We start from the raw sequence: 72,089 nt of genomic DNA on the forward strand, positions 1-72,089 counted from the left end.
ATCTTTCTTGCCATAAAATATACACAAAACTAAGGAGAAGATCTGGCTAGAGTTTGTGTAGATTTGTGTGAGTGTACTTTCCTTTCAGTCACTTAAAAAGATCCCAGAGGGGGATGGTGGGAGCCATGGCTGTGATTGGCAGGTGGTGCTGCTAGCCGAGACTGGCTGTTTCTGTTCGAGTTTCTGTATTTTATTTCTGGGATTTTTTTTTTTTTTTTTTTTTTTAAAAAGAAAGTTGGCAAGACACCAAATATTTCACCGGATTATCATCTTAGAGTGATTTCTTTGATTCTGAAGACTTAGAGAGTGTGATGTTTTCATTTTATGTAGGAAGAAAAGAAACCCCTAAAGTGTTACAATGAATAGAAGTGTACTGTACCTTAGAGGGATTGTGAAGTTCAAGGAGTGTGCCGAAATAAGTTGTTCACTCTCTCTACACAGACTATGGTTTTGATGCCCTTTCAGGTTTACTGGAGGCATTCCCTATGAGGCCAAGCACTGAGTTCTTAAGCTACCAAATGTCAGAAGGGCACCTTTCAAGGGCATTTTCCTTGCAGGAGTTGTGGTAGCTATTGCAACACTGCAACGATTTCTAAGGCAACACTGCCTGTGACTTGCATGGGCTCACGTTTTCTCTAACACTCACCCCGCTGCATGGGGACAGCCTGTTTGCACCTCCACCTTTTCTACCGGATTGTAAGCACATAGAGAGCAGACACTAAATTTTGTTTCCTTTAGTAACTGTAGAATCCACTTGAGGGCCAAACACCAAAGTGAGAATGAGAGAGTAAATGTCCTAACGCAGATTTGACTTGAAAGCAAAGGAAATGGTGGTGTCCACGTTATCTTGCATTCTCCTCTGGATACCAGCTTTACATCAGAGCTGGCTTATTTCTCCATCACGGGGCTTTCCTTCAGAGGGACTTGTGTCCTTTCAGACGTTAGTGTTAGAGGATCACCTCCTCACTGTGTCACATATGTTGTGGGAACCACTGCTTTCAGATGCCTTAGGCATCATTACCATCACTTCAGCTTTGTGAAGGAGCTAACAGGTAAAATGTAACAACTTGGTTAAGAGTTATAATTCACAGCAGATCACTGCCAAAAGCAAGAGTGTCTACAACTGGTTTACAAAGCCTGTCTATTCTAGATCAATCTATTATTCTTGCCTATTGCTAGGGAGTCTAAATCAGGATTTGGATGCTGTTCTCTTCTCTTGCTCTTTATTGTAGCAGGGCATCTCTGCTGTGGACTTGGATCTGGTCTAAGGGAGTATCTCAGCAACTCAATTAACGAGAGCTGTATTGGGCAAGGCCTGGAGGCAGAATGTTCAAGGCACTTCCCATATTAGTCATCTTCAAAGGAATTCTAGCTTTTATGCTTGTGTTTGAGACTGGGTCTTCCTGTGAAGCTCCATGTGAGCTTGAACCCGTAATTTTCCTGCTCAGCCTCTTGAGTGCCAAGATTACCGATGTGTGCTGCCATGTCTGATTAAAACAGTTTTTTTTCTAAGTGGCACAAAAATTATTACAGAAAATTTAGCAGAGAGCAAAGAGTTTAAACACCCAAATCCCATTCTCTTCCATGACAAGATTTTTGAGAAAAATCATCGCACTTTTTATAACTATGTCTTTACCCAATTAAATTCACAATAAAATATATTTTTCTTCTATTTTTTAATATTCTACCATTCACACTGTTTTCTCTGCTGTTATATGGACTGTATACATATTAATTATAGATTTAGGGAGTGTATATCTTTGCTAGCCAGGTCAGCAATGGTCATCACACATCTAAGGATGAGGCATGTTATTCTATTGCAGACACCCCTAGCTCAGTTCCTTTTAGTTAACAATTATCTGAATTCCTTTCCCTCCCCTGTGCTAGAGCCTGCAATTAAGGCACCATTACATTTAAGGCCCCCTTTACAGAATTGCTCATCTAAGTTCTAAATCGAGTGACGGCCACAGTGTAGCACTCCCTCATTCCCTCTTTGCACAGTGGCTCCATTGTTTTGGCTGGCATGCAGATTTTCTCCATTCCCCTTACTGTATGTAACAGGCCTCTCTGCCCCACCCCCACAGCCTGCTCAGCCGACCAATTCACTTGGACAAAGTACTAAGAGTGGAGGTGAGAACATGCGGTTGGGGATGACTGCAGTTCTTCTAGGGTAACTCACAAGCTGGAAGATTGTCAAGTTGTGGCTGCTAGCAGCCATTTCCTAAGAGAAGGTTCACTTTTAGACAAAAAGAAAACTGGACAGAGATGGCTCCAATAGGCCTTCATTAAATCTGTGAATTGTTGCTTTATCTTTTGTATCACAATAAACCAATGAACTTAAACTTGCTTAAGTTTAGGTTTAATTGTGTTTTTATAAGTTGTAACCACAAAAGTCCTAATTAACATACTTCTAATGACTTTAGATGGGACATCAGTACCATTAAATGGTGGTCAGGAAAATGAAAATTTCAGTTTCCCAAAACAACTCATGAAAGTGAGCAAAAAGATATTTAGAAGACAGTGTTGTAAACATTTTAATTTATTTAAAAAAAAAAAAACCCTGCTAATATTTGAGAACTCTTTGCCCACAACAGTCAATCATGTAGCCATTTCTCAAAAAGTCAAGTATGCTTTTAGTTCATGTAGTACTGTATGGCCTAAAATAGAAGGCACTGTGATCAGAAAGTAGAGGGGAAAAGGAACAAACTTGGTAGCCCTGGTCAACTGTGTTCCTGAGGGACTCAAGGGGGAGAGAAAAGTCATGAAGAGATGTAAGGAAGAGCTACCGTGACATTTCTGGGTCCTTTAACCATCTTGGTAAAGCTACACGTGCTGGCACATGGCACCTAGCTCCTGAAGAATTTTGGACAGTTTGGGATACAGACCAAGATCTGCCTCACGCCAACTTAAAAAAATAATAGAAAAGAAGAAAAGGAAAGAGAAAAATTTTTTGGAGTAGCTTGGAGTTATCTATAATTTTTTTTTGTCTCTAAATTGTATAACATCCTATTTGGGTTAAATGAATTATCCATAATTAAATCTGTTGACAGTAGAGGAGGGAACTAACTTAAGATGTCTGGAACTTACTATTTTATTACCTAAGCAATACTAGCCTTTTTTGAAGGAATTATTGATAAGAGTTTTTCTCTTGCAGACATCCTTCAAAAATACTTGCATTAAGTATTAATATTTTATCAGAAAAATAAAATGTAAATAAGATGCCCTAATATTTTAATGTTTATATAATCCAATAATTGAACATTTTCTTACCGTGTAATTCAGTAACATAAAGTAAGGTTAGAGACATGCAACTAGTCTATGACAGAATAATTTAGCAAGTAAGTGATTTTACTGGGGCAAACAATAAGACTGTTAATGTCATGCATTAATAATTTATTTTCAATAATTGTGTGAACACCCTTTTAGTAACATACGGATTCTACAACACTTTTGTTTCATAACCTCATTCTTAAAAATTCCAGTGGCTTGTTTTCTCGTATTTCCCTTAATTGTGGTGATCTTAAACAGATCTTCAGTTTTAAATCTGCCAGTTGTTCTAATACAGATGCATAAATACATTCTCTTCAGTTGGCTCCTTCTTACAAAGCAGGCTTGTTTGTGGGTACCGTCAGGACAGCTGCATCTTATTGGATTTAATTTTTAGTAATAAAGACCTCCCACATTACACATTCTCCTCAGCCTAAATTTGCTTGTGTGGGAAGCAAAGGAACTGTCAGTCAGAGAGGAAAAAAGTAAATCCATATGCCGTGGAGGACTCAGCATCCTCGGCTACAGTAAAGAAAGAACAGAGGCCGGGTACAGAACAGTACCCAGAAGCTCCCATTTAAATTTTTTTCAAAAGGCTGCTGCTGTGGTCTCAATGCTGGTACCCCACCAAATTCAAATGTTGAAACTCAATCAGCAATATGATAGTATTTAAGAGAGAGAGAGGCCTTTGGGAGGGTTCTTTCCTCATGTATGGAATTAAAATCCTTATTACAACACTTATAAAAATTGTCTTTTTTTAAACAAGTGCAGTTTCACACTTCTAATTCTGTAATGTTTGTAATTTTTCAATTGTAACCTATAATTTAAAAAAATTAGACTGAGAGGGAAGACTCATGGGATCTAGTGTCTTTCCTTTACTAGTCTTCCTTTCCCAACCAGACACTGGATCTACTGCAGCACTGGTTTTAGATTTAAGAGATTTTTAAAACAAGCAATAAATCTGCTTATAAATGACCCAGTCTAGCTTCTAGCTGGGTGTGGTAGATCACACCTTTAAACCCAGCACTTCAGAGGTAGAGGCAGGAACAGCTGTAAATTTGAGGCCAGCCTGGTCTACATAGTTCTAGGTCAACCAGGCAGCCAGAGCTATGTAGAAAGAGGGAGGGGGAGGGAGCGAGAGAAATTGGCCTATCTAAGGCATTGTTTTCTAGATGACGATGACAGATGAAGACTTGCTGGGCTTTGGAGACATCCCAGTCCCAGTTTATCCATGGTCCTTGTGTAGTGTGGCTTGAGTGAAATTGTGCAGAAACATTGTTTGTCTAACTCGGGCTCTCTTGCTCCTGCATCTGTTTCCTGCCTCTGGCTCTAGCACTCGTCTGGGGTTCACCTCTACGTAGCCCTTACACTTGCTTATTGTCTCACGGTCAAGTCCTGGGATAGGACACTAAATCTGTCCAAAACAGTCAGAGCATAGCATCTGTAGCTCCAGAAAGGCAATGAATAGAAGAGGCTAGCACAACTTGATGTGGCAATAGACCTTCAGTTTTTCAATGCCATACATAAAATCCCTTGTGTAGAGGGCAAGAATGGAAAAGTTGATTGGCAGGAAGCTATCTAGAACACCTCATTTCTCAGTAGCAACCTCAGGATGAGGAGAAAATTGGGTACCACATACACTATTGGTGTTTTTTCCTTCAGCACAAACAAGGGCAACCTACTATCTTCTTTGTTTCTATAATCCTCTTATCAACCCTGAACCTGAGCCAGAGAAAAGATGCTTTTAGAAGTCCTTTGTGTCTATTTAAATCAGGACGTTTAAGTTTGGTTTAACAAGCTTCTTATTTGATATGGGGGCTACCAATACTCCTATGGCTTACTCTTCAAAACTTTCTACCAGTTTATATCCTCTGAGAAGACTTCTATATACTAGCCTCTAGTTTCTACAGATGTGATCTTATCTGCAAACTGGCTGTTTGCAAATAAAACTAAGAAGAGCTTTTTTTTTTTAAATAGAGTAGGCCTTATCCAACAACTGGTACTTTCATTGTAAGACAGAATTTTGGCAAAGAGACACACAGGGAGAGAATGTCATGTGATGATGAAAGCAAAGGTCGAAGTGATTTGTCTAAAGTCATGGAATGCCAAGGAGCATTGGCAAACCTAGAAGCTATGCAGAGTGAGGAAGGGCATTTATTTCTATGTCCTTGAGAGAAAGCATGGTCTTGCCAACACTTTCACCTCAGAATTCTCGCTTCTAGAACTAGAGAGTAAGTACATCTGTTATTTTAACCACCCAGTGTATGGTAATCTATTTGGCACCTCTAAGAAAGCAATATACTACTTAAAGTGAATGAACAGAAATATGGACAATAAACTGTAATGGAGGGTCAGCGATCTGTGGACACAAAGAAAGGAAATATACCTTTCTATGAACAAACTTCATAAGCAACGTGACTTTTTTTTGCAGGTGTGGGGATGCTGAGGAAGCGGGTTCTTAATTATGCTTAATTAACTTTACCAGTGAGCTACTTGCTCAGTTCTGACTTTTTTTTTTTTTTTTTTTTTTTTTTTTTTTTTTTTGGTGACTCAGTCTTGACTTGTTGATGTACTACTACTGTTAGTAAAAATAATTCAGTTTTTTTCCAGGCTGGGATAATGGCTTAATGGGTAAAGCGTGCAGACCTTTGCTGGGTCTCTAGCTTCTACATAAAAGCCACGTGCAGTAGATAACTCCAGAGTTGGGAGGGAGGTGGGCAGTGACAGACCAAGTTCCGAAAGTTGTTGGCCAGCCTAATCCGTGTGCTCCTGACTCTCAGCGAGAGACCCTATCTCAAAAACGAAGATGGAGAGCAACTGAAGAGGAACTTAGACATTGTCCACTGTCCGGTAAAAGCTGATGCATGTGTATGCATGGACTAGGTCACCGAGCCTGATGACTTGAGTTGGATCCCTGGAACCCACATGGTCGGAGAGAACTAGATACCAAAGGTTGTCTTGGGTCTATACTGTCTCACACACACAATGTCATCTCACCTCTCTGAGCCAGGCTCTTTCTCATCAGCCAAAGGGAGCTGCGGCTCACCACATGATCTCTGAAATCAAGTGTAAATTTATGCTTCTAATTCTTTAATGTTTATGACCTTTTTGTCAATTGTAACCTATAACTTAAAAAAAAAACAAACAAAAAAAAAACAAAACCCGATTATGCCAAGATGAAAGACTCATGGGATCTAGTTCCCCTCCTTTACTGTTCCCTCTACACACAGAAACAAGTAACTGAAGCGTTTTATTCTCCAAGCTTCATTTTGGGTGCCTGGGGTTGAAAGATTAAATTATGTCTCAGCTCACGAGCTGTTCAAACCTCCTTCTGGCTAGCTAGCGCATTGGAACAACCAGCCAACACTAATCTCTGTCTATGGACCCCAAATCCTGCAGTTAGTGGAATTGAGAGGATTCCTGCGTTTGGGGATTCAGTAGTACCAGACCGGACACTGTAACCTCTTTAAACTTGTTTCTGTCTTGGTGAATTGCTGAAAGGTTGAAATAAAATCCAAAAGCGCCGTTACAGGGACGTAAACTCGACTCTGGAGACAGGGTCATCTCCTAAGGCTCTCGCAGGTCCGGAGCGCGCGGGGCGGAGCAGCCGGAAGTGCCGGCGCGCGCTGTCAGCGACGCCGGAAGTCCTCGGTCGGCCTGGCGGTAACCTTGCGAGCCAGGCCGCCGCTGCTGAGGTGAGCTCCGCTAGCCTGAGCGTTGGCCCAGCGAAGCTCGTTACCTGCGGGGGAGGGCCGCCGAGGTCGCGCGGGAGGGCGCCGAGGGCCGCCGAGCTCGGGCGCGCGCGCAGGGCCTCGCAGCCAACATGTCCCTGGTGGCGGAAGCGTTCGTCTCCCAGATCGCAGGTAGCCCGCGTGGGCGCAGACGGGGCGGCGGGGACCCGCGTGGGGGAGAGGGCTGGAGTCTGTCTGCAGCCGTGGGTCGAGGGTGCTGAGCCCACAGCCGGTGTGGAGGCCGCCATGGAGGCTTGGCTTCACTTTCCGGATGAGGAAACTGAGGACACATGGCCAAGGTCACCCTGCAGGGGCAGAGTCCTGTCCACATTCCCTCCGCGGCGCTTTGTTTCCCGTCGCGGCTTTTTGGGTGTGTGGAGGAGGCTGGGGGTTGGAGTGGAGGAGGGGGCGTGGCCACTGGTTCTGTCCTCGCCTCCCCCAAGGCTTCTGTGGGAGTGGGGCAGCCTCTCTGGTCTTGGGGGTCTCAAGTTTAAGGTGACGGTCACCCTTGAGCCGCCTTTGCCGCCCTTTACTACCTGTTGTTGGTGGGTCACCGAAGTTCTCCAAGCCATTTGCAAAGTCTGTGGGATTCTTCGAACTATTCTTAATTTTGCACGAAGTTTAAAGAAAGTAAACATCTTTGATTCTGTCGTTCGAACTTGACTTGTAAATATACATACATATGTATGTTTGTTTGTATGTATGTATGTATGTATGTATGTATTGAAGTTTTTATTTTGCTCAGAGTGGCTATGATAGAGAAAGAAGAGTTAAGTTAATGGGATGTCTGTTAACTCCAGCAGTGTTTTCAACATGCGAATAAGGAGATAGTCACTAAGATAAACAGGTATATTTGGAATAAAGTAGTATATTGGAAATGGAAAGTATAATGTGTTATCAACTTTTCCAAATGCTTTCCACAGTATTAAATTTGTGTAAACATAGGTTTCCTTTTTTCTTTAAAATAGCATTTTATAGGAGGTAGAAGACATATTGTAAGCTTTATGAAAGCAGGGATGCTTGTTTGTTCCCCATTGTATCCTAGTACCTGTCTGTTGGTTCTCTTTAAATACCCATGACTTGAGTAACACTGAGATGCCAAGTAATGGTTATTTCTGATTTTATCACTTAGGTTGAAAAAGGCCTAAGACTTGAGATCAGTGGTTTAATTTAGCTCGATGCTATATTATAAATCATTTCAGTTTATGTTCATATTCTGAATGTATATATCCCAATGTGTGATTTCTTATCAACAAGATAAGGAGAGGAATGGTATTTGATAAACTTTTGACAAGTTCAGAATTCTACCTCAGTTAGTGAAGTTTACAAATACCTGGGAATTTTGTACATTGTCTTGTTTGTAGTGATCTGTTTTGTAGAAAGAAGAATTTAAAGATAGATAATTTAGTAAATAGTATTGGAACAGCTCCTAAGTCAAAATAATGCACAAATAAATTCTAGATGTATTAAAGATTTAAATGTACTACAAACTAATTTACAGCAAGATAATTAAACAAAAACAAGGACAAATACAGGGTGTTTTAATAATATTGGATAGCAGAAGGGGTTTCTAAGCAAAACATAGAGTATGCATTCCATAATAGAAATGGTTGTGTAAGAGTTTGGTGTAAAAAGACACCATGAGGAGCTGGGTGTGGGGCTCTTGCCTGTATTCACAAGCACTGGGAGGCTGAGGCAGGAGAGTACTGGAGGTTGGAGGATAGCCAGCCTGGGCTTCATTGGGAGAACATATTTGAAGCAAAACAAACAACAACAATAAAACTTCCACCATAAATATATACATAGAATAAGAAAAACATTTAATTACACAAAAAACTCCCAAAAGAAAGGCAAAAAGTCTGCATAAGTATTTCAAAGAAGAAGCAATACACTAGACAGCAGGTGAAGAGATGAGCTCCACAGATAACTGGTAATTTTCTATGTAGGTAGGCAGAAGTGAATGTGATCATTTCTAGTATTGTTGGGCATATAGAGCAGAGACACTACTTTCTGTCATTTAGTGAGTATAAACAGCAATATTTGCTAAAATGTTATAATTAATCCAGAAATCACCTGAATGTAGATTTACTTGATAGAAATTTGAGGACCAGTTCTTCAAAGAACTAGACTATAATCTTTATTATAGCATTATTTCTAATAGTAAAAAAAAAAAAAAAAAGAATGTCCCAGATGTATACCAGATTATGATATACCAATCCAAAGGTTTCAACAATACCTAAAATAAATGAGTTGTCAGAGAGGTGTATGTGTATGCCATTGTTAGCACTATTCATAATAGCCAAAATAAGGAAGCAAAGTAGGTGTCTTTCAGCAGATGTGGATCAAAGAGATGGGCATATATACAAAAAGAATACTAGATGTGCTTAACATAAAGGTAACTTTCATTCATGGTGACATGAGTCATTTAGACTCAAGGAATAATTTTTTTGTTGTTTGTTTCCTTTCATGGTGACTATGGGTGATTCTTAGATTTCTGTTGCTGTGACCAAAAGCAACTTGGGAAGGAAGGGTGTATTTCAGTTTATAATCAAATCATAGTTTATCATGAAGGGAAGCCAGGGCAGGAACTCAAGCAGAGACTATGGAGGAAGACCACTGTTTGCTGGCTTGTTCTCTGTAGCTTTCTTATGCAGCCAACCCAGGACCATTGCCTAGGGGTACCACACCACCCACAGTGAACTAGCTGGACTCATATCAATCATTAATAAAGGAAACACCCCACAGACCTGCCCACAGAGCAGTCTGATGAAAGAATTTTTTTCAATTGAGTTCACTCTTCCAAAATATGTCTAGGTTTGTGAAAATTTGACAGAAACCTGCCAGCACAAATGTATATTTAAAAATAGCCCAAAGGATAGCTTTCTACTGTTATCACAAACGAGTTGAGGAGTTGATGATGGATATGTTAAGTAGCTTGATTTAATCTTTATATACTGTGTACCTGTGTTAATATTATACTTGTGATTTGAAAAAGCAAATTTATTTCTGACATGGTGATAAACACTTGTAATAGCAGTTGGGAAGCAGAGGCAGAAGGATTGCCAGTTCCAGTATAGTCTGGGCTACATAGAGAGATCCTGGCTTCGTGGTGGTGGTAGGGGGAAATAATAATAAAATAAAATTATAAAAGCAATGTGTATACTTGGGTGTTTATACATACTGATAGTTAAGAGATGTGATAATATGTTAGCTTTCAAGCTAGAATTATATTAAGTAAAAAGTTATAGTATGATATAAGTCCTGTATGAACTTATTAAATAAATCTGTACAGATATGTATACATTTACCTAAACAAAGAAAAGCTTTTAGAACAACTCAACTAATTCTCCTTAGGAGTTTCACGAAAATATAAACTGTTGAAAGGAGATGGAGGAACTTTGTTTGTGATTTATTTGAATTACTGTAGTGAGCCTATTTTACCTATATAATTTAAATGACTATAAATTTTCAAATTAAAAGATGATAGTCAAGAACTGAAAAGAAGATAATCTGGGTTTAGCCTTGACTTTTAAGTGATTTATAAATGTAACTCAGATTCAACAGCTATCCACGTTATTTTGTTTCTGGTCATAATTGAGCTTTTCTTAGAAGGAAGAGGTTAACCTGTAGGGTAGAGGTACATGTTTACATAGTTCTGTTTTAACAGTAATTATGAATTTTTTTTTGTAATCGAGGACTCTGAGTTTTAATATATGTGATAGTTTGGTTATTCTTCCCTGCAGTGGTCATGAGCTAGCATACTTTTTGATATTTCTTTTGGAAACGTTTAAGGCATCGTAATGTTTATCTGGTATCTGTGGTGTGTGTGTATGTGTGTGTGTGTGTGTGTGTGTGTGTGTTTGTGTGTGTTTGATATTTCTGCAGTGCCTTCCCTGAGAGACTGATTTGTAAAGGGCATGTTTATATAAGCCGCTTTAGTGTAGATTTGCAGTGTTCCCCAAATCCCCATTATCCAAAGTTTTGATCCCTCTGTGGCATTGGGAACTTGTGGCATTGGTAGAAACTTTAAGAAGTAGTGATTGTGAGACCTTCATTTCTTTTGCTGTGTCCTCACCATGAAGTGAACAGTTTTGTTTAGATATACCTGCTTCACCACAGGTCCAAAGCAGTAAATCTGCCCTACTGTGAACTAAAACCTCCCAAACTGAGGCAAAAGCAAACCTTTCTTCTTTATAAGCTGATTATTTCAATGCTTTATTAGAGTAATGGTAAGCTTGCTGAATTGCTTAGCATAAGGGATCACTTCTTGTCTCTTTACTGGCAGTGTATCTCTGGCTCACAGTGCAACTTTTCCTGTCTTCACAACTCTTAACTTTTTTTTCTTTTTTTAAATGCTTGCTTGGCATATCCATTAGTGAATTAGCTAATTTTGGGGCTTCCAGTCTCTCTTGCTGTCTTCTAAAATAATCTTTATATTATAGGCCTAAGTGGGTTTGTTGTCTTGGTACATTTTTCTTTTCTTAAAATATTTGGTGTGACTTCTAGTTTCAACACCTTCTTTGGTTTCCCAGCATCAGTAGGGCTAAGTGGCTTAAAAGCCTCTCTATAACTAAGTCCAAATCTGTTACTTTAGCTTCCTTTCTTGTCACCCCCTTCCCTGAATTTCTAGACTTTCTAAACTATTTGTAATGTCCATCTTTAGCACATGCTGTTGTCTGCTTGACGTGGCCATGTCAACAACTCCTGTTTATTCTTAAGACTCAACACCATTTGAATGTGTGTATCTAGGACATTTTTTCTTTGTCAAATGAGATTCTTTTTTAAAAAAAATAATAATACTAATGATCCATGGTCATTATAGAGAAATGAAAATAATACAGAGAACTGTAAGGAGTAAAGTGAAAAATCACCTGACAGTCTACTGCCAAAATTAAGACTTTAAAACCCCATTTCATATTCAAAACTTTGCTGAGCAAATCTATCATTTCTTTCTCCTAAATTAAAAATACAGGCATAGATAATACAGAGCTTGCATTTTCTTTTGTCATATGATATAATGGGATCTCTTCTCATGTCTGTGATGAAATTATTTGCTGTCATGTTTGAATGGCTATGTAGTATTTCATTGTAGAAAAGAAACCATAATTTACTTGTGAAAACCTAAAACCCAGTGGATTTTTTTTTTGTTTTGTTTTGTTTTGTTTTGCTTTTTTGAGACAGGGTCTTACTAAGTACCCTTGCTGTTTGGCCTGTATCTTGGAATGTAGATCAGGCTGGCCTTGAACTTAAAGAATTGCATCTGCTTTTGCCTCCGAGTGTTGGGGTTTTCATGATATGTTATCAACCAGTATAGGTGAAGATTGGAGACAGCAGGTGCTCTGTATACAGGAATATCCGCACCAGCTTGTACTCTTACTGCATGGCTGACCACGCAAATACAAAATTTGAAAAGCAGACTGTTAGGAACAAGATCTAGGAGTAACAGAAAGCATTTTGGAACCAGCTATTTGTAATGTGTGATCTCAGGGAGGACTTAGTCCCTCTTTTAAAGGGCTTTAAAATTTTTAAGGTAGATTATCCTTTTGAAAGTTATGTAATTATGAATTTTAATTGTGTCAGTTTTCCTTCAGAGCAGCACCTGCATTAGCATTAGAATAATCAGAAGTTGTTTTTCCCTGCATCACAATGGCCCTTGGTCTTGTTTTGCTTTTCTACCACTTATTGTGTAATATTTCTGGCAGCCTATATTAACTAGAGAGTGAAAAGAGAATTTGGCAAGTCAGTTTGGTCAAGTTGCTGTGTGCCAAAGCCACTGAAGGTGTATATGATTTGTCTTTCTGCAAAGGTGTTTGCATTTGTGGGATAAATTTCTCAAAGTAGAAGAGGAATTTGAATTACCCAAGTAACATGGAAAGAATAATAAATTATGACTTTGATGAACAATTTGGTTCTTTGGAATTTTAAAAGGATAAAAACATGGTCTTGGATATTGAATCGTCTAAAACCTTTTTAAAATGTATTTTATTTTATTATAGGCATTGTTTTGCCTGCTTGTATGTCTGTGTGATGGTGTTGGATCTCTTAGGACTGGAGTTACAGACGTTACGAGCTGTCATTTGAGTGTAGGAATTGAACGCAGGTTTTCTGAAGACCTCCTAATGAGTAAGCCAGTGCTCCTAAACTGTGAGCCGTCTCTCCAATCCTTTAAACATTTTATTAACAATCTCTGTATTTTAAATTTCCATTGACAAAGGTTCCTAAGACAAGTTTCTGGTTTGTTTATTTATTTAAACGAGCATGACTATGTCCCTAAACATAAGTATCTTGAATGTAAGTGGGACTCACCAATGATGCTAGTTTGGCTAGCCAGCTTGCTCCAGGGCTCCCATCTCTGCTTCCCATGTGATGGGAACTAGGTACTTAATATCCTAAGTTAATTCTGTGGACAGTCTTAGAAGACATTTACTATTTCCTCTTTACTGTTAAATGAAATATAGCTCGGTGGTAAGTCATTTACCTATCAAGTTGGTGACCTGCGTTTGATCCCAAACATTAAACACAGACATGCATACACATAAAATCAGGCATTTTAAAAAATGCTTTTATACCATAATAAAGTATGCTTTGTTCTGTTTTTCCTCATTTTAGTACAGGATATCACACCAAAAAAGGCTTTAGAGGGTGAGATAAATGGAAAAATAGAGGCTAAAATAATCTTACAATATTGGTAGGAGTATAATACAGTACTGGGGAAGAACATTTTCACATGCAAGGCCTGAGTTTGATGGTACCACCAAAATAGTGTTTTTAGTTTTTAAATTTTTTGAAATTTTAGTATGAAGGGGCTATTGTTGATAAGACCATATTGAGTTCTCAAAATATTTAATGATGAAAACTACAACGGATAATTGAAGAAATGCATTAATATTTTAAATGTGCTGAGAACAATATATTCAATTGTTTTGCTCTTTAGAATAAAATATTTTCTTAGTTGTTTTTACTCGGTCTTCTAAGGATTTCCCAGTAGCTTTGAGGAAGGAACCAAAGAATTACTGAGAAGTTATTGAGTTGGCCATTGTATTTCAGATAATCACTTTCTTCATTAGCAGTCATAGGGATAGTATTATATTATGGAGCTTACATTGGTGGATGTGAAGCTGATATTGAAGGGCAGGTGGTGAAGGCGAACAGACAAAATAAGGCTTTACTTCAGGTGAGTGTATCGTTGATTGACAGAGGCATGGCTCATTATCTGATCCTACTACAGTTATGAATATATTTCAAACCAGATTCTTAAAGGCAGTGCTTTGCTCCCTTTGGAAACTTTAATATGTTGCTACAGTTCTCTGAAAGACACGTTTATTAAAAATTGTCTGCAGTTGAGGTAATGTTGATTTTAATTTTCTTGTAACATCTATTACAGTTTGATACTCTAACTTCTCTTTCTAAAGTGTGTTTGGGATGGAGCCCCCATTCCTTGAATGTGTCAGGCATTTTACTCTACCACTCAGCTATACTCACAGTTCCATAATTGAGTGATTTAGCTTAAAAGATTTGGTGACGGGTACCCTCTTAAATTTGTCAGTATTATCTCTGAATGCTTTTGAGTTATTAATGTTAGCTAAAGCTTTCCATATTTGAGTTAAAATTGAAAGAAAACACCATCAAACTTCTTAACATTTCTCCAACATTTAAAAAATTTCTTGAGAAGTAGTTATAAGATAGAAGATACGAATGATAAGAGATTGAAAATTCAGACTTTTCATTTTTTTTAAAGACAGAAGTTATAATATTCAGTAAATTTAGCTAAACTCATTTATATGGGGAGGAGAAGTGTTGGCCTTGCCAGCAAGAAAAATTCATGTTTTAATTTTTTATTGCTTTGTAAATGACCCTCTATTCTTGAACTCTTTTTTTTTTTTTTTTATTTTTGTATAGTCTATAAATGAATCATGGTTTTGAACTTTTTTACATCAGTAATAAAAATGAAATTTGATGGGTTAGTAATGAAGGCTCTTTTCATAAAATGTCATTTTGTCATGACAATTTCCATTAACTGTAACTATGTTAGCAAAATAGAAGCCATAAAATGCACTTTATTGTGTGTTTTTGTGCTAATTGTATATTTTTATCACTAAGAACTTTTCTAAACCAAAGACTTTTTTTTTTTATAACTTAATTTGCCCTTGGATTAAAAAAAAAAAGGTTTTTTTGATGTGTATTTATCCTCTTAAATACAACATTCTTGGTTATAATAGAATTTCTTTTTACATATATTTTATTATCTGGTCAAACTAAGCATTGGCCTAAACTTTATATAAATAAATTTTATCATCTGTTTATTATTAAAAGGCTATTGTTAGACTGCTGACTAATAATTTGGCTATTTGTTAGCTACCTTTGCTTATTAATCTTTATGTTAAATGAGAATGTTTTGAGGCTGGGAACATAACCCAGTAGAATACTGGGTTGAGACCTCAGCACCACAAAACCCAAAACCAAGCAAACAAAAGCTTACAGACATCTTAAAATATAAGTAATTTCTCTTATTTGCGTGTTTTATTAAAGAGTTATTATGTTGTCATTGTTTTTACTATTATCATTATCAGTTAAAGACACTAATTTGGGCAGGGTTAAGAACTAGTTATATGTCAACTATTTAACTGGTAGTTTTTTGTTGTTTTTTAGTTGGAATAATGAATTATTCTTTATAGATTTTCCTATGTATTAATGTTCTACAAAGGAGGAAAGAGAGTAGGGCACAGGTGTATATTATATGAATTAACAAAAAAAGATTTAGACCTTGTAAATTTACTTTCTAAAATGCTATGTAGAGTTTATGTATTTACACATTCACACATTAAGCAACAAAAGTTCTGATACCAATCAATAGGTTTCTTCTTCCTAAGAACTTAAGATAAGTTGTAACCAACACTGTAACTCCAAGAAACTTTCAGAGTCACAAATCTATCGTTTTGAAAGACAGGTCTTAGGTAATTCACTGGCCTTGAACTTGCTATGTAGTCAGGAGTGTATTTGAACTTCTGACTTCACTGCTCTTACTTTCTGAGTTCTGGGATTGTAGGCATGAGCCATCATGGCACCTGATTTATAGGGTTCTCCCCGTTTTTGTACATGCCTGGCAAGCTCTCTCATAATCGAGGTCCGTTCTAAGTCTCACAGAACCCTTACTGGGAGTCCTTATTGGAATCTTTTAGTCTTTAATCTTATATAAGCACTTTCTTGCAGTACATTCTAAATTGCTTTACTCTATGCTATACAATGTTTTAGGTGTATGGAAATGACACTACAACTCTGCATTTCTTTTTTTTTAAAAATACAAGTTATTTTCTGGCATGAACTTTATCTCTCAAACTTTTGAGATGGGAATATTTTTAATTATTTTTATTTTAATTGTGTTTCTATGGGGATATATGCATGTGAGTACAGGTGCCTTTGGAGGCCAGAAGGGGTCATTGGATTCCCTGGAGCTGGAGTTATAGGCGAGTATGAGCTGCCCAACATGGATGAGTGCTGGAATATGAACTTGTCCTCTGCAAGAGCAGTATTGTGCTTTTAACCACTGAATTATCTCCCCATCCCTGGAAGAATGATTTCAATCTCCTGTTTTCGGAAGAGTCTTTAACACATTTGTTGTAAAGTCTTTAAAACACCCTGTCTTCAACTGTACTTTTGGGATATTATTTAATCATATCGTGATTGTTAGCTGGATGTGTTGTTGCCTTTTTCTATAGTTTGCAGGTTGAATTAATGTTGAATTTAATACCTAATACAGCATTTTTAAAAATTCTCATTTTGATAGTCTAATTATCTTAAAAACCCATTTAAGTATATTTGCCTAGAAGATGATGGGCTTTAAATCTAGCTTATTTGTTGCCATCATTGAGGTAGTCAGTCTGGTGTCTAATTTATTTGTTTTTTTTGTGTTATGCAGTAACTGGATTGTTTAAGATCAGCCAAGTACTTGTTTAAACATTTTATTATATTGCTAGTATTTGCATTTACAACTGGCAGAAAGTCATTCGAATTTGGGGATAGACTGAACGCATGCATGTCTTAATTCTTTTCTCTAACACTGTCTAAGTAGTGTTGCTAGGCTGAAGACATGGCATCTATGAGTTTTTCAAATATAGTTGCCTAAGGATAAACTGAGTTTGACTTCATTAGTGCACAAATGATAGGTTTGTGTAGAGTTATTATAGCATTAATCAATTTGATGGATTGGAAAAATGACAGAATGGAAGTGGCATGTAATATTAGTGCCTATTATTCTACAAATTATGTCTTCACCCACGTTCACATGCCAGAGCAGTCATGTTGTACATTAGAAATGCAGAATTTTAAAACATGAGAAACCAACGACAGAGGGGACCTTTTTTCCTGGGCTGTTTCTTGTTCTCTTATATTAGATCAAGAAATGGGCCTTAGAATCTAGACTTTTATTTGGTCACTACTTTCATAGTGTGACATACCCTGAATGAATGGGATGCAAGGATCATCTCCCACCAAATGAATGACTTAGCACTTAACTTGACATTGAGGACACTATAAGTAATATGTAAATGAGAGACCTAATAATATACTTCTGTGGATTGATTTGCTACCTGTCATTCTAGTAGTGTTCTAATGGATAAATAATAAATAAAGAATATTGATTTTTTTAGGGATTATATTTATTGATAAAGCTTAAAGATAGCTTAAATACAATTAAAATAATATTGAGCAAATATTTATATTTTGATGGTTACTTTATCATGCATAATGCTAACAATTTATTCATTGTTTTATGGCTTTAATAAAAAACTCTTTAAGAGTTGTTTAATTTTTTTAAACTTAAAATATTTGGTTTTACTAAGGCAGTGTCTGTCTGCTGCCTGTGCTGGCCTGGTACTTATGATCCCCTTCTGCACAGCCTCACAAGTGATGTAATTATAGCATGTGCCACCTGCCTTGTGTCTGCTCCTTTTTAATTTTGTTTTGTCTTCCTCAACATAAATACATAAAATGGTAGAGAAGGTCTATTTCAAAAGTTTAAGAATTACCTGGGCTGGAGAAATGGCTCAGTGGTTAAGGGCACTGACTGCTCTTCCAGAGGTCCTGAGTTCAATTCCCAGCAACCACATGGTGGCTCACAACCATCTGTAATGGGATCTGATGCCCTCTTCTGGTGTGTCTGAAGACAGCAACAGTGTTGTACTCATATACATAAAGTAAAACTTAAAAAAAAAAAAGAAGAAATACCCAGTTGCATACAAATAACCCTTTTTTATTCCCTAAAGACTAAAATGTAGAGACATCCTTTCTTCTTGGTAAAGGAAAACACTAAGTAGGAAATAATCAGGGCATTGACTAGGGTATGCTAGAAAGTTGGTAAAGGACTGAGTAGCTTTTCAATAACACTAATTGGGATATGCACTTAGAGTGCTCTGACTTATTCTAGTTCTTTTTTGTTTTGTATTACAAAATAGAAATACATTTCTTCATAAAAATAATAAAATTGAGCATATTTTTGTGAATATTGTTAGAATAGCAATTCTATTGTTTTGAATTTAAGATTTGTTTTTATGTAGATGAGTGTTTTTTCTACAAGTGTGTCTAGTTGGTCAAGAAGAGGGCACTGGCCCTCTTGGAAGTGGAATTTCAAACCATGGTTGTGAACCACCATATGAGTTTTGGGAGCTGAACCACACACAGTCCTCTGTAAGAGCAACACCAGCACCGAAACCTCTGAGCCATCTCTCTAGACCCCAGTAATTCTAATTTTTAAAATGTAAATTAGAGTGGACCACTATGTTTTAGCATAAAAAAATATGGTGGTTTTTTAGTCTTAGAAAAAAATGGTCTCAGTTTTATTTTAGTGTATTCGTGCATGGGCACACCCTCTTGCATGCCATGGCACGTGTGGAGAGACCAGAACACAACCATGGGAGTTGGTTCTCTCCTTATACCAGCTATGTCCTGGGAATTGAGTTTAGGTTAGCCTTTACTTGCTGAACCATAGAGTAATTTCTTTTCTTAGAATGAATCAATTTCTCTATAAGCAGACAGTATTTGTGTGTGTGTGTGTGTGTGTGTGTGTGTGTGTGTCTACCTATACATGCACATGTGTGCATGTGGAGGGTGGTGGTTGACATCAGTTACTTTATACCTTATATTTTTTTAACGAGGTTTCTTATTAAACCTGGGGTTTGCCGATTTGGTTTACTGGCCAGCCAGCAAGCCCTATAGATTTCCTGCCTGCTTTTCTTGCATTGTGATTAGAAAGAAGCAAGTGCTGAAGTATCAAACTCTTTAAATGGTTGCTGAGTGTCAAGCTTAGGTCTTCGTGTTTGGATGGCAAACACTAGCAACTGAGTCATTTCTCTAGCTGCTAAAAGATTGTTTTACTTTGGAATTGTTACAACAAATAGATTTGTTGTTGTAATTATTTAATCTAAATGGAGGTTTCTAACTCACCCTTGATCATTTGGTTCCCAGATAAAAGATACAAACCTTTTATATTTATAATAAGCCTTAATCAGCACTACAGCTGGGCAGTTATCTGCCCTCTATGCTGTTATGTTTACTTCCTGCCAATAACCCTGAGATACAACTTGCCACATTCCATCTTAACTTTTATTGGCTAGTCCTCATGACCATATTTTCATGATTGACCTACTCCATGGCATCTTCTCCTCTCTCCACTTTCTCTCTCCTTCCTTGTGTTTTTTGCCTCAGACCCCAAGCCCAGAAACCAAAACCTCGCCTATCCCTCTTCTGCCCAGCTACAGGCTGTAGACATCTTTATTCTCCAGTCAGGGATAACTTGGGGTGGGGGGCAAGGTTACATAGCTTCCAATGTGCAGATTCTCTTGTCACTGGGGGTAACCAGACCTCGAGGGCCAGTATTTAACATTACAATACATATCAAAAGACCAAGCCTCAATACAGATTAGCTTGAAATGGTAATTAGACACTAAATTAAAACTTGATAAATTCAGATTTAATATTTTGGAGTGTATTATTAAAACTTCTGTGATTTGTTTTAAACAATTGAGAATCCAAGATAACAGATAACTTCAGTACTATAGAAAAAATGTATCTAAGAATTTATTCCGTAGGAAACTAGAGATACAGTGTTGACCTAACATTATGATAGTGTAGAAAATAATGTATGACATAAGACAAACAAGCTATATGGACAGTACATATAAAAGAAATTATATTAATTTTAAGAGCCTTCTTGATGGAAGTGACTTTGTTTCTGAAGATGTGTGACTGAATATTTACCAGTAAAAAGAATATTACAGGGAAACAATTTGAGCAAAATCATAAAAGTAAGAGAATCTGAAGTACTCAGGTAAACATTGACATATTCTAGTTGGCCAGAAAAAAAGATCTTGGTGTAAATGGTTGGGTACCCAGGGACCCTATTAGTGTTCTCTACTAATTCATGTATGTTTTTCCCTAGTCTTTTTTTGGTATTTTTTTCCCAAGAAAGAAAAGGATTCTTTCTTGTTCGTTAGCACATAAACACCTGGGTTCCAAGGTGAAACTTGAAATAAGTAATTGATTAGAACAATGTTCTGCCATATGGGATAGAGGGTGTATCTTGTACTATGCAAGATAATCCTTTGATGTACAGAAGAAAATGCCTATAAATTAGCCATGCATTTTTTATGCAACTATAAACTCTAAAATGTAACATTTCTTTTTGACATTCTATATTTAAATACATAGTTTTCATCAGTGTTCTTGTTACTGTGGTGGATTCCTATGTAAAAACAAAGCAGAAAGGATTTATTTGTGGTTTCAGAGGTTTCCAAGCTTGGTAAGCTGGCTTGAGGAAAGGAAGGCAGTCATGGAGAACTCAGGGCAAAGTGAGGCCACTTGCGGGTGGCCAGGTAGTAGGATAACATGGCCTTCAAAGGCATATCCCTAGTGATGTATTACCTCTAGCCAGGCTCTACCTCCAAAAGTTTATAGGTTTCCCACAGTAGTTTCAGGTAGCTACCAAACCTTTTAACACAGGAGCTTGTGTGGGGCTGTTGCACCATTTGTAGGATACAGTGCAAAATGAAAATTTGAAGCTCTTTCCCACAACTGTAAGGATTCCAGGACTGGGGCAGCAGAACACTTTCTTAGTGCTGTAGGCTTAGATTTTTCAAAACCTATTTTAATTAGGGTTCTTAAATACTTCAACCTCTCTTTTAGCCCACTGACCAGAGGTAGCAGAAAAAGAAGGCTAATAGAAAAAGGGGGTTGTCAATCTGTTTAGAAGTAGTCCTTTGGGGCAATTTCAGTCTTCATTGTCAGGGTATTAGCAGTTCAGTACAAGAGCAAATACCAAATACCAGTCAGTCCAGCAGAAACTGCGAGGCTCTACTGAATTGGCAGGAATCAGCCAAAGTGGCAAGAATCAGTCAGAATGTCTTTGGTCTGTTTCTCTTAGTGATCAGTGAAGACCAGCTTAGCGCTACAAGGAATACGACTATACCTTGTACCAGAAGTTTTTTGGTGTGTTTCTCTATGAGAAGTCACAACACGATAGCATACCAATACCACTGAGTGTTATCAGTGAAAACCAGTGTCAGCAAAGCCAGGGATCACCAATAAAGACTGACAAGGCACCAGTACCACCCTGCATTGTCCTCTGTCTGCTGAGCTACACTTACATCCTTTCTGAACAGTACAGTTCTCTCAAACATCACTATCAAAACACCACATGCCCTCTTTTCAGGCTGCCTCCAGGAAAATACCACATGTCTGTTCTTAGCAAAACATCCTTTCATGTGTTTGCTTTAGCAGAAACATCTTCTCATAAGACAGGTTTCAGAAAAAACGTCTCATGACTTAACAGTCTCCAAGGAAACCAGAAATTTCTACTTCAACCATATGTAACTCTTTTTATGGTTTAGGCCCAAGTAACTTGCACCTTAGCAGTAATGGACAAGCCTTTTGCCTAACTTCCATTTTTTTACTCCCCTCCCTTATTTTAGGTTTTTTTGAGACAGAGTTTCACCAACTCCCTTTAAAAAAAAAAAACAAAAAACTGTTAGTTTTACCTTTTCTAGTTGAGGCTGCTCTTTCTCTAAGGATATTTAAAATGGCCTTTCATATTAGGGAATACTTTAGTAGTAGAAGTTGAAAGTACATAGGGGTAAGTGATCTGTAATATTATTTATTATTGGAAGTAGTTTTGTGGTCTAAACATTTCCAATCAACTGAAGGACAGTTAAAACTAAAAGTATTTTATTGTCTTAAAAATACTTTAAAAAATGCTACAGGTATTATAAATTTCTGTTGTCATCACAATGCTTTAATAATTTCTACGTCCTTTTATTTGACACACAACTCGGGCAAATGATGGTGTGGGAATTGACTTGCTTGACATTGGGAAATAGAAAAACTTGTCTTTTTGGACTGAATCTTTTGTCAGGTGTTTACAGTAAAAGGCTTTAATTAATGTTATCCACAACAGGAAGTAGCCTTTATCATTTGCCACGAGTGGCTGATAATTATTATGCTTCCTAGGTTTCTTGTATCAGTGGTTCTCAATCTTCCTAATGCTGTGATGATCCCCCAACCATATAGTTATTTCCTTGCTACTTCATAAGTATAATTTTGCTGTTATAAATCATAATTGTAAATTATCTGTGACCCCTATGGGAGAGTTTGCTTGGCTCTCCAGGGATTGTGACCCACATGTTGAGAACCACTGACTTAGGAGCTTGTTTCCTGGAATGGCACCTCCATGGACCATTTATAGAGCTATCAACATGCCACCCAACATGGCATTTTCACTTTCTGCATTAGTGATTTTTTTTCCCACATCATACTTTAAATATAATTATTTAATCTAAGTCACATGGACTGGGCTCATATTAATGTTATATGTCCTGAGATGGTTAGGGGTGAGTTAGATAGCTTGTTATTTTCTCCATACAGTTTCTTATCTGTTGGTCCATAATACTAGAATTTCCAGCTGTTAAAATGGCTACATAGGTTTCATCAGTATACTTGCCTTTAAAAAACTGGTATGTTTTATATGTGAAGAAAAAATATTTTAGTAGAATTTTTTCTTGGGAATTTATTTTCAATAGCATATGAGTTAAAATATATTTTATATATTCTACCAAGCAAAACATTAACCTCCTCTTCCCTAGTTTCCAGCTGTAGGCCTTTCATAGCTAGAGTCTTTGGTATTTCTGGGCAGCTTTGCAGTATACCGAAGGTGATGAATTAACACACACATTCTCTCCCTCCCTCCCTCCCTCCCTCCTTCCCTCCTTCTCTACCCACCTCCGTGTGTGTGTGTGTGTGTGTGTGTGTGTGTGTGTGTGTGTGTGTGTGTGTGTTGAGTTTCTACCCAGTACTTTATATATGCAAGTGAGCACTTTGTTTCTGAGCTAAAGGAATTGAATTAATGTTCACATTATAGCTGATATTATAAGCTTATAGAGTAGCAAGTATGGTATTCAAAACATGGTGCATTGTGGTTCACACAACTACTTCCTTAGTAATTGAGTTTTAATATATAGTTACTCTTTGGAAATTTTATAAATATTATTTCTGCGCTTCATTATGAACAAGGTTAATAGGTTTCTTTTACCTGTTACCTCTTAAGTGATCCATCTTAAAATGCTGTACATATGTTGTAGTTCTTTTAAAATCAGCTATTATATTAAAAATGGCTTGTTGCTGTGTCAGAGACTGGCTCAACATAAACGCAGAAAACTATCAATTATTAACTTCCACAACTCAGTTTCTTGCTAAACACAATCATAGTTGCTGAATTAGGGTTAGTTGTTTTGGTGTTTTATGTCCTTTACAGAGAATAACTTAGTAAATGAGATTCTGATAGCTCCTTATGTTTCTGTTCATGGAACTATTGCTTCCTAAGCATAGTTGATCAGACACTATTTAAAACTGAGTGTTTTTCCTCAACCCTGGGAGATTATTCTCTAGAATGGATTTTCTGTACATGGAATCGTCTGTAGACGGGAGAGTAAGGGTCAGGGACAAGCATCAAGAGAACTAAGCTGAGCTTTGCTGACTCTGTTCCACACTGTGTTACTACTCACTGCTTATTACGCCACTCGGCAGTTAACTTTTGTAGGGCGTCAGTCCTGAAGTCAAGGCAGTAGATCCTTTCATATTCCGATTCCAATGTTTTTAAAGTACTACTTTAAAAAAGGTGGTAAGGCTGTTAACAGATATGTTTGGTTCTTTCAGCTAGTGTGTGACATATTCCTTTTCTGAAAAACCTATAAGAAAATGTTCTGGATATTATTTTACTATCTTTTTTTGTACTGAATAAAATACTAGGTTTTTTTTTTTTTGTATATTGGACATAGTTATTTTCAAGGAAGCTAACTTTATTTTTTAATTATCTTTTAATTTGGCAAGATAGTTTTCTTTTTCTTCTGTGAAAAACATTACCACATGCAAGTTATCATACAGTGTAAGGTAGTGTGATTCATTGCTGTAGTTAAGCGTCACTTTAACAGTAGACTTTAAATGCTGGCCAGTGTACTTATTGATGAGCTTGGCTGATTATTGTTATGCTTTGTACCATGTGCCTACTTATCATTCCTTGTTTCTGCAGCTACAGAACCATGGCCTGAAAATGCGACCTTATATCAGCAGCTGAGAGGTAGGTTCTTATTCACAACTAAAGTGGCTTTGTATCAGAACACACTTACAACCAACAAACTCCTGAATTGAGCCAAGCCAGTTGACCAACCAAGTAAACAAAACTCCGCAGCCCCTAAATGTACTAATGTAATTTCCTGCAATGAGAATATAAAACACAAAGAAGGCATTCCCTTGTATAATTTGTCTATGAGGTTTTGCCTAAAGTTGTACCTGCCAGTTAAACCAACTATTCATACCCTATAGGGTCCTTAGTTTATTATTGACTCATTATATTGGCTGCTGTAGGCAGTGTAAAATGATGTGGTTGCAGGAGCACTTGGCAGATTTACTGCACCAATAGCTGAGACAGCAGATTTTTGAAGTCCTGTGGTAAAGTGGGCTCTCAGTAAAAAGGAACTGTTAAAATGTATAGGCTAGGATGGTTCAGGCTCCCTTTAGCAGCTCTTCATATATCATCAGATCACATTATGGACCCCATTTGGGGCTCAGTAGCCTGCTACAGTTGTCAGAAGACTGCAAAGTAATGAAGACTAATAGGCAGCAGCCCCCGTCTTCTAAGCATGGAATTTTTATTGCAGTGAACTTGTCATCTTTCTTTTGTGTGACAGACCTAGACACACTGTGCAATATTAACTGTAAGCTGGTTTGTATGGTTGTGAATATGGTTTATATGCTTTTACTTTTAACTAGAAAGATTTGAACAAATACTATTTTACTTCATTTTAATGAAAAAATAGTTTTTAAACTTAAAAAATAAGTGTTTTTTGAATAAACAATTTTAATTGCTAATAAAATGAGATAAATGATTAAATACATTTTAGAACAGTCCTATTTTATCTTATTTACACATGGCAATGTAACCAAAATTATCACATAATAGCATTGATATAAACTTATAATTTTATTAGTATAAAATTTTTAAAAAATAAAAATAGCTTTAAAAATATTATAAATATATTTTGTTTATTTAGAAGTCAAACTTTGGACCTTTTATTATGTTTCCACAGGCGAGCAAATTTTGCTTTCTGACAATGCAGCATCTCTTGCTGTGCAGGTAAATATGTAAATAATGTAATTTTATTCTTTGTGCTAAAGGATTTATATCATTTGGAGTTGCAGTCCACCCCCACTGAATATCTAATACTATATATTTAGAGTTTTTCTGTGTGACTTATCATTATCAGTATAATCTTACTCTTCTGTGCAGTATAATTTTATATAGTATTTTCAGTTGTCAATATGCAAAATAAACTTCGTTATTTGTTCTTTTAAGCAGAATCACTTTTAACTGGCAGACATGTTCTGTCTTAGCGGTTGTTTTGCTCTTTGTTAGGTATGATAGTATTTGATTGGGGTGATAATTTCATGTACAGACTTAAAGATTATTTTCTGACTTATTTGTAAGGAGTTACTGCATCTTTCTAATCGGCTTTCTGCTCATTGCATACATGCCAACCTCATTCAGTCTGGTGTCTTCAGGCAGTTAGTCTTTCTAGTTACTCCTTATATATTTATTCATTATGTGTGCATTTATTATTCCCAGTTAGTTCCCTTACTGACTGTAGTGGCTTTTTAAGTAATATGGTTGTGTAATCCAAAAAGTATTTTTAGCAGTGAAAACTTAAAATTGTATTATGGAATACATGGAGAACTGTTTATTTGGAAAAAGTAAATGTTTTGTAGGTTGTAAAATTACAGTTTATGTAAACATTACATGTTCAGCTGCTTAGATACTTAGCTTATGTAGTTTGAATCACAAAGCTCTACTGTGCATCATGTCAAAGGAATCTGCAGATCTGTAACATTGGAGGTAAGACTATGAGCTGCTGGTGGACAAAGAGAAAGAGGAGAGAAAGGATTCATCAAGCTTTGTCACTTTGGAGGCATAATGCTAAGCGTTTAATTTTAAGTCATCTCATTTATAGTTTTATTTAATTTGATGACCTCAGGGTCTAATACAAATGTCTAGTGTGGCAGTAGAGAGTATGGTGTTCAGCTTATCTGTGCTTTAAGGCAGAAAAGATGGGAAGAAATGTGCCTGGGCAATAATTTATTAGTTGGCAGGTCTAGTATGTTTCTTTTATATCTTTTACCAAGAGTATAAATTGTAATTTTTGCCTTTATTTTATCTTTAAGTGTTATTTAACTAATTTTTATTTTCTTTTTATCTTTGATAAAAATTCAATCATGTGCAGTGTACACATTCACATACTTTCTACAGCTTTTCTTAATCTATTCTCTTTAGTAAGATAAATGGAATTTAAGTGTCATATATATGACATAGTATATAACATAGTTGACTGAAAAAAAGAATGCACTCTGTAGATATATAATGTATAAATTATTAGTGTGGTGAAGCAGTCTTGTCTGATAAACACCAGTACAAATAAATTATTTGCTGTATATAAAATAATATTTTCAATCTTTGTATCTTTGAAAAGACAACTTTAGGATATAGTGGATATTTTAGATGATGCAGTGTTTCTGGACAGCTTTTAACTGTCATTTGGGAAATAGTGCTTTAGGGATTAAACAAAGCTAATTAACATTTTTATTTTCAGAAAATCTTCCAGTGAATGTAGTGAAAGAAAACTGGTACCCAAGCTATTTTGTATGTGATTTCAGCAGGTTTACTCCTTACTAAAGCCATTTAAGGATCCCTTATAAAGAACCCTTAAAATGAAATAATAATCATTATATGGAGTACTGCAGTAATTAATTTTGAACAAACAGGAAAGTATTTGGGGTAGAAATAGACTTATAACTCAGCTAGGGAATGTTTGGCTCCTTGAAGACATGACAGTGGTTAGCATACTAGGTTGTCAGGAGTGGAGGAGTCCCGTTGGGCACCCTCCTGGGTAGACACCGGGGACGCTGCTTAGTGTCATACAGTGTGTATAGGTCAGCTCTCAACAAGGAGCTCTCCAGCTCCCAATAATATAAATGGTGTCAAGTTTGAGCAGCCAAAGTCTAGATGATTTAATCAGTTTCCGTACAAAGCAAAATGTCAGAATATCACTATTTTAAAAATTGGTATTTAAATTTTTCCTGGAAGGGAAGGAAAATACCCGAAATGTTGTATATTTTTGTTTATATGGTTCCTATTAATTTGTTTTTTTACCATAGTTTCTCAATCATAGTTATAATTGAAATAACACCAAAAAGACCTTTTAAAAATAATTGAATTTTGCTTAATCATTTCAATTTTTTTTATCCTACACATGTCACTTAGATGATAAATTAACCAGCATATATTAAAAATTCTTGGTTTTCCTCAATATTCTTTGACTTGACAGCTGATAGTAGCCATGACTATAAATATGACTTTTCCACATATCTGATAGAAACTCTGTGGGGTAATTTTCTTCTCCGCAGAGAGAAGCAGCATCTGTTTAGAAGAATCAGCTAAAGGCTTCATGTTTGATGTATAAAATTGATCAAAGCAATGTGACAAGTATCCATAAACTGTATATTTTCTAGAAGAAACCAGATATCAAAATTGGACATTTTAATAGTCAGCCAATTATGCCATCAGGAAATTCAAATTTTACTTATTATAGTAGGTGGTGTTTATTATATTCCGGAAGCTAAGTGCTTGGTTATGTTTAATGAAAGACACCTTTATGACTTCAGTTGAAAAGAAAACAGTTTTCCTTTTGGTGATTATTTCCCCTGTGATAAGCTTTCTTTGTATCATTTATCTGCAAGAATAGGCTTGCTGGAGTGCTACCTGGCCATGATGGAATCTTGGTTGTTGACTGCAGTAGACAGTTAGTCTGATTTTTTTTTCATGAGCTCAGTGTTTGTGTAACAATGTATACACACATGGTACACACAGGGACAGTTCCCATCTTCAAGTGCTGCTTTGAGAGACTTAGGCTTATATTGATCAGTAAAACAAACCTGATAGTTCTCTGTTACTGTTGTCTTTTATCCTCCAAATTCAGTAATAGTAAATATTTAGTAATAGTCACTAAGTAATTCAAAAATTTCTAGTAGGCTTGTTAAAAATGTAGTTAAATTTTAGTAATATGTTTTTCTTTACCCAGTATATCAAAATATTATCATGTAATCAGTACAGAGTTTACTTTTTTTCATATTAAATTCAACGTATGACATGTACATTAGAGTAGATCTCAGTTTGTGGTAGCTGTATATAATTCATATGCTCAGGAGCAATACATAACTCTTGCCTCTGGTATTGGACAGTACTAGTTTAGAAATACAATAGAATAAATACAGATGAACATTTGGAAAAAAATGCTTTTAAAAACTTTAAGAAGTGCTGGGCATAGTGTAGTATTCCTTTTGTCCCATTATTTAGGAGGCAGAAACTGCATATCTTTGATGACAGTCTGGTCTGATATAGTGAGTTCCAGTACTGCCAGGGCTACATAGAGAGAACCTGTTTCAACAACAGCAATTAAAAACAAAAAACCCAGAACTTCACAAAACTATGTCTATCCTGCTTTAGTCTATGTTCTTTTTTATAGCAAGTAGCACACGGTGGAAGGGGTAGTCCATCTTTGTTTTGCAGGGCGTTGGTGGTGCACACCTTTAATCTCAGCACTCTAGAGGCAGAGAGGCAGGCAGATCTGTGGGTTCTTGGCCATCCAGGATAGTTAGGGTGCTTCATAGTGAAACCTTGCATCAAAGATCCAAAATCAGCATATTGAAAACACTTAGGAAGACACTTTGGATACTATAAATATGCAGTGGATATCGATTATTTCCTTCTATCTTGATTTTTGGCAGACATACATTTAATCAATTTTAACAAGATGATTAGAAGCTTATAGGCTTGATAATACCTAAAAACACCACCACTGGGAATAAATATTATTGGTAAAGTTTTAAGGGGGCATTTTTATATTCACATGAACATTAATAATTTTTATAACCACATCAAATACAGGATTTTATTACTTCTTTTGGAATTTCATACATGGATTTTGATAATTTTTACCTTCCTATTTCTTCCTGAACTCCTTCCAAATCCACCCCCCATTTTTATCCTAACCAACTTTGTGTACTTTTTCTTCTTTTTATTACCCAGCAAGTCCAGTTTCTGTTGCCCATATATACTCATGGGTATGAGGCTATCCAGTGGAGCATGTGTAACTATGTTTTCATGCTATGCCTAAAAAACGTTAATATTCAGTGGGTAAACCTAATATTATCTAAGAATATTAAGACTTGTTTTAAAATTCATTGTTAAATGTTTGTGTATACTTAGTTCTACTGAGAGCTTTTATGTAGTCTTAGGATCAGTCCTTACCACAGCCCAGTGAAAGACAACTACTGTTGTAGGGCCAGAGAGATGTCTCAGTGGTTAAGAGCACTGGCTGCTCTTCTAGAGGATCCAGGTTCAGTTCGTAGTATCCACATAGTCCATGACTCCAGTTCCAGGTATTACTTAGTGCATGGATATACATGAGAAACACCAATACACATGAAAAAGAAAAAAGAAAATCAAATGTGGCACACATAACAGTCCCAGCATTTCGGAGTCTGGGAAGAAGGATCACAAATTTAAGACCAGCCATTGGCTAGAGGAATTTCAGGCCAGCCTAGGCTGTATAGTGAGATCCAGTATTAAAACAAGCAACAATAAAGCCAGAAAACACAAAACAAAAAGTTGTAGAAATTTTTAAAGTTCAGAGATGGTCTTTCTAAAAACATAGATGCCAGTACTTATGGAGGAAAACAGAAAGCAATGGCATTGGTTGGTTCTGTGTATGGGAGACACTGTGCTGAGCGCCTCAGTTTTATTAACTTTTTATATGAGGCCAGTACTGTATGAGTTACATGTCAAAGAAACTCCTCTCTCATAACAGTCCTGTGGAATTGGTTATTACAATTCCTACTTCCCCACAGAGGAGAGCGGTGAGGGAGAGAGGTTCAAATGTTGGCCCAATAGTAAGTGCACTTTTAATCATGCATTGTTTCTGACATTTCTTAGCACGTTATAGCTCACATTAAAGTATGAAAGATAAACATGTCTGAGTTTTTGGAATTTGAAAATGAAGTAAAGGTATTCTTATGTTATTACGCTTGTTAGATAGTGAATAAGAAAAAATATTAAAGCTTTAGAAATAGAAGATGTTGATGGAGGATTAATACCTATTTTGACTTCAAGGATTATATACTTGTTTTGTGAATGTCTTTTTAAAAAGATTTATTTATTTGTTTTATGTAAGTACACTGTACACTGTTACTGGCTTAAAACATACCAGAATAGAGTGTTGAATCCCATTACAGATGGTTGTGAACAACCATGTGGTTGCTGGGAATTGAACTCGGGACCTCTGGAAGAGCAGTCAATGCTCTTAACTGCGGAGCCATCTCTCCAGCCCGTGAATATCATATATATAATATATATAATAAAATACTACTTTCTAGTAGGGTTTAGAAATGTCATTTAATGTATAAAGCCAATTTAAACAACCTGGCTTTTCTTTTTTGTGTATCTAAATATAGAATCTATAAAATTGGATTTTTTTTCGTTAGTGTCACAAATTGGTGATGGTTATTAGAATACTGCATGAAAAAGTAACCTGTTTTTACGTTAAGAATCACATTTAAGGGGACTGGAGAGATGGCTGAGTTGTTACAGAGCACTAAGTGCTCTTCCAGAGGACCAGGATTCAATTCCCAGCAACCACATGGCAGCTCACAATTGTCTGTAACACTAAGACCTGATACCCTCACATAGACAGACATATAGGGAAAGCACCATGCACATAAAATAACAAAAAATTATATAAAAGCGAAGAATGACATTTAAGCTCAGACTAAAAAGAATGTCTGTGTTTCATTTAATCTTTTTATTTTCTTTGGTGTTTGTGTGTGTGTGTGTGTGTGTGTGTGTGTGTGTGTGTGTGTGTGTGTAAATAACTTTAAAAATGAAAAAAGATAGTAAACACTATTTTCTTTCTGTTACATTGTCAAAAAATGCAACATTTTTATAGGCTTCATTAATGGTGTGAGCAGTAACATACTAACCTGTCAAATGGGTTCTTATATACTTAAGCTGATGGCCCTTGCTTTTGTGTTTTTAGCAAATGAAGCTTTGCAGGTGGAGGTATTTATTAGTGGTTAAATGGTGATATTCTAATGTAGTCTTTGGAGGTGAGCAGTGAGGAGTCCCTTTTTTCGTTTGGATCGCAAATCAGTTGTTAGATGGCCACAGTACACAGCTTACCCGCAGAATTTTAGGTGAAATAATCTTGAGTAATTTTGTTTCAGGCAAGTCGTTCTATGCAGATGAAGTGTCAGCTTAAAACACGGTATGAATGCTGGTAGGATTATTAGTTGATTTGTTAATAGACAATGAATGGAGTATTATTTTTATAGAAATATTTAATAGTTAAAGCTGCTTTTTAGTTTCATAAAATATAAATGTAAAGATTTTAAAGTCTACTCTTCTCACTTTGATTATACTCTGTAAAGTGAGGTTTTTGTCTTCACTTTCAGAGTTAGGAAAAGGCAGCAACAACTAGGAAGGGATGTAGTGACAGTGTCCTTCTCAGTATTCTAAGATGAGCAAGGTCCACAAACTGCACATGTTTCCTTGATATTGTCGTATTTAAATGTAACTTCTTGAGATTTATTGTCTTACATTGCATTAATTAGGTCATGATGGTAAGTTACACTTACAGCATCTGGCCTGAGTTATGAAGTATAAATATAAAGTCTGAATAAGTATAAAATATGATGTTTATAAAGGAAAACTGAATTTAGATTGTAAGCAGAACTTAACAGAATAAAACAATCTCAATATCCATATTAGTTCTTTAGCATGTAAGTGGTCTATGTGCATAATCTGATCTAGCCTTGTAGGATTTGGCTCAGGAAGTATTACATATTCAAAATACATTAAATGGCTAAGGGGTCATTTTAAGTAATTTGTGAATTAGTTCATACCAACTAATATTTTCTAATGTAAACATTTATCTCATTAAAACCCATGTTTCTGTAGCCCTCTGAGAAATGACAAGTTGTTGAGTGTCATCACTTCTTTGTTTGTTTCTTTAAAAGGTAAATATCAAGCGTGTATTAGATTTTGTTGTAGTTAAAAAGAATGATGACATAGTGGTAAGAAGAAGACTATTTTTTTAGTAGAAAAATGCTAGCATTCTTCATTATTAGATGTGTAGTATCAGCATAATCGATCTAGCAGTATTACATTTGAGCCGAAAACACACTTAAATTTGAGACCACACACTATCCTGTGAGAGTGAAACATCTTTCATATAGTTCTAAGATGAAATTACCCTTGAATGAATAGCATCTTCATTTATCTTCAAACCTCTTCTGTGCCTTTAGTGAATCTACTCTTTCACCATTCCACAAGAATTACATTATATTGTTATACCAGAGTACCTCTGCAGTGTGAAATAGATTGGTTTGGAAAATGAACTTGGCTTTGCTATAAATTACATTCACAGGTACAAAGGAATTTGTTATTTTGTTTAAAATAGTCACAAACATAATTATAGTCTTAATTTATGTTAAACTACAAATAGAGCTATTACTGTAACTATATTAGCAACTTAATATGTCTCTTTAAGAATGATACCTAACACTTCTCATTCATAACCTTAGATACATTATTTCAATTATGAGATCTGCAGCTGTTTGATGTAAAATGAATTATTTTGTGGATAGATTTGTTCATAGTTTTTAATTTTAAAACTTCTCTCTTCAGTAAGGTAGAAAATAATTCTCCAGTTGTCACCACAGATTTTCCTTTGTGTTCTAGTGAAACAGGATAGGAATTACAATTCAGAATCATTTTCATCTTGTGCCCTGAAAGTGGCTTTGCGTACTTGAGAATAAGCCTTATCAAATTTTCAGGAAAAGTGTTTCAGATGTGATTATGACCTGAGTAGAACCTTTGTCCTAAGGTGGAAGCCTGAGCTGTGCAGACTGTGTGCCTATCTAGACGCGGTGTAGCTTTGTTAATATGCTCCATGTGACACAGTTCTTTATGTATTGAGCATTCAGCAGTCTTAATTTCATTAATGAAAAGTCTTTAAATTTTTGAATTATTTTAACATTTAAAATGGCACTTGGCCTATTTACTGCTGATATATAATTAATGAGAGTATTATGTGTTTAACTTAAGACATACTAATATACCTTCAAATAAAGAAGAGGGAAGGAGCTAGTGCTGCTTCCTGAACACCATGGTGGTTTCGCAGTTACTTAACTGAAGAGAAGTGAGTATATTACATGTTCCTACAATCTGTTTAGCATATAAAAATTATATTTTGTTACTATTTTTTTAAAGTTGGAACTATATCAGCATTTTATAACATCCTTCACAGAGCTTAGGAAACTCTTGGTTTTCTCTTCACTCCCATCTTCATGGAGTGCCAGCTGTGCTGCTGCTGCTGTTAGGTGTTGGTGTACAGAGGTTCATTTTCTGCATATTCATGCTTTGGTAGCAAATTTGACTTATGTAAAGTTTTTTTTTGTTTATTGAGTTATGATTTTTGATTACTAAATAGGTAAATTGAATTCCTGTTTCTAGACTAATGTCTGCTAACTGATATATGTAAATATTGATTTCTTAAAATACTACTTAATAGGAGGTGAGTTTACTTTAAAACACTGAGTTTTGGATTCACAGAACTAAAAGATGCCAATCATTTTATGCCCAGGATGGGTAGGAAAGGCAGACACGGTCTACAGGTACTGACAGAACTTATATCCTAAAGGGACAGGCTTTTTAGCTGCATGATTTTGACAAATTACAAGTAAAACTTTATGTCAGTACTGTGTGTTTATTTACTTCCTTTTGCTTTGTTAGAACATATTATATAGTTATGTGTGTTGAAAATAAATCATTCCCTTTTTGCTCCGGTGTGTCACTGATCTTGTAAGAACAAGCCACACCCCAAATCGCTTCTGCGGAGGCATCCATGATGCCTCGTGGTTTGGTAGGTGCACGAGAGCACTAGAGACCTCTGCATCCATTGACTTGGGACAGAAGGCAAAAGTTGATGAGTTCCCACTTTGTGACCACATGACATCAGATGAATGTGAACAACTCTCTTTGAAGTCCTGGAGGCCACCTGTATTTGTGAACAAATACTTGGTAGAATTGTGGCAAGAATTGCTTTCATACTTGTGAATATTTCACATTTCATATTGAGGCTCTACCCTTTCCATGTCATCCAAACCAATAGTCCTGTGCTGGGCTGACAGGCTTCAGACAGGTATGCGTGCTGCTCTGGGGATCCTGAGTGCAGTGGCCAGGGTTTCTGTTGGTCAGGTCATCATGTCCATCCACAGCAAGCTGCACAATAGGAACATGTGATTGAGTCTGCATAGAGCCAAGTTCAAGCTCTCTGACCGCCAGGAGATCCACATCTCAAAGAAACAGGGCATCACCAGATTTAATGCAGATGAATTTGAAGACATGGTCTCTGAGAAGCATCACATATATCCTAAGGAGCAGTTCCTTAGACAAGTTGCAGGCCCTGCATTTCTGAGGGTCTCTGTAGTGCTCTCCTGTGCTATACCAAATCATGTTCAGTAACAAATCTCACATTCGCTCAAAAAATTCAGTACTTGTATTGTTCTTTCAACAAAATAATTTATATTATTCATTTATTCCTTTAATATCTAACTAAAGATACTTGTTTTAGTCCAGAAATTTTTTTATATAAAAATGTGATTACAGTATATAATTTCTTCCTAAGTAAGTATCTAAATTAATAAAATATATGAGTTGAGCTATCTTTTGAAGTCATCAAAATTAAAGTCCCCCTTATCAGGTGGATAAACAAGTTATCACCAGTATAATGCCATATATTTGAACATGGTGGAACATGTGTCCTTGTTATATGTTGAAGCATCTTTTGGGTATATGCCCAGCAGTGGTATAGCTGGGTCTTCAGGTAGTACTATGTCCAGTTTTCTGAGGAACCTCCAGACTGATTTTCAAAGTGGTTGTACCAGCTTGCAATCCCACCAACAGTGGGGGAGTGTTCCTCTTTCTCCACATCCTCCCCAGCATCTGCTGTCACCTGAGTTTTTGATCTTAGTCATTCTGACTGGTGTGATGTGAATCTCAGGGTTTTTTTGATTTTCATTTCCCTGATGACAAAGGATGTTGAACATTTCTTTAGTTGCCTTGTGGCCATTTGATATTCCCCGGTTGAGAATTCTTTGTTTAGCTCTGTACCCCATTTTTTAATAGGATTATTTAGTTCTCTGGAGTCTAACTTTTTGAGTTCTTTGTATATAAGCTGGAAAGAACCCAGATGTTCGTCAACAGAGTAATGGATACCGAAAAATGTGGTATACTTACACACCAGAGTACCACTCAGATATTAAAAATAATGACTTCATGAAATTCTTAGGCAAATGGATGGAACTAGAAAATATCATCTTGAGTGAGGTAACCCAGACACAAAAGAACATATATGGTAAGCACTCACTGATAAGTGGCTATTAGCCCAAAAGCTCAGAACACCCAAGATATAATCCACAGACCACATGAAGCTCAGGAAGAAGGAAGACCAAATTGTGGATGAATCAGTTCTTAGAAGGGAAAACAAAATACTCATGGGAGGAAATACAGGGACAAAGACTGGAGCAGAGGCCATCCAGAGACTGTCCCACCTGGGGTTCCATCCAGTATGCAGCCATCAAACCCAGTCACTATTGCTGATGCCAAGAAGTGCTTGCTGACAGGAGCTGATACAGATGCCTCCTAAGAGGCTTTGCCAGAGTCGTACTGATACAGACTAAAATGCTTGCCGCTAATCATCAGACTAAGGTAATCATCAGACTAATCATCAGACTAAGCTCATGGCTCCAGCTGCACATTTGGCAGGGAATGGCATTGTCTGGGATCAATAGGAGGAAAAGCCCTTGGTCCTGTGAAGGCTCGCTTCCCCATTGTAGGGAAATGCCAGGGTATTGAGGAGGTAGTAGGTGGGTGGGAGGGGGAGAGGGGTATGGGAGAAGGGAGAGCCAGGAAAGGGATTAATTAACATTTGAAATGCAAATCCATAAACTATCCAATAAAAACGAAAAAGAAAAAATAAATAAAAAAATAATATTTATTGAACTATGTGCCAGATGGTGTATAAAGTAATCTAGCTAGCTTATTGTTTTATTTTAGAAGTTAGAAAGTTTGTGGACTTAAAGGAACTTTGAAGCTGATATAATTCCTAAGAGTCATCTAAATATTCATTCCCTTTCATTGAGAGTTTTCTGCTCTGTTACACCCTTTTTTTATTGACCTTCTGGTGTATGCACATGCTAGTCTTCTTAGGCCGTTTGCTTTGAGATCCATTAGATTCTGCTGAGTACTTAACCCAGTGTTGGTCATGGCCAATGAAGGCTTACTCTGGTCAACTGTTTTCACCACGACTCTTTTCTCACAACTTTCTGAACTTAGTAATGCTCTTTAAAAATTCTGCAGTTAAATCAAAGGCTATTTGATGTCTGGAGGCTTTTAATGTTGTAAATTTTATATCTTTTTGTATATCTGTATAGATATCCATATTAACTTCTATTAAAATCATTAAACTGTTTTCTGGAAATGGATGAGTTGGTTTTAACTTTAATTTAACTGTTTTTTTTCTCCATATTTTCTTCTGGAATATTATTGTATTTGGTAATAAAGACTTGAAATGTGATGTGCATATTATTTGGGATGCTTCTAAGCTCTTTTTGCAGCTCATAGACTGTCTCTATAATGTGTAGTGTAGTCACTTTCAGGTGGTCTCAGCCTGCCCTTGGCATCCAGCAGACCTCATCGCCTCATCCCACACAGGTTCGACCTCAGGCACACGTGCCTCTGGAACATGGAAAATGACTAGGTTGCCTGAAAAAAATGATTTCAAAATTTTATACAATTTAAGTTTGACCCAAATAGCAACCTGTTGCTAGTAACTACCGTATTGGACAGCCTGGTTATATATAAAACATTGGGTACATTGGGATAGGATATGCCATAAAAATTGTTTCATGTGGTTATTTCTTTGAATTGCTTTGGAATTAAGTGTCCAACTGAAGGATGAGAGGTTTAGTTAGCATAGATACATTGTTATAACCAAAACTACATTTTTCTCATCCAAGAATAAAAATAAATGGTTCTACTTCTCATCAAAAACAAAATGTGTTTTAGGTTGGTGTGTCATGCATGGTATTTATTTGGACTAGTTTTGTGTTACAAGATTGAAAATGGAACTGAGAGGTAGAAAGATGCCTTGGCAGTTAAGAGCTCAGACTATAAGTTCTTAGTGTTGGATGGATCACAGATACCTGTAACTCAAGTCCTAGTGGAATCTGTAGCCTCTGACCTGTATGAGCACCCACGCACGTGTGCACTCCCCACTCCCACACACTTAAAATATTTTTAAAATGTGGAAAGTACTGTTTTGGAATTCCAGTTTCCCTCCATTCTATAAAGAAATACTAGTTAAGTCAGAGCTTTCTTTTGCTTTGAAGTTTTTACATTATTGAAGATAATCATGGCAATGCTTTATTTTTACATTTTGAATATTTGGATGGAAGTACTGTGTAATATCAGATTTCTTTGTGAACTCTAGATGAATTCAGAAATGACTTTTGAACCAGTGATGAAGAGCAAATGTGTTAATGGTTCAAAATTAAGGATCATGCTCTCAGTGGAGGTCTCCTGTACATTGAGTGCTATTACATTTGTCAAAGTTAATTCAGTTTTTAAAAATTAAGAAAGGAAGTAAAACATTTTGGGTTTAAGTATGGTTTTGATTCTGTTTTTTTAAAAAGTGAACTAAATGGGTTGGAGAGATGGCTCAGAGGTTAAGAGAATTGACTGCTTTTCCAGAGGTCCTGAGTTCAAATCCCAGCAACCACATGGTGGCTCACAACCATCTGTAATGAGATCTGATGCTCTCTTCTGGTGTGTCTGAAGACAGCTACAGTGTGCTCAAAAATAGTGAACTAAAGTTCTATTGAATATTAATGATATAATTTTACTATACATGTGCAGTATCATACTATATTCTCTTCTTATGATATCAATGATTGTTAACTAACAATTGACTATCATTCAGGATGAAATTCTTGTGTTGTTGAAGACCTTAGTTCTTCCTAGATTCTTGTTCTCAACAAATGATTTTATATTTCACAGTTCATATGAGGACATTCTCATTTTCTTGTCCTTCAGCGTTACACATGCAACTGTGTGGAAATCAGAGGGTGATGTCAGGTATCTTTTTCAGTCACTTTTCACATCTTTTTTTTTTTTTTTTTTTTTTTTTTTTTTTTTTTTTTTTTTTTGAGACAGGATCTTATTGTTTGGTAATACTGGCAAGCCTGGAATGTCTTATGTAGACCAGGCTAGCCTTAAAATTAGAGATCCTTCTGTAACTTGCGCTGAAATTAAAATCATGGGCCACATTGCCAGCTCTGTCTTGTTTTTTGAGACCTGGAATTCAGTGAGTGGCTGGACCAGCCATCTACTAAGCTCTGCCTTTCTTCCTCCTATCCTGAGGTGGGGCCACCTCTGTGCTTAGCTTTTTATATGGGTGCTAGGGCTTCAAACTCAGGTCCTCAAGCTTGAGCTGAACTTTTTAAAACTCAGTGAGCTGTCTCCTCAACCCTTGTCTTTTTATTTTTCTTTATGTCAGTTTGCATTCATCATCATTGATCTCTTCCTCCTTTGTGGTACAGTGTAGAAAGGGTCTGGTTTCCAGATGTAGGCGCCTTCCCATTTGACCGTTTGTCCTCAGTGTCTTTGGTTCTCCATGTCTGTCTCTTCTGGTTGTATCTAATTCCCTTGAATGTCTGCCTTCAGTAGTGTTGGCCATAGAAACCAGGTACCTGCTGCCGAGACTGCATTGCAGAGGACAGGGGGTGTCTATGTAATTTTATATAATTTATATAGAGCAACTTTTGGGATTCGGTTCTGTTGGGGGTCAAATTTAGATCGTCAGGGTTGGCTGCATGCACCTTTACTCACTGAATTGTCTCACTGACTCCCAGTTTTAAGTCTTAAATGAAGCCACATATCAAGATTCTGAGTTTTACTGGAAAGAACATTGAGGTAGCAGAAATAACATTGTGGATTTTCCACTGAGATGAGAAAGGTGGTGATTCTGCAATAAATAAAAAATTAAAACATCAATATTTTAATAAAATTTATACATTAGTTATTCATTAGAGAAAGTTAAAGTATTGCTTACTTATACAAATAGAAAAATGTGAATGAAATTTTCCTTAATATATAATTGTTTTAAATTTTATATATTTACTGGTAATTTAGTTTTTTTTTAAGTAAAATATTTTTCTTTGAAAACTTTAAACTTGCTCATTATTTTTTAGTGGAGTATTACTATATGAACTATTAAGTTTAGGAAAGGAATGAAGGAAGAGTTCTCTTTAAATATGCATGAGTTTTTATTAAGTTTATTTTATTTTTCTTTATTTACAGGCCTTTTTGCAGATGTGTAATCTGCCTGTCAAAGTGGTGTGTAGGGCAAATGCAGAATATATGTCTCCATCTGGTAAGTGTGTGGGTTTTCTGTTAATACTTTTATTTGTTATTTGATATTGAGGATTGAACCTAAGGCTTTAGACATGATAGCAAATATATTACCACTGGCCTTATTTCTAGCCCCCAGTGTTAAAATCCTTAGTTAGTTAGTTTGATTTTTTTCCTCTTTGAAGAATTATTTTTCTTTTCTTTTTTTTTTTTTTTTTTTTTTTTTTTTTTTTAAAGTAGCAGTTCTAAACCTAATCATGAAGACCTGTGTGTACTTACTTCAACTCTGGTCTGAGGTATTTAACTGGATTGTTAAGGACATATGTGATGTCAGAATTCCTTAGTCTTATTTATAGGGCTTTCCTTATCAGAAAACAAATTTTAATACTAATGAATCTGGTTTTTGTTTGTTTTATTTACATTCTATCCTTTCTAATTGTTCCTCCCACAGTTTCTCATCCCATTTCTTCTGTCACTTGCTTCTGAGAGGGGGCTCCACCCCCATTAGTCCTCCCCCTTCCCTGGGGCTTTGTAGTACAGCTTGAGGTCAGAAATGGTGATTCCCCTGGAAATTTTTATTGTTGAGAATTGTTTTGGCTATCCTGGGCTTTTTTTGGTATTCCATATGAAGTTGAGAATTGCCCTTTCCATGTGTGTGAATTGTGTTGGAATTTTGATGGAGATTGCATTTAAATGTAGATTGCTTTTGGTAAGATGGCCATTTTCACTATGATAATCTTACCAGTCCATGAGCATGGGAGATCTTTCCATCTTCTGAGGTCTTCTTCAATTTCTTTCTTGAAGGATTTGAAGTCCTTGTCATACAGATCTTTCACTTGCTTGGTAAGAGTTATACCAAGATATTTTATACTATTTGTGGTTATTGTGAAGGTTGGTGTTTTCCTAATTTTTTTCTCAGCCTGTTTATCATTTGTATAAAGTAAGGCTACTGATTTATTTGGGTTAATTTTATATCATGACATTTGCTGAAGGTGTTTTGTCAGCTGTGGGAGTTCTTTGGAGGAATTTTGGGGGTTGCTTATCTATACTATCATATCATAGGCAAATAGTGATACTTTGACTTCTTCCTTTCCAGTTTGTATTCCCTTTGTATCTTTTTGTTTTCTAATTGCTCTAGTTAGAATTTCAAATTCTATATAGTTGAATAGAGAGGAAGAGAGTGGGCAACCTTGTCTTGTCTCTGATTTTAGTGGAATTGCTTCTAGTTTCTCTCCATTGAATTTTATGTTGGCTTTTAGTTTGCTATAATATATTGCTTTTATTATGTATAGGAATGTGCCATGATCTTCTGATCTCTCCAAGACTTTTAACATAAAGGGGTATTGTATTTATTGAAGGCTTTTTCAGCAACTAATGAGGTATCACTTTATTTTTTTCCTTGAGTTTGTTTATATAGGTTCATTATGTTGGTAAATTTTCATATATTGAACCATCCCTGAATTTCTGGGATGAAGCCTACTTGATTGTGAATGAATGATGGTTTTGATGTGTTCTTGGATTTGGTTTGCAAGAATTTTATTGAGTACTCTTGCATCAATATTTGTAAGTGAAATTGGCTTGAAGTTCTCTTCTTCCTTGGGTCTTTGTGTGATTTAGGTATCATAGTAACTGTGGCTTCATAGAATGAGTTAGGTAGTGTTCTTTCTGTTTCTATTTTGTGGAATAGTTCGAGGTTTTTAATGACTTCTGTTTTCCTTAGGAGTTATGGGACTGTTTAGTTTACCTAATCTTGATTTAACTTTTCTGTCTAGAAAATTCTCCACTTCACCTATATTTTCCAGTTTTGTTGAGTATAGGTTTTTGTAATAGGTTCTGATGATTTTTTTTTAATTTATTCAGTTTCTGTTGTTATATCTCCCTTTTCATTTTTGATTTTGTTAATTTGTATATTGTCTCTGTGCCCTTTAGTTAGTTTGGCTAAGGGTTTATCCATCTTGTTGATTTTCTTAAAGAACCAGCTCTTGATTTTGTTGATTCTTTTGTATCCTTCTATTTGTTTCTAACTGGTTGATTTCAGCCCGGAGTTTGACTACTTCCTGCCCTCTATTCCTTTTGTATGCCTTTGCTTCTTTCAAGTGTGCTGTTAAGTTGTCTGTATGGGATCTCTCCAATTTCTTTATGAATGCACCTAGTGCTATATTTTTTTCCTCTTAAGACTGCTTTTATTGTGTCCCATAAGTTTGTATATGTGTATCTTCATTTTCATTGAATTCTATAAAGTCTTTCTTTATTTTGTCCCTGACCAAGTTACCATTGAGCCAGATAGTTGTTCAGTTTCCTTACATTTGCGGGCTTTCTGTTGTTTTTGTTGTTATTCAAGTACAGCCCTACTCCGTGGTGATCTGATAGAATGCATAGTGTTATTTCATCCTTCCTATATCTGTTAAGACTTGTTTTGTGCCATTTATATGGTCAACTTTGGAGAAGGTTCCATGAAGTGTTGAAGAAGGCATATTCTTTAGTTTTGGGTGAAATGTTCAGTATATATCTGCTAAATCTATTTGGTTCATAACTTCTGTTAGTTTCACTGTATCTCTGTTTAGTTTCTGTTTCCATGTTTGTCCATTGGTGAGAGTGGGGTGTTAAAGTCTCCCACTATTAATGTATAAGGTTCAATTCGTGTTTGGAGCTTTAGTAAAGTTTCTTTTACGAGTGTGGGTACCCTTGCATTTGGAGCATAGTTGTTTAGAATTGAGAGTTCATCTTGGTGGATTTTTCTTAATGAATATGAAGTGTCCATTTGCATCTTTTTTTTTTGATACATTTCAGTTGAAAGTCTATTTTATCAGATATTATAGTGGCAATTCTAGCTTATTTCTTGGGATCATTTGCTTGGAAAACTTTTTTTAAAGCCATTTACTCTGAGGTAGTGTCTGTCTTTGTCACTGAAGTGTGTTTCTTGTTTGCAGTAAAATTCTGGATTCTGTTTACATATCCAGTCTGTTAACCTGTGTCTTTTTATTGGGGAATTGAGTCCATTGATACTGAGAGATATTAAAGATAGATGATTGTTAGTTTCTGTTATTTTTGTTGCTGGAGGTGGTATTTTGTATGTGTGTGTTTCTCTTCTTTTGGATTTGTTGTGAAATGTTTAATTTCTTGTGTTTTCTTAGATGGAGATACCCTCCTTGTATTGGAGATTTCCTTCTACTATCTTCTGTAGGGCTGGTTTAGTGAAAAGATACTGTTTAAATTTGGTTTTGCCATAGAATATCTTGATTTCTCCATCTGTGGTAATTGAGAGCTTTGCCTGGCATTTGTGTTCTTTTAGGTGTGGATGACATCTGTCCAGATCTTCTGGCTTTTAGAGTCTCTTGTTGAGAAGCATGGTGTAATTCTGATAACTCTGCCTTTACATGTTACTTGGCCTTTCCCCCTTACAGCTTTTAATATTCTTTCTTTGTTTTGTGCATTTGGCGTTTTGATAATTATATGATGAGAGAATTTTTCTTTCTGGTCCAATCTATTTGGCTTCTTGATCACTTATGGCCATCTCTTTCTTTAGCTTAGGAAAGTTTTATCTGATTATTTTTTTTTTTTTTTGAAGCTGTTTTCTGGCTCCTTGAGATTCTTAGTTGTTGTTGGTTTTTTTTTTTTGTTTTTGTTTTTGTTTTTTGTTTTTTATCAATTTGTTGATAATGCTTGTATCTGTACAGATGCTCCTGGTCTCTTTCCTAAGTTGTTCATCTCCAGGGTTGCCTCAGTTTCTCTCTCTCTCTCTCTCTCTCTCTCTCTCTCTCTCTCTCTCTCTCTCTGTGTGTGTGTGTGTGTGTGTGTGCTTTATTGTTTCTATTTTCATTTTAGTTCTTGGACCATTTTGTCCAATTCCTTCACTTGCTTGTGTTTTCTTGTATTTCTTTAAGGGATTTATTTCCTCTTTATGGGCTTCTACCTGAGGGACTTACTTATCTCCTCTTTAAAGGCCTCTATCGTCTTCATGATATAGGATTCCAGGTATTATCTTGCTTTTCAGGCCTGTTGGGTATCCAGGGCTTGCCATAGTGGGAGAACTTGGTTCTGGTAATGTCAAATTACATTGGCTTTTGTCTTGTGCTTGCTTCTCGACATCCGGTTATCTCTGGTGTTAGCTGGCCTGGCTGTTTCTGACTGGACTTCTTGGAGGCAGGTGGAGCTCTGTGACCTGGGTTAGAGCCACTCCCCTGGGAGTCAAGCAGTACTGTCTCTGGTTAGGGTGGCCTTCTATGTCTCTGGTTGGAGCAGTTCTCCTATATCCCTGGTTACTACAGACTTTATGAGAGGCAGACTGACTGTAGGGTATGGGAGGATATCAGGTCTAAACTGGAAGGAAAGTGTGGGTAGGTTCTTCATCAGCTGGGCTCTGTGGGTGTCCAAGCTGGAATGGGTATTTAGGTGATTCTCACCTGTCTCCCTGGTTCCTTTGGATCTCCTGGAAGGCATGCTGTAGGGTGTGAGGGTATCAGGCCCGCTGATCTGGTCCCAGGTGGAGAAGCACCGGAAGGCTGAATCTAACATACCTCAGTTACCTTTCCTATAGAACGGATAGAAGAAGAAAACTCATGAAATAATGAAATTGTCACTGAATTGGCTTTTACAACTTACTTTTTTCTAGTGTTTTAAAAGTTCTTTTATTAAAGCTTCACCTTCTTTTAAATAAGAGTGATCTGTGTGTTATATGCTAGTAGATTTAAGCAATTAGAATGATCATATGTGTTATAGGCCAGTTGATATAACTAGTGTTAAATAAATAGGATTCAAATAATTTTTGTATAAAAACATAATGCCACAAAGCTAATTAAATGTTAAATATAATGTCACAGATTGTTTTAGTTATGGTTTTGCTGGAGCAATACTAACACAGAATCACTCCTTCATGAATAAGAGATTCTGTATAATTGATTAGTGTAAGTATGTTATATTGCTTTTTTCCCCCTTGGTTGAATTTTATTTATTTGTTTGTTTGCTTTGGCCTTGTGCAACAGCTTTGGCTGTCCTGGAACTTGCTTTGTAGGCCAGGCTGATCTGGGACTCACAGAGATCCCAAGTGGTGGGATTAAAGGCATGTGCCACCATGCCTGGCTGCTATATTGCTATTTATTCATATAAAAATGTCAATCTCCTCATTTCAGTTTGCTAATTATTTAGGAATTACTTGTGTTTAGCATTTTCTTTATACCCTACCCTTTTCTACTAAGATAGTTATACTTTAGCTTGAAAACTTTTTGGCTAAAAGTTTGGAAGTCATTAGTCCTGTAACTTTGTCCAGTTATTAACTGTTTCCTTGGGGAGTTTTCTCTTTGAACTTCAGTGACCTCTTGTGTCACATGACATATTCAGATTAGATGCCATCTAAATTTCTAGCTAACATTCTTTGAATATACAAACTTACTTGATAATATGTTATTGCTTTCTTTAGGGGGAAATAAGCAATTAAGGCTAGAGAGATGGCTCAATCCTTAACTGTACATGTATGAGGCCCAGAATTCAGATCCCCAGCACCTACACAAAAAGCTGGGCGTTCTAGCTCCTGTCAACAACCCCAGTGTTAGGAAACAGAGGCAAGGCAATCTAGTTAATTCAGTGAGAGACTGTTTCAAAAATCAAAATAAGGTAGAGATTGATAGAAGAATGATAAAGGACAGTGATGTCAACCTTGACCTCTGCATACTCATACTTGCATGGGTGCACGCACCAGTGTAAACACACACACGTCTGGGAACATGGGTGCTCTGGTAAGAGATCACATCAAAGACTACCTAGGTCTGTATAATGACATACCTTTAATCCCTATAGCTGGAATACACAGACACGCCTTTAGTATACCTTTAATACAAACAGTGGCATCTAATTGGGGGGGGGGCAAAGTGACTAATCAGAGAAAGATGTGACAGAATGAATCAGGTAAGGTATGCCCAACTCTCAGAACAGACAGGAAAGAGAGGCAACTTAAGAGTGCAGGGAGAGAGGTAGGGTTGAGTTGAGTTGAGGTCCTGCAGTTCTAGTCATTTTGTGCATTCAGTTCAGTTCTTGGAGTTCAGAGGCAGTTTTCCCAAGCAGAGTAATTCAATCAGAAGGTGAGAGAAGCAACTTTGAATCAGTCATTTTGGAAACAGAACAGCTGAGTTGAACCAGAGTTTAGAAAGGGTGAGTTTATTCAGCAGTAAGTCTTGGAGGCTGAAACGTTCTAGGTCTAAGTTAGCAGATAAAGGCTGGAAGCTGAAGCCTTTAAGGTCCAGGCTGGCAGAAGATTAGATTGTACAGAGGCTAGAAGCTTCTAGGCCTAGGCCTCAGGATAGTTATATAAAAACAACACTCTGGGTTCAGCCCAACCATGTATTCATAAAGCTTGGGTATGGCTCTCATCTCATCCCATCATGGAAGGAGGGCCATTTACAACACAACACCGTCAAACAATAAAAATCTTAAACATACTTTGTAATACCTATTAGTCTAGGCATGAAGCAGTTTATTTTTCTCAAAATCTCAGATGACCTTTTCTAAGTCAAAACCAAAACACCAGGGTAGCCAATGTTTATCACTTTAGATTCTCATTCTCTCTCTCTCTCTCTCTCTCTCTCTCTCTCTCTCTCTCTCTCTCTCTCTCTCTCTCTCTCTCCCTCTCCCTCCCTCCCTCTCTCCCTCTCTCCCTCTCTCCCTCTGCCTCTCTCCCTCTCTCCCTCTCTCCCTCTCTCCCTCTGCCTCTCTCCCTCTCCCTCTCTTCCTCTCCGCCTCTCTCTCAGTAGAAAGAATACACCGTTGGTAATAGGGACATACCCTCCAAATACCTCTGCTGAGTGTTGTGTTCCAAAAGGCTTGCCTTTTCTTTGTAGTGTTCTCACATAGATGCAGATGAAGCTTTTATTGGTGCCAGGCACCTCATCCATTACCCTCAGGCTGACTAAGCCAGAGAGAAGTGAATATACTGAAAAGTAGCAGGAAGAAGCCTGCTGTTAGTATGAACTCTGGTTGAACTAAGTTTGACAGCGGGTTCTGCCCTTTCACATTTGGAGTAGCTTGCTATTTAGAGACACTTTACTTCTTTTATCTCTAGTAATTGTATTAAGCATTAATGTTTATTAAAATGGAATATTACTCTTTAATGTGGCATTTACTTAAGGATATCAGTGTTTTCCCCTCATTCTCTTCTTCACTCCCCCTAATGAGATGTGAGTCTCATGTGTGTTGGTCAAACATTATCCCTAAGTTGAGCTGTGTCCCTTAGTGTTACCATTTTCATAAGCTTACTTACTGTTTTGTTCTTTTTTCTCTCATATATTGGAAACATAACTCGAACTAGCATACCGTCTAAGATGGTAAATTCTTTAAGTCAAAGACATTATTAATGCATTGTTATGTGCTGATAATACTGACTTCAATGGGCATCACATTTAAAAATTAAAAAGTACAAAATTAGAAACCACATTTCTCAGCATCCAGGAGGCAAAGGCTGGTGGATCTCTGGGAGTTTGAGGCCAATTTGGTCTATATAGTGAGTTACATACAGATCAGCCAAGACTATGTAGTGAGACCTTGTTTCAAACAAAACAAAACTGTACTTTTTAGTGTAGATTGAGGTTTTGCACTGTACCATGATAAGAAATCCCATTTAAATGTCTTTGAAAGTTTTTAGTGATCTTGAACTAGTGTCCTGGCCTGGCCCACGTAGTAGGAGTGATTGGGTGATTATTATAGTGTTACCTCTGAACGGAGAACGTGGTTTCTTCATACGTCCTGCAAGAGCACTAGAAACCAATCTACTTGGTTGTTTTTTCTTTTTTCTTCTCTCTGCCCACTTTTTACTTTTTTAATTCTAAGGCTGTTCTTGACCTTAGAATCCCCCTGCCTCAGCCTCCTGAGTTCTGGGAGTTACAGGCATGTGCTACAATGCTTGGTTCTTTTGTTTTAAAATTTATTGTCAATCATTGCTTAAAATTTGCAGACTTCAGCAGATGCTTCTGGCTATAATTTGGAAAATTATATCTTCATATTTCTTTATAAATAAAGCATTTCTGAGTTTTCTTGTTTTTATTTATTCTTTTTACTATCACAAACTGAAGCTGTTTTCTCACATCTTTTTGCCCTCAACAGGAAAAGTACCTTTTATTCATGTGGGAAATCAAGTAGTATCAGAACTTGGCCCAATAGTCCAATTTGTTAAAGCCAAGGTAAGGAAAAAATATTAAATGTATTTGACCACAGTCACTTTTAAGTGACTTTTTCATATTCATTAGTGTTTCTTCATATCTTCATTTTTAAACTAGCTTTATAAAATGCTGATGTAAATTATTAAAAAATATTTCTAAACTGTAAGTTGAGTGCTTCTTCATGATATAAACCAGTAGCAAAGATGTTAGTTGATTTTTTTCTTTTTTAAAAGAAAATAGAAGGTGTTTTCTAATAAAGGGTATGAAAATTTCTATCATAAATGAAGCTTTTAAGTTCTTATTAGAGATCTGGTTGATCTTTGGGAGAGAAAGATTTGTTTTGAAGTTGAAAGTATTAAGTTACCTACTCGAGTGGTTCTATTCATTGGATTAATTTAGATTTTAACAGTTAAAAAGCACTTTCATTAATGTTTATAGAAACATTTTTCTGGACTTTTATGTAGTTAGAAGACTGTGTCATACTAGTATGTGTCATTTTGTCCTTTAAGGTTGCCAATATATTTTAAAATGACTCTATATTAATGACTGTACATAGATACATATCTTTAAAATTGTTGCATGGTTTTCTGTTGTATTGCATGCATTATATAGTTTTTCAGTGGGCATTTGGATATAGACCATTTATTTTTTGAGTATTAAAATTAATTTTCTTTTACATAAACTTTGTATACGTTTTCATTAAGATAATTCCTTGATGGGCATGGCGTTCTGTGCCTTTAATTCTAGCACTTAGAAGTCAGATTTCTGTTCTACATAGTGAGTTCCAGACTAGCCAGGTCTACATATTAAGGCCCTGACTCAAACAGAGCAAGTAAGAAGATGAATTCCTGAAAGTGTTATTGGGATGCTTTTGCACATACCTTTTAGTAATATAGAGCAAACTGTCAGATTGAACTAGTAAATAAAGATTATACCATTTTATGTGTCTCTCCGTTTCTGCAGTATCTTAGAGAGTTTTGATATCATCTTTTTCCCTATGATATCGCTATTAACATTGACTTTTTGTTTTACCTTTTTTTTATCTTTGCCCATTTTATAAGTAGCACATATTTTGGTATTTCTTTTATTTTTAAGGTTTATGCTTAAAAAATACAGGGCTTACTACCGATCATTCTGTTTTCTCCTTTATGAAATAATTCATTCTATAATTCTATCTACTGAAAATACATTTATATAATGACAAATTAATATTACTTACTAGTGATTAAATATTAGGTATACTTTTACATACAATAATTTTTGTTTTAAAAAGCATTTTGAAAATTAATCCACTGGACATTTAGATATTATATTGTTATACTAGTAAGATAACTGAAAGATTTTGTGTATTTAATACAATGCTTTTAAAAATTTTTTAAATTCCCTTTAGGGCCATTCTCTTAGTGATGGGTTGGATGAAGTCCAAAAAGCAGAAATGAAAGCTTACATGGAGTTAGTCAACAATATGCTGCTGACTGCAGAGGTATGAGAGGACAAGGCTTGAGACAAAATACAGTCCTGTACAATCCATATTCTCATATACAACTTTCCTTTCGGGGCTACTATAAAGCCATTGAGAAATGGGACTAATTCTTAGGCTGGGGTGGCCATCTGACTTGTTTACTCATTATCTATAAACAAGTCTCTTGTTATTTTCAGCTCTAGTTTTTCTGCTTGTAAGGAGTAAGTCTTGTCTAGTCACTGTTTTACTAGCCATTTGGAGTTTACTTTAATAATTCCCATAAAATAATGATGTTTAGACATATATTCTCTAAGTAAGAAATGTTTTCTGTAAAATACTGCCAATGAATTTAGTAATTCTGTGCAGTAAATTAGCCAAGAAGAAAAAAACTCATATATTTGTTTCACATAGAAATTACTATGGCAAGAAATAACTTTGACCCTTTTCTTTTCAGTATTTTAAGTTTCAGTGACTGTTCCTTTGTTTCTAGTTGTATCTCCAGTGGTGTGATGAAGCTACAGTAGGGGAGGTGAGTGGTTCTGCAGCATTTATCTTAATTAAAATTTAATGAGAAAACACTTTTGCTCAGAATCGCAAGTCCCTGCTCATAAATGAAACATTGTGGTTTATACCATTAGTGAGACAGTTTTTCACTTACTTTAATTTTGCTTGCACATACATTTTAGGGAAGCTATGTGTCATTGTTTGATAGAACTGATTGTAAAGTACATAAAGTTTATATATTTTTAAAGGGAATGGTTTAAAATTTTAATTTTTTATACTATAAGCTACATATTGGAGTTTTTTTTTTCCCAGATTGCTTTATGTATGCTCTCTGGAATATGTACTTATAAAAATTCTGTTTGCAAAAATGCATTATTTTTGGAAAGATTCTTTTTTGAAACAGTCTTTTTCCTTTAGATCACTCTTGCTAGGTATGGCTCTCCTTATCCTTGGCCTCTGAACCATATTTTGGCCTATCAGAAGCAATGGGAAGTCAAACGTAAGATGAAAGCTATTGGATGGGGTAACAAGACTCTGGACCAGGTCAGTGCACACTGGAGTTTGAAAAACCTCCCATTCTTAGGCATTGAAAGTGACATTACTTTACAAAAATAATTTCAATGTAATATTGTAACATCAGCAGCAAAGTACTTGCTATTATTTCTTCTCTCCTATGGTGTAGTTTTCATTTATGAGAGTTTCACATGTTTATTTGGCTATAGAGTATAAATGATAAATAAAATTTTCTGAAATCCTGCCACCTCAGAATTGCCTCTCTTCATTTGGAGAACAATTTCTAGATGTCTTAGTAATACTGTTCTCCGATGGGATCATATTATGCCTGCTGTTCTGTAATTTTTTTTCTCTCTACACAGTACATTGTGGGAATCTTTTATGTCAATAAATAGATCTGCAGCATCAGAACTTTAAAAAATTATGAAGTTTATAAAGTACTCAATGTATTTGGTTTTTTGGGGGGGGAGCTTAAGTTTACTAAGGTATCAAAAAATATAAAATTCAAGGTCATGAAGCTGAGCATCTTTAAGCTAAGGGGTGTTCTTTTTGCCAAAACTACCCTGATATCTAGCCATCCATGCCACTGATGTGTGTGCGCTACGAGGGGTTGGCAGTGACTGTGGGCAGGGTGAGGTCAGCCAGCAGCTCTCAGTGCCAGTTTTATGTGTCCACATTCCCTCTTTAAATGGGAGCAAAATCACTGAATATGGGGACTTAGGAAGCCATTGTTGAAAATAACATGTTGAGAGAAAAACTTTCTTATTAAATAGTTCTTATCAGTAACTTAAATGTGCTTGTATAGTGGTCTTTCACTCTCAAGATTCCCACTGATATCAAAAGCATCATTTATTTATACCATATATGTGCTCTTAAAAAGTTAAGTGGCGTCTGTTTTTGTCATGAAGTATGAAACAAATAGTCTCATATACTTTCATTGTCTTACTAATTTTGATATTTTTCTTTTTGGTTCACTGCCTGTGTAGGTGTTAGAAGATGTAGACCAGTGCTGTCAAGCCCTTTCCCAAAGACTGGGAACACAGCCTTACTTCTTCAATAAGCAGTAAGATAACTTGTTACCGTGGTGCACCTTTTCTCCACGTATAGGTTTCCGAGGGCATGTATTGCTCAGGAGGCACTCTGATGCCGCTCTTCTCGGTGGACTTGGTATATAGGAAAGGGCCAGCCCCTGTGTCCTGTCATTGATGTCAGAAGGTCTCTGTCCATAGATTTGATTCTCCAGCAGCAGGACACATTGCAGAAAAAAAAATATGACTTACTTTTAAATTTCTTTTTTGTACTCATTAAATATTAATCCTCTCTTGGCTGTTAGACACAGTGCTGGCTCTGAGAACTAAAATTTCTAAAATTCAGTCCTTGTCATTTAGTTTTCTTAAGTTCAGTCTTACAAGTCAACCAACTGTTCTGTGATTGGACAAAGATTTTGACAGAGTTAGCTCAAGGTGCTACAAGAAGTATAAATGTTTTATATACACATAACAAATTTGTATATACAATAAAAATTTAAAAACCTGTCATGTTAAATGATTATGAGTATGCTGCCAACACAGCCTCAGTCTGTAGTGAGTGATGCTTGAGGACCAGGAGAGTCACTAAGAACAAGCAAGAGTCTTGTCAGATGGACAAGAACTGTTTACCCCTTAAAAGCTATGAAAATGTTCTTAGATATAGACATTAAGGAGTACAGATAAAATATCTGTGTGTATGTAAATTGATGTTCTATTAACAAGATTAAAAATAAGTGCTAATATAAACAAAGATTTTCCCTTATTAAAATTATAGTTTTAGCATATTGAAAGTAGTTGTCAATTTTGTGATCCAGTATTAAGATAATGCTTAAATTAATGTTTTAATCTCACTGGCTTTCTTAAAAGACTATCTTTTTATTGACTTATTACTAAAAAATAGATTCTTTAGGTTGACTTCTTTTCATGTGTTTTTATGTGTGTTGTGCATGCATGTGTGTGAGCATACATGTGTTTGGGTGCACATGTGTGTATAGGCATGTGCCTGTGGGAGCCTGAGGCTGATGTCAGAAACCTGCTCTTCTGTTTTACTCTTTGAGGCTGGCTCTCTGTAGGATCTCTTGTAATCAAGCCCAGAACTGTTGATAGGGCTTGCTAGCTGGGATGTTCTTCTCTCTCTGCTTTCTGAGGCTGCAATTACAGAGGACACCATGTCCACCTGACATTTATGTATGTGTGCACTGGGGGGTGGTGGGGGTGCTATTCTTCTGTTTATATGGGATGTACTTTTACTGTTGAGCAATCTCCTACCTCTAGGATGATTTTTCTTTTTAATTAAAAAATATATTTATTTTTATGTGTCTGCATGATTTGTCTGGTTTCTCCCTGGTTCCTGCAGAGCTAATAGAGGCATTGAATCCCAGAATGCTGGAGTTACAGGCAGTTCCAGCTGTGATGTGGGTGCTGGGAATCCAACCTAGGTCCTTTGGAAGAGCAGCTAGTACTCTAAACTACTGAGTCATCTCTCCAACTCCAGTCATCTAAAAACAAAGGCTTATTTCATTTTAAACTCTGTGTATGTGGTTGAGTATACATGGTAGTGCAGGTACTTGTGGAGACCAGAACCCTGGATAACAGGTGACTGTGATCTGTGATGTGGTTTCTGGGAGCCAAACACAGCTCCTTCTCAAAAGTAGTTTGGCCTCTAGTTGATAATTTTTAGGGACTTTATTTGCAATGATTTTTATTCTAAATAGACATTCATCTTCTGTAGCCATGACAAACATCTTTTAGAGTAAAATGAATATGACAGTAATTTGGAAATATTTCAATTATATCATTTTTTAACACATATTACAAACTACATATATGCAACTCAGGTTATATAAAATAACTTTCAGTAAAAATTGGGACTTGTTAATCTTGCAGCAGAAAACCTATAGGATTAATCAAATCCTGGAAGCTACAGCTTCTACAACTATGTTGTATTTTTACTGGTTAGTCCCCAACACAAAGAAATATGCTCAAGTGTTAGTATTATGTAGTTTTTTTTCTTTTGATACTGAATTATTAGTAGTTTGAACGTTGAGAAGGGGATATATATTTTATTGTTTGAAGTGTGTTCTTGTTTACCAGTGAGTTTTTTGCACAAGACATTTTTTGGAGAGGGTAGGAGAATAATTTTTAGTTAAAGTCATTGTCAGTTGGCAGCTAGGGATGTTTTTTGTCATGTGATTTAGAGGAAAATTAAAGATATTGCTTTTGATAATAAGTTATATTTAAACCTACAAAAGATTAAAATTTAGACAGTTGCAAAAGCAAGACATGCATTTGATTTTTATTGGTATTTAAAAAGTAGGTATTCAAAAATTCTACCTTATGTGATACTTAGCCAGATGTTTTTTATTAACCAATAATTATGAGAGAAGAATATTTAATTTTTAGTTGTGCCTAATCTTTTTATTTTATTTGGTTTTTGGAGGTAAGGCTACTACTCCTTAGCCCTGAAACTTGCTTTGTAGCTCAGGCTGACCTCAGCCCTACTTGTCCTTGTTGCTTGGCCTCCCCCGTGCTGGGATGGCCGGTGTGCATCCCATGCCTGCCCATCACTTAGCCTGTATCAGAGGGAAGGAAGCTACATTTAGGAAAAGGTGACTTGTAATTTTATTTTGTTATGGTAAAACTTTTTTCCATTTCTTTATCTGTGGCTGGAGTGATTTCTTTGTTAGAAACAGTAAGGCGTTCACTTAAGAGCAATAGATTAGATTCTAAATTGGAGGCCTTAATTCTACCCTTGGCTCTCACATGAATGGTTAGAGTCTCTTTTCCTTTGTCTCTTTTAATTCCTAATTTTGACTTACCTACTGAAGATGTTGAGAAAGGACTGGTAAAGAAAACCAAATGATTTTTGCTTGTTTTTAGAGAGGAAAAAGAAGTTAAGTGAGAACTTGTAGCAAGAACAACAGTTGAAAGAAGACAGAAAGTGCTTTGATTTGCATGCCTTAGTAACATATAAGTAAAAATTATGAAGTTTTTTTTTTTTGTGTGTGTGGTATTATTTCTAATATGAAGAGCTGGTGAAATAAATAATATTTGAAAAAAAACGGGAGATACCTAGACAAAATTAATAGATTTGGAATTAGATGATACTATAAAGGATATCAGAGAAAAAGACAAAATAATAATGAATAAGGAAAAAATGGGCAGAAATATTTTAAATGGAAATGATTAGGAAAATGTTCACGTTTTACAGCACTGTTTTTGTTTGATATTCAAATGAAAGAATAAATATCTAACTGAAATGATGATGATTCAAGATAAGGCAGCAATAGGACTTTAAGAATATATCATCCTAGAATATTTTTCTAATAAAAAGTCTGCAAAGATAAAAGCAATAATACATTTGAAATATCTTAACGATCAAAGGAAGAGAATTTGCACATGGGCTCACACGCTCACCCATACCCACAGAGACCCCATACCCACACACACCCATACCCACACACACCCATACCCACAGAGACCCCCATACCCACAGAGACCCCATACCCACACACACCCATACCCACAGAGACCCCCATACCCACAGAGACCCCATACCCACACACACCCATACCCACACACACCCATACCCACAGAGACCCCATACCCACACACACCCATACCCACAGAGACCCCCATACCCACAGAGACCCCATACCCACACACACCCATACCCACACACACCCATACCCACAGAGACCCCCATACCCACACACACCCATACCCACAGAGACCCCATACCCACACACACCCATACCCACAGAGACCCCATACCCACACACACCCATACCCACAGAGACCCCATACCCACACACACCCATACCCACAGAGACCCCATACCCACACACACCCATACCCACAGAGACCCCATACCCACACACACCCATACCCACAGAGACCCCATACCCACACACACCCATACCCACAGAGACCCCATACCCACAGAGACCCCATACCCACAGAGACCCCATACCCACAGAGACCCCTTTAAGCACAAGAATGCAGAGTTTTTTTTTTTTTTTTCCTTCATTGTGCAACAAAGAAATTTAAGAGCAGGTACATGATGGTTGTGGCATGACTTAACAATATTGGAGAAGTGCTAAATTTTTTTACACTTATGCGTGTGTGTAGGGATCATGCATGTGTGCTATGACATGTGTGAAGGTCAAAGCACAGCTTTTGGGAGTTGGTTTTCATTCAGTGTGAGGCCCAGGGTTTGAGTTTGGACTGTCAGACATGGCAGCCATTGTTGACTTGCTGAGCCGTCTCTGGCACAATGTGCTGTTGCTTTGCCGTTGACTTTCATAAGAGCTGCAGGTTTTTCTGAATTTTTGCCTCTTTTGGGGTGGGATGCATAATTCACTTTTAGTACCTGAACTTAATAGCACCATAATTTTTCATCATAAACAGAAAGTCAGTAACAAGTAGATGTTTACAGAGAACCAAAGACAGGATGGAGGGTTAAGGTGCTCCACTAGAAGTTATACACAGCTAACGTGCCTACGTCCCCAACACATTTCTTAAAAACAGCTCTTGCACTGGGGACTTATTTTCTTAATCCTGGTTTAGTGTCAATCCCCCTTCACTTCTTGTATGGCTTGAGCATTCTGTACCAATAAATGCAGGCTCTGAATGAGGTCAACAACGAGTCTGTGCTCTAATGACAGTCAAAAGTACCCTTAAGTGATCAAGATGCCAACTGTTCTAAGTATCTCCTTGTAAAACTCCAGGGTGCTGATGGACATGCACGCACAAAGCTGATGGTGATAAGACAGCTACTTTAGAGTTGCTTCTAAACTCTGAGGAAGTGGACCAACAAAGCAAACACATTACCAAAGCGCTTGTCTTATGATCCTTAAAATTTAACACAATGCCTCCTTCTGTGGTCCTGGCTGACCTGGAACTGTCTATGTAAACCTCTGCCTCCCAAATGTTTTGCTACAATCCTTACAAACTTCAGTGACGCACATGAACTGAAGCTGATTACTACAAAACCAATTCCTACAACTCCTTTTTAGAAGAGAAGCTCACTTGTGAGACTGCCAAGATAGCTCCGCAGGGTTAGGGTACTTGCTGCCCAGCCTGCTGACTTGTGTTCTATCCCAGGAACCCATGTGGTAAAAGGAAAAACATCAGCTTCTCCAAGTTGTCCTCTGACCTCCATCCACACTTGAACCGTGGCACACAGTCATGCCCCCAACCCACCCCTGTGACACACAAATAAATATAATTTTATATTTATTTGATTTTAAAACTTGTGATTTTAAAACTGCTGCCCTTTTAACTGCCTTCTTAAACGTGACCATGGATTGCACATTTTCACATTATTTGATTTTTAGATATGAATTTGCTGTATAGCCCAAGATCACCTTGAATTTACAGTCTTACTGAGCTGGGCCTGAGTGTGGCAGTTATAGGCATGCCCAGGTTGAACATCTCACTTTATATATCCCTCCTGCTCTGCATCAAAGAGGGAAGAATGCAAACAAACAAACAAAACCCTGTAGTTAGAAGGAAAGATCCCACATCTGCAGGGTTACTTACTTTTCTCCTTCATGTATTCAGCGAATTCTGGAGCCGACAGTTACTGCACTGGGACCTGGGGTATAAAGACTCAGCAGTGCTGCCTTTAAAACTTACAGACCCTGGTGAGGAAAGCAGTGAATGCGGTTTTAGAGCAGTATAAAAAGCACATCACCTTTTTATTGATGTGATAAGCAAGCCCGTGAAAAGAGTGCTTGCGTCCGCGCCCCCCCCATGTATTCTTTTTTTTTTTTTTTTTAAGCGTATTTTCTGGCACACTGAAAAGCTACCATATTCATTTGTTTATTAAAATAATGAGTGTACTAAAATATATGTAAAATTTAGCACATTTAATAATTTACACATCAAATCATAGTTTCCTTTTTTATGTTCTAAAATGGAAAAACTATCAAGTTGTAGGAGGATTTATTTTAATGACTTTTCTTTTAAATTGATAAATACAATGTTTTTTTTTTTTTTTTTTTTTTTTTTTAAATAGGATTCTTTCTACCATAAAAATGAGGTATCTCATGCTTCTCATCTTTACTTTTTTTTCAGGCCTACTGAACTTGATGCTCTGGTTTTTGGCCATTTGTACACCATTCTTACTACACAGTTGACCAGTGATGAACTTTCTGAGAAGGTGAAAAACTATAGCAACCTCCTTGCTTTCTGTAGAAGAATCGAACAGCACTATTTTGAAGACCGGGGTAAAGGCAGGTTGTCTTAGAGCTATATGCCAATTAGTCATTTTGCAGATCTAACTTTTGAAATATGGATTACTTGAACAGTATGGTAGTAACTTCAGGATCTCAAAACCAAAAACACTGTTTTTTGAAACCTCAAAAAAATTGCATAATGTCATATACATGTTCTTTGTATTGTTGTTTGTGTACAACTTCATTTTGAATTGTTGCATTATATAATATATCCTGGCTTTTCTTTCTTTATGAGCATATAAAAATAAACCTTAAGCAACTGAGTTTGTTTTATTTACTTTGATCTTTTTGGTTAATCACTGATCTTAGTACATGTGGGGTAGACAGTTCTTTAAGGAAAGCAGTTGATATGTGCACTCAGTACAAAGTACATGGTGAAACTGATCACAGAAGAGTATTGTTTAAAAATGTACACTGAGAAAGTGTGACAGGTCATCCAGCGAGGTACAGTCTGAACATTTTTAAAATCTAATTTAAATTGGATTAACCAGTGTTTCATTAAGGCCGAGGTGGTTGAAAGAACTATTTTACGGGGATGAGCACATCTTGATAGAATTTTTTATTTTATTTTTCTTTGGTTAGTTTTCAAAGGACTATTGATGGGAATTCATAGGCAAACACTAAGGATCATAGGTTGTCTCAGATTTTCAGTGTTTTCTGTTCCATTATACTCAGTGATGCTGTGACGAGTCAGATATAAACCTGATACCAATATGCTGAGAGTTATGGTTATTTTATACTCTTTTATTCTTTACCAAGCATTTCTAACTCAGTCTTCACAGAACACTTAATGGTAATTAGTATCTCCAGTTTACAAGAGGAAATGGAGAAACAAACAACTTTTAAATGTTCATACATGTATACCAAGGTTTTAGTCATATCCACCCATCCCCCACTCCTCCCAGACCCTCCCATCTTCTTCCCCATGTATCCCCCCCAACTTCCTGTGTTTAAAATGTTCACACAGTTTTTACAACTCAAGTCAAATTGCTCGTGTGTATGAGGTCATCCACTGTAGGCTGTGGTGAAGAGTGACTCCCTTCCTCAGCAGCCATTAACTGCCCTTGGCTTCTCAGTGAGGAGTGGTACAATGGAGGACTCCTTCTCCCCTCGGGCTGACAGTCTTTCTCATTATCCTCTGTATTTCATATCCAAATTAACACTTTTCTCTCCTTTCACATAGGGCTTCTCTCTATAGACCAGGCTGGCCTCAAATTCAGAGATCCCCCTGCCTCTGCCTCCTTAGTGTTTGGATTAAAGCATGTGGCACCACTGCCAGACTTCAAGCTAAAACTTAAGGGGTAATTTTCATCTTTCCATCCCATAGAGTGGGGGTGGGGGGCAGTGCCTCACTTACTGTGTAGCTTTGGCCTGGAACTCACAGAGACTACTCTGCCTCTGTCCCTTGAGTCCTGGGATTATAGGCCTTTGCTACCACTAAAGTTTTTTTGTTTTTTTTTTTCCTGTTTGTTTTTTAAGGTTTGGAAATTTTTATATGTGTGAGCCCTTGTCTGCAGGTTTGTATGTATACCAAGTGGTGTACAGACCTGGTACCCTCAGAGGCCAGAACTGAAGTTACATGCAGTTGTGAGCTACAGTATAGGCGTTGGGTCTGAACCTGAGAAGAGCAGCTACTTCTAGCTACTGAGTGCAGCCCCTAAAGTGCTTAGTTAGTGTACTCAACAAACAGCCAGGGTTGTGTTGTGTAAAGTCCGTACTCTGGAGGGAGTAGGCAGTGTGTGAAATTTAAATAAAAATTAAACCATGGTGATGACTTTGGTTGCCTGGGGCCACATGTTTTATTCTTAGTGGATTAAATACCCAGGAACATGTTTTTGAAGGATGATGGGAGTTTATTTTGATTCTAATGTTTATAAGGTGTATAATTTATCAAACTTCATTTTATTGTATGTAAATTACAGCCCAATAAAGTTTAATTAAATAATAATTCTCTTTTGTTCTCAGAATCGTAAAAAAATAGGGAGATTTTTTTTGCCCTTAAAGCTTTGGGGGTAGCCCAGGCTAGTGCTGAGACTTAAGGATTCCTGAGTACCGGTTATAATTGGTTATTCATCTGGGTCTTCTGCTCTCCTGGTGCAAGGAATCTGGAATGAGCTCCATCCTGAGGTTGGTCACTGTTTGTTGGGCTTTTCAATACCTGGCTAATGAGCACTGCTTCTTGTTTAGATTTTTGTTGTTGTTGTTGTTGTTTTTGTTTTGTTTTTTTCCACCTCAGATTCTGGTTAAACCTGACACCTAACCCAGGTGTCAGTCCCCTGTACCCACTTCCTTGTCTCTTATACCACTGTGCAGCTTTCAGGTGATCCAGCTTTACCGCACATCGCTGTAGATAGAGTAAAACAGTTTTTAGTGGGAGTCAGTTCCTAGTCTGTGTCTGCCTGTGGTCACACAGCTCTACCCATGACCCTGTGCATTGTCATTGCTCCATGTCCCTCCGTTGTGGCAGCAGTCACACACTCAGAAGAGGGAGCTCTGCCATGTCTGTCTAATCATCTATCTAATCATCCGTCTAGCTAATGACATTAAAATTTTAAAAAGTTAAAATAAAACTACTTGCCTGTCAAACATGTCTTGGACCACATTCAGCTGATTGACTCCCTTCACAAACCTATTGACTTGACTTGGGACTAAAACTGTGAAGTACCAGGGCAGGGGGTTTCATTCCAACACTCCAGAGACAGTCAGACAGATCTGTGAGTGCAAAGCCACCCTTTTCTACATAATGTGTAGAAAAGCATTCAGGGCATTCAGGGTTAGTCGGTGAAGTCCCATCTTTAAAGAAAAAAGTCAATGTAAAGGAGATTGTTGAAGAGGCAAGTACATCTTACCCTCTGCCTAAGGACCACTGGTGATGTCTAGTGCTAAACAATAGTAATAAAGTGGATGGCATCATGTGGCTTTATTTACTGCCATTGTTAACACCTTTCCTTTTTACCAGTAGCAAATGTTAACTTTGCTATGGCTTTGAACAAAACTACATTTGTGCACAGTGTTTCGGAAGTAACGAGAGAACGTGTGTAGCTCCCAAATGACCCATTACAATGTCTAATACTTGGGTAAGAATTCCATTTTCTCATTTATTATTTGGTCAGTCACCCATTTAATATATATTTAAATGTAGGCAGAAGTGAGTTGGTGGTTTCTTTTTTCTGAAGGTACTTAGAACTGAGTGTTAGGAGCAAGCACTCAGCAGTGGAAGGCAAATATTGCTGAGATGGGCTTAATGAAGCCTCGGAGGATCAGCTGGGCTGTGGGCAAACGCCTCATTTCCTGTGGATGCCTCCCTCACATGGAGCAGAGCTTCCACGGTCCTCACTGTTATCACCCACTTGTTCTGTAGGTCTCAAGTTGGGTTTTTCTTTTTCTTTTTTAAAGCTTGCATTAGTCAGGTTGAAGGATTCATGGTATTAATCACGAGTGAAGTTGTTATTTATCACCTGCTGGGTGAGAAATAATAATTTTGGCACGAGTGGGGCAGCAGGCCAGAGGTACCAAATTAAGTAAAACATCTAAACACTAGCAAGGATCATTTCTCTGATTAATGAATTGTTACAAAGAAAAAGTGCTGCTCATTATCTGGTCTCGCCAATACAGAATGGGGCATGTAAGAGAAAACAGGACTGGCTTGCTCAGGCCAGTTTTTGTTTCATTATTTTTTCCTTGTATAGAGTTGTGCTACAGTCACACCAGCTTTTGGTTTTCTTTGTTGCCAAAGCACAGAAATGGGGGGAAACTTGTTTTAAGTATTACGTTAGGAAATGATTAAAATGGTTATTGAAACATTGATTTTTCTTTTTGAGACAGTGTCTTAGTGCATCCTGGGCTGGCCTAGACCTCTGTGTAGACCAGGTTGGCCTTGAACTCAAAGAATCCACTTGCCTTTACTGGGATTAAAGGTGAGCACCACCACAAATAGCCTAAAATGATGAGGTTTTTTGGCAACTCTTAAGATAATTAAAATCATTTTAAAATGGGATAGGTGAATCACCTTTAAAATGTTTAGTGACCCCAGCTGCGTAGAAATCACCCCACCCCATTACTGGGGATGGGGTATTACTGGGGATGGGGTATTACTGGGGATGGGGTATTACTGGGGATGGGGTATTACTGGGGATGGGGTATTATTGGGGATGGGGTATTACTGGGGATGGGGTATTACTGGGGATGGGGTATTACTGGGGATGGGGAGGCTTTTCTGCGTTGAGGGCAGGTTCTCTCCCACTCAGCTACTCTTAAGCTTTCATTTTGACTTTCAGTTTGAGATGGACGCACTAGGTTTTGCAAGATGGCCTTGAACTCACTGTGGAGCCTAAGCTGGATTTGAATTTAGAATCACCAAGCCTCAGATCTTACATAGCTGGAATTACAAGAATGTGCTACCATCCAGGCTCAGCTAGGTGAAAATGTTATCTAGAAACACTGATGTGTTTACTGTTTCTGCTGAGCACCACTGAAGAAGGGCTTACTTAAAAAGGGGTTGGTTATAATTTGTGGGTATTTTTTATTTTATTTTTTTTTTGGACAATTTCAAAATAAGAAAGTTTGTTTCACTCTTGACTCCTCAAGAAATGTTTACATTTCAGAGATATTAAAGACTTTCTTTCCTATTCATGATGGGACTAACAAGCAGCGGTCTTATTCTGCCTTAAGTAACTAAAGGAACCAGAAGAAATGGTGAAGTAAGGGTTTCTGAACAAGATTCAGAACAGTGACCCTTAATTAAGGGAAACGAAGTCATCACCTTCTGCTCAAAGAGCATGTCTAGGCTACACAGAGAACATGAGAACCCAAGTAGGAGCCAACAGTCTCCCCGAGTTGAGAATTTATGAAGCAGTCTTGGAGAGAACTGTGGTTCTCTCTGTCTTCTCCCAAGTGTTGGCTGTACCATGCATACGGAGAAACCACCTGGGACCCAGCAAAGAATACTGGGGAAAACCCAGCAGACGTGGTCTGAGTTCCTACTAGACCTCGAATAGATGCTTCAGAAGGATATCACTTAGCTTAGTGCTCCATCCGGAGAATGGAGGAAGTGCTGGGTTATTAAGGACCCCAGTGCCTTAGACCATGGGAGTGGCAAAATCTTCCCAAGGTCAGGTAATGAAGAAGGGCAGAGCTGCCTTCTGGATCAAGTACAGATGTTAACTGAAACAAGTATGTCCAGAAACTATCAACTACAGCTTCCCCTTCCCAGACAACTACAAACCGAGACTCCTCCCCTACAGATGTACCGAGATTAGGTTTTTGGTTTAGGTAAAGCTCTTGAGTTAGCTATTGGTGTGTCTCTATCAGAACACAAGATCCACCCAGTCCCATCTTTTCTCTATATGTGTCTATTGTTTCTTCATTTCTCAGCATTCTAGGTTAGTTCCTAAGATGTGTAGGTCATGAATATTAGGGCCCAATTAGGTGTCTAATGGTTGAATAGACCTTCTAAACAAAGTGTGTGTGTGGCAGGGATGGATTCCAAGTAACATTTTAAAACAAAGCCTTTGTACTTATGATCTGGCAGAGCCTCTCAGGAGACAGCTATATCAGGCCCCTGTGAGCACGCACTTCTGGGCATCAGCAATATTGTCTGGGTTTGATGGCTGCATGTGGACTGGATCTCCAGGTGGGGCAGTCTCTGGATGGCCTTTGCTTCAAACTTTGTTTCCATATTTCCTCCTATGAATATTTTTGTTCTCCCATCTAAGAAGGACCGAAGAATCTGTACTTTGGTCTTCCATGACAAATATAGAGGCAGATGCTCACAGCCAACTATTGAACTGAGAATGGGGGTCCCCAATAGAGGAGTTAGAGAAAGGTTTGAAGAAGCTGAAGGGATTTAAACCCCATATGAACAACAATACCAACTAACCAGAGCTCCCAGGGACTAAACCACTATCTGAAGAGTACACATGGACAGACCCATGGCTCCAGCTGCACATGTAGCACAGGATGACCTTGTTGGGCATCAGTGGGAGGAGAAATCCTTGGGCCCATCAATTCGTGAAGCCCCAGTGTAGGGGAATGTCAGGGTGAGGAGGCAGGAGGAGGTGGATGTGTAGAGGAACACCTTCATAGAAGCAGGGGGAGGGGATGGAATATGGGATATGGAGGGGAATCTGGGAAAGGGGATAACATTTGAAATGTAAGTAAAATACATTCAATAATTTTTTAATAAAAGCCTTGAATTAGAGAACACAAAAATCTCTAGTACCCAATAATATAAAACTCAGTCTGGAATCCAGTGAAGAAAAAGAAAAAAGCAAAATGCACAAGGAAACAGGAGAAAAATCAGTTGGTAGGACTAGGCCTAGAAATGGCACATTGAGAGTTAGACAAGGTCATGCAATGATCATACTTCATAGGCTTGGGAAAGTAAACAGGGAGTATTGTTAAAACAGAAGATGTAGGACTTTGAACATATGCTAAGGACTGAATACAAAGAAACCAGGATTATATAGTTTGGTTTTTAGAAAGTATGTTTTAATAAGTATTGAAGGTCTTGAAAAAAATTGTATTTTCAAAGAAGAGAAGAAAATAATCTTGAATAACAACTCAATTGCTAAACTTCATTGCACTAGAAAATTACCTTGTGATTTTTATATCATGCATGTCTTTGTGTGTTTATATATATATATATGTGCATATATATATATATATGTATATATATATATATATATATATATATATATATATATATATATATGAGAATAAGAATAAACTGTCTCCTTTTTATTTGGTATTTTGTTTAAAATTTATACTGTGTCTGATAATTACTGTAGGTTAATAACATTTTTGCTTCCTGTGGTCTTTAATGGTAATTAACACTATTTCCATGCACACCTGATCAGAATACAGTATATCAAATGAGACCTTCACTTCTGAAATAATCAAGGAAAAAGTGACTTTAAGCTCCTTTGACAATGATTGACATGGAAGATTATATATAGTACTGAAAGTAACACCTTAAAAAATATCAAATCAAAAGCATCTTTAATAGAAGGGTTGTCAAAAATACCTATATTGAAACCACAATGTGAAAACCATCCACTAACAAAACTCAGCTTCTGAGAACTGAAAACTGAACTGCCCTATGGTCCATTTATGCTTTCCCGGGGTATATTCCTGAAGGAGTCCAAGTCAGAATCTAATAAAGATACTGCAAATCTGTGACAAAAAGTCACAGCAGACGTCGTGGATAGCCGACGCACTGTGATGGACGAAGAATTTAGAAGTCTACATTTGAACTAGATTACAAAGAGCTTTGAGGGCATTTAATTTAGACATTTAGGCAATGCATTTGTTTTAGATAAACCTGTGCATGGTAATTGCACTGGACTTGGAATCAAAAGACTCGAGTCAGACTCCTGGCTCCCGTTGGTAGCAGCACACATGTATAGACAGCTCAGTCCCTCTCTGAGTCTGAGCCTTCTCATTTACAGAGTGGAAATCTTACTACTGACTCCACCCACCTCACTCTCTTGGTGGAAAGAGCAAACGGATATTGTGGAGGATGAAGGGCTCCAGAAACCCAAGTGTTACTTTTATTGGAGAAAAGAATATGATGACTTGACTGGCAGTTAAGCAAGAGCTAGGGCACAGTATGCCACCTGTAACCAAGAAAGGAACAAACAAAAAGAGGTCATTTTATGAGGCTTATGTAGCAAGCGCTTGAATCAGGAAGACAAAGAAAAAAGATCAGTGGGGCCAGTTCCGAGAAAAGCTTGGAAAGAAAGGCTAACAGATGAGAGGTTATTGGATGTGATGTAAAGTGGGGTCCAGAGTGTTAGAAAAATGAGTGACGTGTTTGAGAGATTGGGAGATCTGTTTCAGGTATGTTGAGTTGGACATGGAACAGGAAGTCTCCATGAGAGTTTTAGCCAGCACTGATTCATTATAGTCCAATAAAGCTGCGCAGGAATCTTCTGCTATGTAAGATACTCAGAAGCCATGAGAGAACAAAGGGCCTGGAAAATGGGGGGCCTTGACAATGCTCATTTTATAGCATGTAAATTGAGCTTGTCAGAATAAGCTTCTAGGGGGTTGCTGGCCATCATACAAACTCCCTAAATCTAATTTCACAAAACCCACCAAGCTCATTTTCCTTCTAATTTTATTGTTAACATATGTATGCTCTGTTTGCCATTAATTGAACGAGTAACAGGTAATCACAAGTGGCAAATATTGATGGGAATTTTGTTAACTGCCTTTTTAAAAAAATTTTTTTTTAATTGTCAACTGTGTTTAATTTCTGGAAATTGTGTTGAAACACCACCAAGACACCTTTGATGGCTGTGGATCCCAAATCAAGCCTTGTCTGATGTGTGGTGTTTGCTTTTTAGAATACTTAAGTTTTTTCTTAATTTTTATTTTTATTTCTATTTTTTGTGCATATAAAGTACAGTGTTTATTCTTGTCTCCTTTCCTATCCTTGTTATCTGCACCTTCGGTATAGATCCCCCCCCTTACATGTGTGCCTTTTGTTTTATGACCCTCTGAAAGCTCTGTGTGGCTGAAAACCACCCTTTGGTGCCTGGTGGGCTCACTGTTACAAAATGAAAGCCTTTCCCCATCCATAATTGGTTGTTGACAGGCATAGACTTGGGGAGGCACCGTGCAGGCAGCTGAGGCTGCTGGGGTCCTACCTGACTGTACCGGGCTCTGAAGATAGTGTTTGGAATCTCTCTTCCCCAGTGTTCCCCGAGCAGCCCCACAGAGGGAGTGGTATGGATGTCTTCCTCGGGGCATTACATCATTTACTCTAAGCATGTTGAACACCCACGGAACATCTGCATTTGCCGCCTTTCACTGTCTGCATCCAGAGCTAGAGGTGCCAGTTTCGGTTTAGAACTTACTTTTGAATTAAAATTAGAGACTTGGACCAATCTTCAGAATCCATATTTGGAAACTATTTTAAAGTCTGAATGTTCAGTGGCAGAGGATGAGAATTAAATACCCCGCATCTTCATCTAGGGAGTTTGTGTCCATGTGAATTTTATAGTAAAACAAACCCATCTGCTTCTGATTAACTTACACTCCACCCAGAAAAATGATTTTGTGGATGTTATTTGGTGTCCAAACAGATTCCACTGGGACTGTCTTCAGAATTCTTAGTTACTCCTCTCTGTCATTCCTTCTCCCACCCTGATAAAGATGAAGAGTAGGAAGGTGGGAGAAAAATGCAATGCTCTGTTTGCATAGCATGTCTGGATTTGAAAGGAAAAGATACTATTCCTTAAAAGCAAACGTAAAACTTGCAGTCTCAAAAATTTGAACAAATAGCGTGTGTGTGTGTGTGTGTGTGTGTGTGTGTGTGTTTGTGTGTGTGTGCGTGAGCATGCATACCTGGGGTACGTGATCGCATACTGATGTGTCATATGTATGTAAGAAAACTGTTGACATGTTCCTAGAGCTACAGTGATCTACAGAGGTGCTGTCCTGTGGTACTTTGTAGGAAGGAGCCCAGGTCTATAGCAATAGCAAATCCTCAGAATGAATTGCATCTGCTGGGTGCGGCAGTAACCTGCTCTGTTTGCAGCTGGGGACACGCCCTGTGCGTTCTTTTCCAGAACACAGTGCAGGTCATTTCTAAGGCATTTGGCACAGCAGTCAAGGAGGGCCAACAAGCTCCCCCTTATCAAAATATATTCATTCTGTTTTCAAATTGTTGTTTTTGAGTCCTAAATCTCTACCCACACTAATTTCTGTGGGTCAGACTTTGACCCTGATTGGAAGGAAATCTGGGGTCGGATATTCACAGCGGAGCGCTTCCACCTTCCTGTGTGTCAGAAGCCATATTGCTGCAAATGCCTCACACACCTAGGAGTGCGGCTTGTGGCACTGATGAGGTGAGAGAGCTGCACGGCGGCGCGGGCCTGGTAATCACAGGACTGAGGAAACACATACATCATCTGCCACACAGGTTGGCATTTCAAGTAAAAAACCTTCACACCGTGTAAGGTGTTGGACAAATGATGACCATATGCATGTTTGTCTGGGTGCAGATGGCTCAGTGCTCTCAGAGAGGAGAAAGCTGAGCTCGGCTCTTTTTTGCAGACAGTTTAATATTGGTGACACAGTTTATGTCCTCTGCAAAAACAATAATGGAATGGAAGGTGACATAAATTATTTGCAAATCGTTTGACATATGCAGGGCATTGTCCTTGCAATAATCACCATCCGTCTGTCAGTTTAAGATATGAACCATGCCACGGCCATTTTATATCACTGTGTTAAAGCTTTCACATGTTGTAATTTTACAGATTTGTTCTGTGGGGACCCACGGCAACACAAATCATATTGGATTGTGTTTAGTCATGTACTGTATCGTGAGCATTGCTTAGATAAAAACAAAAGCACACATTCCATGGGATGGGGGTTTTGAGGTAGTTTCTTCCATTTCCAATCTTTGTAAGTCAGTGCCCGAATGAAATTCCCCATCAATACAATCACCCAACTTGGGTTCATTTCTCAAGTCAAGTGAGGTTGTTTATGGGAGTGTTAGCTTTCCAAGTACCAAGCTACCCCAACTGTACAGAACTAAAAATGGGCTCATCACAAGGATATTTCTTAACCATGTGTTCTAATAAATTCAGAAAATTAGTATGCAAGTGCCCAATGATATGTCATAACCTCCCATTAATTTTGTGTATGTCAGTATTGCGTATATTTTCAGCCCAAGAATATAACTGCAAATGGCGAGTAAATAGCAGGCTATGCTGTCCTTGCTTCTACTGTGACTTAATGCCATGTGTCATGTTTTACTTATTGAACGGTTGATGCCAGTCGGTGTTGAGAACTGAATTTTACAGTGTAGCCATATGGAGCAAATGTTTGAAATGTGTCTGAGTCACTGCCGTATTGCACGTATTTGGAGCAATTGATAAATGACCTTTGGAGAGAGTTTCTCGATTTCCCACGGTTTATAAGGGAACTATAAATTCTGCAACATGGCACTCGGAATTCGAGTACAAAATTTTCAAGAGAAATATGATTTGTTTTATTTGGCAGAGGTGCTTCCACTCTGTCACCAACAAAGCTGCATCTGCTGTCTCTCATTACATGGCCCTTTAAAAAGATTTATTGCATTTCCATCTTTGAAATAATATTTATTCGTATGGCAGGTAGCCACGATCAGTTTGCTCATAATTATCACTGTACTGGTAAGTGCACCGAGACGTGCTTTCACAGACAAATTGTTTTAACCTGCCTTATATGGTGCACTTAAACGGTTCATCAGGGGATTTGACATTAAGTTTAGATGATTTCAGAAAATCTCTATAGTAGCATTAAATTGGAATATACTTGGCACTCGGGAAAAAAATTAAACAGAAAATTTAAACTTGATGAAGATGCCAATACAATCAAACATATTTAAAGGACTAAATGCAAAGACAGAATTGTTTTTACTGTCTTCCTACAAACTTAACTAACCCATTATCTTGTGAGCTGCTGCCAGTTTGCTGAATGGAGGTCTTCACTTCTGTGTTTATCCTTCTGTGGAGTCTGCTCAGCCGGACGTCCGGATGCCTGGCGCATACCTCCAACTCCCCACGCTTTTTATAAACATGTCCCCAACTCGGTGATCTTCCCACTACCCCGGTGCTCCTTTCCCTCCTGGAGCTTTTACGCTAATTTCTGTTGTGTAGCGTATCTATGGTTTAGTCAATTCTTTCATCTTCCTTAGCCTGCCAGACCTTGTGGCTACAAGAGGCTCAGTAAATATTGGTTGAATTGGATCATTTTTCCCTGCTTGTTCTTCATCGCAGTATTGTCGCGACCGTCAGGAGTTCCCGTGCATGGACCACTCCATTTTCATTTTACTGCCGGCCGCCCGCCTGCTTCAGACCACGTCACCCCCTCTGCTCGCCTAGGAGTCCGTTCCGGAAGGGGTTCTTGTTCTGCCGCTGCTTTAATAGTGCACATGCGCGCTGAGACTGTCCTGAAACTGCATGGAGGCCAGGCCTCCGACTCACAGAGATCGGTTTGCCTTTGCTGGATACCACTGTGCTCTACTGTTAGTTTAATTCTTTTTCTATTTTTCTTTTTGTTAATTTGTCTATTTATTTTGTTTGAGACAGGGTTTCTCTGTGAAGCCCTGGCTGTCCTGGAACTTGCTCTGTAGACTCAGGTTGCCCTTGAAGTTATAGAGAGCCGCCTGCCTCTGTCTCCCAAGTGCTGGGATTAAAGGTGTGTGCCACCACCCCCTGGTGCTGCACATATAGAAAAGCTGGGGTCAGCTGGGTTGTGTGCACTGTCCGGATGAAATCAAGTACACGCCAACCTGGAACCTCAGCACGTTTGTTATGGATTCCAGACACCAAACCCTGACACCATTGCTGATGCCAAGAAGCACTTGCTGACAGGACCCTGGTATGGCTGTTCCCTGAGAGGTTCGACCAGCATCTGACCAATACAGAGGTGGATGCTCATAGCGAGCCGTCGGACTGAGCACGGGGACCCCAATGGAGGAGCCAGGGGAAGGATTGAAGGAGCTGAAGGGGATTGCAAGCCATAGGAAGAACAGACCAGTTTTTCTTATATTGCTCAGGCTGTCCTTGAACTTGTTAGTTCGATTTATCTTCCTGCATTGGCCTGAGCATCCAGGGCGACCACTTTGTGTGCCAATGTGCTCGGTTCTGTTTTTCTTTCTTTCTTTGTTTTTATGTTTCTTTTCCTTTTTTTGTGTGTGGGGATTTAACTCAGGGTCTAATCCACATTAGGTAAGGGCCCCACCTCTGACCTACATCCAAGTCCACCCCTTTTGCTAATAGACTCTTGGAATCGATTCCTAGATATGAGATAAAAGAGTTCAATGATGTGACACTTTGCCAGCAAATTTCCTATGGCTAGTCGAATTTTGTGTGAATATGAGCAGTTTGCTTGTTTCCCACAGCCTCAGTAACAAAAGATGTTTTCTTACTTGGACTTTTCCCACTTTTCCACTCACGACTCCTTTTGCACAAGACACTTTTACATGGGCAAAGGTAGACAGGTATATAAGGTAGGCACAGCAAACACACCAAACCATAAGGGAAAAATTTAAGCAACACATATATAATTTATTTATGAAAGATGAAGGTAAATTTACACATGAATGAGATAATCGCTTGTTCATTTCTCTTGAAACCTTGCCTGGCTGTTTGGTACCGCAGAGAGCAGAGTGTCTTCAGTGTTTCTCAGAGCTGAGGGCTGTTTTGATTTGATAATCAATGTCAAGAACTCTACTTCTTAAAAAAACAAATTTGTAGTGCAATATGGTAGAAGTTTAGGGCCATTTCAGAAGCTGTAGGAAGTTATGCCCCAATCCCAAACCAGCATTGTCTTTTCTCTTGTCTGCAACTCTAACAGCACTTTAAATACTAAGCTTTCTAACACAACACAACCCCAAAATAGTTTGACACACTGAGGAATCACAGTAGGAGGATTTAAAAAGGCCTCCTCATTGTTAAATAGATGGTTTTGTAGGAAGAAAAAATTTTGTTCGCAGTCAACACTGTGATTCTCAATGTACTGTGGCCTTGAATCTGATTTACAGTAGAATCCTTATTCGGTGTGTTCACCGAGGCTGCAGACAGGTCTCAGGTGTGGTCTAGCACTGCCCAAACACCCTGGCCTCCTGGTGCTTTGGAGTTTGTATTAATCTTTTGATGCACCTTCAGAGATACCCTTTACTGTTCCCACGAACTCTGAGATTCTGAGATTTAGTTATGTAACCTATGTTGGGATTTTAGAAGCTTAGTGCTAATGGTTGCTTTATATTTCTCTCACAGATAAGGAATAGTTCCTCGGTATTGTTTTAGAAATGAACTTTATTGTCATGTATTTTACATTTAACAAATGTGAGTTTTAAGTGTACAATCTTTGGGGTTTATAGAAATCTGTACTGTGTGACTGTCATCCGAATCAACACATACAGCATTTCCATCACCCCACGGTGTCTTTATAAAACACATGCAGTTAGTGAATCAGCCTGTGAAAGACACCCAGTGTCACTGCCAGTGTGAAGACAAAGCCACAGGGAGATGCCGGTACTCACACGTGGATGGTGGGTACGCCACACATGTTGATTTGGGAA

The 72,089-nt window shown here is 37.4% G+C and overlaps 1 protein-coding gene across 2 annotated transcripts; it reads left to right on the plus strand.

The window, feature by feature from the left end:
- Positions 1 to 6,919: 6,919 nt before the first annotated feature.
- Positions 6,920 to 59,916, plus strand: MTX2 (metaxin 2). Of its 2 annotated transcripts, none has more exons than XM_080928077.1 (10): positions 6,920 to 7,130; positions 24,568 to 24,615; positions 25,625 to 25,671; positions 40,063 to 40,135; positions 48,202 to 48,278; positions 49,648 to 49,740; positions 50,210 to 50,248; positions 50,641 to 50,766; positions 51,723 to 51,799; positions 57,846 to 59,916. In XM_080928077.1, exons 1-10 carry the CDS (start codon positions 7,091 to 7,093, stop codon positions 58,015 to 58,017), a joined length of 792 nt encoding a protein of 263 aa, XP_080784203.1. In that variant the 5' UTR covers positions 6,920 to 7,090; the 3' UTR covers positions 58,018 to 59,916. The 2 variants fall into 2 exon arrangements, with proteins under 2 accessions (XP_080784203.1, XP_080784204.1); XM_080928078.1 differs by having other exon boundaries at positions 6,936 to 6,962.
- The last annotated feature ends 12,173 nt before the right edge of the window (positions 59,917 to 72,089 follow it).

Source organism: Micromys minutus, assembly GCF_963924665.1.
Source record: "Micromys minutus genome assembly, chromosome: 13".
Taxonomy (NCBI): Eukaryota; Metazoa; Chordata; class Mammalia; order Rodentia; family Muridae; genus Micromys; species Micromys minutus.

Coding starts and splice junctions, on each gene's coding strand:
- MTX2 (XM_080928077.1), top strand. CDS start 7,091: ATGTCCCTGGTGGCGGAAGCGTTCGTCTCCCAGATCGCAG. Junction 7,131..24,567: donor GTTCGTCTCCCAGATCGCAG/GTAGCCCGCGTG, acceptor TTGTTTCTGCAG/CTACAGAACCATGGCCTGAA. Junction 50,249..50,640: donor ATGAAGCTACAGTAGGGGAG/GTGAGTGGTTCT, acceptor TTTTTCCTTTAG/ATCACTCTTGCTAGGTATGG.